The sequence below is a fragment of the Lissotriton vulgaris genome, chromosome 5 (assembly GCF_964263255.1).
Source record: "Lissotriton vulgaris chromosome 5, aLisVul1.2, whole genome shotgun sequence".
NCBI classification, from domain to species: Eukaryota; Metazoa; Chordata; class Amphibia; order Caudata; family Salamandridae; genus Lissotriton; species Lissotriton vulgaris.
Window position 1 is genome coordinate 864880102 of NC_141693.1, and position 72089 is coordinate 864952190.

Sequence of the window (72089 nt, forward strand, 5' to 3'; positions counted from 1 at the left end):
ATCAAAGCTTAGTAGCACAGTGTTCTCATCAACTTCCACGTCTTGTAGTAAATTTAATAAGCTCTTTGTGTCTTGCAGGTAAGTGGTTGACTTCTGTACAATGGTTTTGAGAAAAAAGTCGCAGAACCTAGAAAGAGGTTCTAGCAAAGAGCCAATGCCAGAAACTATTGGATGTCCTGGAGGGGGTAATCTACCCTTATGCATCTTAGGTAAGATGTAAAAGTAAGGGATCTTCCCTTCGGTGGTGCATAAGTAGTCCGCTTCCTGTTTTGATATTGCACCGTTGGATTCTGCCATATCAACCAGTTGACAGATTTCAGCCTTCAGATCACTTGTCGGATCAGTGTTCAAAACTCGATAGTGGTTCCTGTCACTCAGAAGTCGGACACATTCCTCGCGATAGGCAGTAGTGTCCATAATTACTGGTCCACCGCCTTTGTCAGCAGGTTTTATAATTGTCGTTTCACAAGCACGTAGTTCTTTTAAGGCTGTTTTTTCTACGTTGCTTAAGTTCTGGAAATGGGAGGTTGTTTGCATCTTCTCAACATCATTGTAGACAGCTTGTTCAAATGTCACTAGTTCCACTGGTGTTGTGTGTGGAGGTGGCATAAAAGTTGATTTTAACCTTAATCCACTTTCATTTTCCACTTCACAATCTCTTGGTTGACCCTGTTTCTCAAAGAAAGCTTTTAGCCTTAATTTCCTAAAAAAACTGGCCAACTCACAGTGTAACTGGAATTTATCCAGCCGTGCTGTGGGGACATACCCAAGTCCTTAGTTAAGAACATTTTCCTCAACAGTTGTTAATGGTCTTGAGGACAGATTAGTGACTAAGGTTTCGCACTGCTTGTGCCTGCCTTGCTCTTCGTTCTGTTGCTCACTGGGTCGTCTTCCTCCCAGTGTACTTGGTTGGGTTGTCTGTTTTTTCCCCTTCCCCTTCTGCCCCTGTGAAAAAAAGGAGGGCGAAACTGGTTTTGATGGAAAGGGGGAGGCTGAAAATGTGGTTGGAAAGGAGGTTGCCAACCATACATCTGGAAATTTGCCGTTTGGTTAAAAGGATCTTGGAACATGGGAGGGTGGAATCCAGGCCAGAAGTTTCCTTGCCCTCTTCTCCCTCCTCTTCCCCTTTGTTTATTAACACTGGTGTTAGACCCGTTGCTACTGCCTGATGAGACACTTGATGCGTCAGAGTCAGATGTGGGTTTATCAGGTGGTTTATAGTCAGGATCCGAGTAGGGGTATGTTTTGACAAATGAGAATCTTTTTAGGTCCTTTTGAAATTTCGTGACTTTTTGCTGGGTCAAATTGTCTTTGTATTCAGTTATCTCCTTATTAATTTCCTCTAATCTCCTTTTGTATCCAGTTATAGTGGTCTTTATATGCGCTTCCGTCTTTTGAATATCGATTTGGATGGTTTCTGACAGTCTTAGGGCTGTTTTCAGTATTAAAACAATCCAATCATGCGTGCAATGCCAGGCTATTAGCGCCCAGTCTTTTCGAAACTGGGCATCATTTAGAAAAATCCGTGGGGCATTTGTAACCAAAAGACCCTTAGGTGCCATGTTGTTGGTAACATATTCTTTTAAGATGGTGCCATGTAGTATTGTTCTTATACGTTCCCTTTCCATTTCTGTGAGTTTTTCCCAATCGCCTGTTTGTGATATTGTCTGAGAAATGCTTGCGTCTGCAAAACCAGAGGTTTCGCCAAAGATGGCATCTATCTCCTCTGTGGAGTACGTGAGACCTTGGTTTTCTCCCATGTTTGAGAAAAATATATGAGCAAAAAAATGTATGTGTAGGTGAGATGTCTAAAAGGTGGACTAAGGATCAAAGAAGGACAGAATAAACTCTCGCAGCTGTGCGCTGCCAAGATATATATTTAACAAGGTTAGAGAGCAAAGGGATTTTATCCACTAGGGTGGACGGAAGGGTACTCCCAATCCCCTGGTTAGGTAACTATATAACAAAATTAAGGAGTACCACCAAAGACAAGGCCAGACAGCCAATATTGGTGGAATGAGACACTAGTGTAAAAGAAGAAGTCCTCCTTTTGTTTTTAAGGAACCCCTCACTCACCGACCTGGTCGGTGACATGCTTCATCATCGGGGCCACCTTGACAGCCGAGTGCCGTCAAGGTGTGCTGCGACACCTGAGATACAGTGGAGCGGGTATGTGAGTGATGAATGTGAAAAAAGAAAAAAAGTCAGTGAGTTAAAAATTGTCCTGGTATGACTTATCCAAACATTATTTATTCTAAGGCTACTGGACAATATTAAAAACAGTGTATGTTGATACAATAAAGGCTTTAATAGGACCTAGTGTATCTGTGGTATGTGTTAGGTCTACATGTTTCAAACCAAAATGGGAGTTACCGGTTTTTCTTCAGGACTAAAAAGATGTAAAAGGAGTTGGGTGGTCAGGGTACACTAACACCCTGCCATACCTGCAACCCTTTCAGGACCCTAAATAGCAAAGTTGCTAAGTGGGTAAATGTAATTGCAACCCAAATGTGGTTACAATAAAAACTGCAAAAACCTGTGAAAAGAGAGAGGATCATAAGTCATAAAGGCTGTTTACATGCCTGTAACGTAGTGAAGTGACGTAGTCCGCTCTATCTGTGAGTCATTCCACATTCAGTTAATGCGAATTATCCATAGTGCGGTGTATCAGCATTATTTCTAAATGGGAACTGATTGTTCCTAGGAGGGCACACCTATCAATATGGGTGTGAAAGTGAACACGCACATATAATTCTATATATTAAACCAGTCTTACACAAGCTCGATTGTGCGTGCCTAAGTCATGACTCTGTATGATTAGTGTCAAGGATTACCGACGTGATAAAATACCAACTTGATCCAAAATCACATTTAACACAAGACAAACAACACACTACACACACATTGTCAGAATATTAAAAAACGCTCACTCCTCAATGGAGAAATGCTTGCTGCGCGGGGATTGAGGGGAGAGGCTACAGAGCTCAAAACGTATTCTGTGGAATTAAAGAGAAATGGGAACACCATAAGGTCAAGGAAAAGTATCAATTATCGTATGTTCTCCTTCTCTTTTGACGAAAAAAGCTCCGGAAACTGAAGCGTTTCAATAAGTACAGACTCTACTTACAGTTTCTCTGTTAGGAAATCGGCTGATAACCTACTTCGCCCCTCCGCACACCCGTGTGGGAGAGAAAAGCAGCGCCGTAGTTAAAGGCGGCCGCCATTGTGGGCGCGGAGGGCGTGGCTCGCCGGCGTCGCGTGATGATGTCACGTAATCACGTGATCGTCATACGCGCGCCAGGTTGCCACGGGGATGGCAAGTAAACAAAGCCTCCGTAATCGGAGTGGGAATGAGCCAGTTAGTAGAGTAAAACCGGGGCTCAATCAGAACAGGGAAAAAGGGTTTTGAATGTTCGTGCGTACTCCTGGGATGTTAGTTCTTTCACTCAAACTAGAAGGTTCATAGGGAGAGAAGGCTCCGTGAACGGAGTCCGAACGAGCCAGTAGTAGGGATCGGACAAAAGGGGGAACAAAATTGGGTATCAGATATTTAAACACACTCTTTTGAATTTGTGAGTATGTACCATTAGAAGGCGGTATAATGAGGGAAATATATTTCTTCTTTTTTAAAAAGGATTCATAGGGGTTGGGAGACCAAAGGCCATCAATCCCTTTACCTAGCAGATCCTGTGTACTGAAAGCCACATCACAATGGGGTGGACGCTGGTTGGGAATACTTAGGAAAGAACAGAGGCCCAAGGGATATTGTCATTCAGACCATTTTTGTTGGTGGACAGTCTATACACCCATCTTTGCTCTTTCTCATACAGGAGTTTTTGTATGTTTGGTCCTGGAGTGATCTGCTCAATGACAGTCCAGAACATGTCATTTGGAGTGTGGCCTTTTTCAAGGAAATGGTCTGTCAATCGGGTCGCATTTTTCTTGCAGCGTATGGTGCTGCGATGTTCACAAATTCTCTGTTTGACCTTTCGGGTCGTCATCTCAATGCATCGTTTTTTGCAAGTACATTCAATCAGATAGACTACATTTTCGCTGTTGCAGTTAGTGTGCGCAATTTGCCTCCAGGTCTTCCCAACTTCTAAATCTAGAGTCTTTGTATTCCTGGTTAAATGGCACACACTGCAATCTCCGCAGCGAAAGTGTCCAGTTACATCAGGTAGGCCCCAGGCCCTAGTAATGGAAGGTGTGGTAGGAGTCATCTTTGCTCTTGGTCTGGTATTTACAAGAGTGTCTTTCAGGCTTTGAGACTTTTTAAAGGAAAATAACGGTTTCTCCCAGTGTAAATTTCCAGTGTTTATGATATTCCAATGTCTGTTTATACTCTTAGTTACTTGGTTTGATATCGAGTTAAATGTGGTCACATTTAACCAGGAATACAAAGACTCTAGATTTAGAAGTTGGGAAGACCTGGAGGCAAATTGCGCACACTAACTGCAACAGCGAAAATGTAGTCTATCTGATTGAATGTACTTGCAAAAAACGATACATTGGGATGACGACCCGAAAGGTCAAACAGAGAATTTGTGAACATCGCAGCACCATACGCTGCAAGAAAAATGCGACCCGATTGACAGACCATTTCCTTGAAAAAGGCCACACTCCCAATGACATGTTCTGGACTGCCATTGAGCAGATCACTCCAGGACCAAACATACAAAAACGCCTGTATGAGAAAGAGCAAAGATGGGTGTATAGACTGTCCACCAACAAAAATGGTCTGAATGACAATATCCCTTGGGCCTCTGTTCTTTCCTAAGTATTCCCAACCAGCGTCCACCCCATTGTGATGTGGCTTTCAGTACACAGTATCTGCTAGGTAAAGGGATTGATGGCCTTTGGTCTCCCAACCCCTATGAATCCTTTTTAAAAAAGAAGAAATATATTTCCCTCATTATACCGCCTTCTAATGGTACATACTCACAAATTCAAAAGAGTGTGTTTAAATATCTGATACCCAATTTTGTTCCCCCTTTTGTCCGATCCCTACTACTGGCTCGTTCGGACTCCGTTCACGGAGCCTTCTCTCCCTATGAACCTTCTAGTTTGAGTGAAAGAACTAACATCCCAGGAGTACGCACAAACATTCAAAACCCTTTTTCCCTGTTCTGATTGAGCCCCGGTTTTACTCTACTAACTGGCTCATTCCCACTCCGATTACGGAGGCTTTGTTTACTTGCCATCCCCGTGGCAACCTGGCGCGCGTATGACGATCACGTGATTACGTGACGTCATCATGCGACGCCGGCGAGCCACGCCCTCCGCGCCCACAATGGCGGCCGCCTTTAACTACGGCGCTGCTTTTCCTTCCCACACGGGTGCGCGGAGGGGCGAAGTAGGTTATCAGCCGATTTCCTAACAGAGAAACTGTAAGTAGAGTCTGTACTTATGGAAACGCTTCAGTTTCCGGAGCTTTTTTCGTCAAAAGAGAAGGAGAACATACGATAATTGATACTTTTCCTTGACCTTATGGTGTTCCCATTTCTCTTTAATTCCACAGAATACGTTTTGAGCTCTGTAGCCTCTCCCCTCAATCCCCGTGCAGCAAGCATTTCTCCATTGAGGAGTGAGCGTTTTTTAATATTCTGACAATGTGTGTGTAGTGTGTTGTTTGTCTTGTGTTAAATGTGATTTTGGATCAAGTTGGTATTTTATCACGTCGGTAATCCTCGCCACTAATCATACAGAGTCATGACTTAGGCACGCACAATCGAGCTTGTGTAAGACTGGTTTAATATATAGAATTATATGTGCGTGTTCACTTTCACACCCATATTGATAGGTGTGCCCTCCTAGGAACAATCAGTTCCCATTTAGAAATAATGCTGATACACCGCACTATGGATAATTCGCATTAACTGAATGTGGAATGACTCACAGATAGAGCGGACTACGTCACTTCACTACGTTACAGGCATGTAAACAGCCTTTATGACTTATGATCCTCTCTCTTTTCACAGGTTTTTGCAGTTTTTATTGTAACCACATTTGGGTTGCAATTACATTTACCCACTTAGCAACTTTGCTATTTAGGGTCCTGAAAGGGTTGCAGGTATGGCAGGGTGTTAGTATACCCTGACCACCCAACTCCTTTTACATCTTTTTGGTCCTGAAGAAAAACCGGTAACTCCCATTTTGGTTTGAAACATGTAGACCTAACACATACCACAGATACACTAGGTCCTATTAAAGCCGTTATTGTATCAACATACACTGTTTTTAATATTGTCCAGTAGCCTTAGAATAAATAATGTTTGGATAAGTCATACCAGGACAATTTTTAACTCACTGACTTTTTTTCTTTTTTCACATTCATCACTCACATACCCGCTCCACTGTATCTCAGGTGTCGCAGCACACCTTGACGGCACTCGGCTGTCAAGGTGGCCCCGATGATGAAGCATGTCACCGACCAGGTCGGTGAGTGAGGGGTTCCTTAAAAACAAAGGAGGACTTCTTCTTTTACACTAGTGTCTCATTCCACCAATATTGGCTGTCTGGCCTTGTCTTTGGTGGTACTCCTTAATTTTGAATCTGAATCACCTCAAACTAAACCCGGGCAAGACAGAACTTGACTTGCCCGGGAAAAGTGAAATTAGTTGGGGCCCTCATTTTTGGCCCCCTGATATGGGGGTCCCACCCACTAAATCTCCCACAGTCAAGAGTTTAGGGGTGATTCTTAGTGAAGATCTGTCACTCAAAGGTCAGATAGGGGGGGGTAGTGTCATCTAGTTTCTTTCAACTGAGAAAATAGCCCATTTTTTTAACTCACTCTGCTTTGATTCAGGTAACTATTGCTTTAGTATTGTCCCGACTTGACTTTTCTAACAGTCTGTATTTAGGACTCCCAGCAGGTCAGCTAAAGAGACTGCAATTCGTCCAAAATCAGGCAGCCAGGTTAATCTGTAAGCAATTTAAATGGCAGTCCATCAGACCAGGTCTAGAAAAACTTCACTGGTTACCGGTGGCTCAAAGGGTTTCATTTAAGGCCGGTTGCATTACCTTTAAAGCATTGCAGAGCAAGGGTCCCAAATTCATAAGGATTTTGGTACTTAAATATGCCTCCTCACGTAACCTTCGCTCTGCTTACAAAGATCTGTTGGTTGTCCCCTCATTTAAGAAGAAATGCCAGGGTGGCAGCTGTTTTCACTTTCTTGCTGCCTCCCTATGGAATTATTTTCCACTTCCTTTAAGACAGTGTGATGATCTTCTCACTTTTAGACATGCCCTTAAGACGTGGCTTTTCAGACAGGCCTATCCTTAGATTAGATTTGTGCGGAGTGTGCTCTTAAAGTGCTATGTTGTGTTCCCAAAATTCCTATAGCGCCATGAAGCCCATGGGCGTACGTGCGCTGAATAAGTAAATATTAACATAACATATTAACATAACATAACAATGAATTGAAGGGTCAGTGATATAGAAGACGGAGACCTCCACACAAACCAGGCTGTCATAGCATTAACAAGGACTACAGAAAACCCCTAAAACACACAGCAGAGCTACACGCCCGTAATAGAAAAGAGAACATAAGGATTCTAGGTGTACTAGAGGGAGAAGAAGATAAAGTAGGCTTGTGCTTGACTTTCATCCAGGATCTAATCCCGAAGCTCACGAATCTTAAGTTTGATAACCCCTTTGAACTAGACAAGGCATATAGGGTACCAGCATTAAAAACCACAAACAGAACAGGTCCGAGGCCAATAATCTGTAAACCACTAAGGACACATAATACAGAAGCCATCTTCGGAGTAGCAAGGAAAAGCCAAAATCTGCAATGGAACGGCCACAAGATAATACTCACACAGGACTACTCAAAAACTACAGTGGACACAAGAAAAGGTTTCCCGGCTCAGAGAGAAAAGCTAAGGAAGGAGAACATTCTCTTCTCCTTCATGGGTCCTACAAGGTTCAAAATTACTGACAAAGGGAGAACACACTTCTTTGAAAATCCTGGCGATTTGTCCAGATACCTAAATCGCCCAACCCAGCAGGAAATGGAAACAACAAGCTTGTTGTCAAGCAAGAGAAGAGCTTCACCGGAGCTACGAGTGGAATAAAGGCTCCAACCACAACAAGAAAGTGGTCAAACACATCAGAAAAATCAGCCTGAATCAACAATTTATCTACGGTCAAACGGTTCTACCTCAGACATACCAAATCTACCTCATAACTCCTAGCGGCTAAACACCGGGGCTCTAACCAGAGAACTAATGAAACGAGCACACCAAGAAATTATGAACAAAACAGATACCCTATGACAACAAGATCTACCTCATTGAACATGCCCGAGCAGCCCCTATCGAAATCCAGACACACGAAAGAGACTAATATAGAGTCATGGAAGCCAGGGCAGCGAAGTCAAAAGGAGAAGTGCCTTAACCCAGCTGACAAGGGGAGAAACAGAACCACGAGAGACTAAAAGACTTCCTGATATCTTTTCTATATACACCAAAGATGGCAGAGGGAAGAGAACGCTAATTAGACAATTAAGTACTTAAAACTAGAAGCAGAGTCTAAAGTAAAATTTATACCACCATAGCGAACTAGTACATATATCCCAGGGAGGGGGCGGGGCGGGGGGATCTTGCCGTCGCACGTCTATAATACGATGGCTTAGTGCAGGAGGGGGTGAAGGGAGGGGGGAAAGGGGGGGAGTTTGTCCTGTTAGTACTGTATGTCTATACTGTTTTGTCCATGTCAGTGTCCGTGTGGTGTCTTTGTGTAGTCCGTCCGGTGCGATTTGGTTAGCTAGGTCAACTACTCTGACACTCTCCACTAGGACCAAAGAGTCCATGCATCATGCTACCAGCTTAATACCGAATCCAAAACAATGGAAGCACATGGAGGGAGGGGGACGAGAAGGAAGGCGAGGCCCACACACGGTAAGCCATGACACATAATAACAATACAGCTACTCAGCATAATAACAACACAGCCTTAATAGCAGACCTGAAGATAGTTTCCCTCAACTTAAAGGGCCTAAACCACCCTGTAAAGAGAAAAAAGATACTAGACTACCTAGCGAAGACCAAAGGGGATGTTATATTACTACAAGAAACCAAACTCTTCACAAGATTCGGCCAAACTTAGGGAAAGATGGATAGGAGGGGTAGCATGCTCACCAGAAATAGGGAAGAAGCGAGGAGTTATCACACTGGTAAACAGAAATTCAAAGATAACAATTGAAAACCAACAGCATGACGAAGAAAGTAGGCTGCTAATAACACACTTGAGGAGGGGTGACGAAACTATACTGGTAACTAAAATATACGACCCAAACACACATGACACAGTATACTGGGAGGGGATCTCAAGGAGCACAACTCTTCTTGAGCTGTAAAGCAAAACAATACCAATTCCCACTAAACAAACACCTTAAACTAAAACTGAATATATAAAAATAAAGTACTAATGTTACTCAAAACCTACTCACTTAGGTCACAATAACACAAATTAATAACTACACATCCCAAAATTCAGCCACCACTAAATCCACAAACTCACTCTAAGCTGTATCTAAAATTTATAACCGATACTTTCCACATTAACATATTACACTACAATATCCCAAAGAAAATCCAGCCAACCTACAATATTAGAATTTTGTTTTCTTACTTGATCTGGCCAAATAGGATTCTACAGGCACTGTCCTCAATGTGCGCCTGACAATAACATGAAAACAAAACCTTTCAATGGACTGGACAATTGAGGCAAATCAAATTAAAAAGAGAATGTAAATATATTGCAGCCCAATGTAAAAAGTACATATTTCTTCTCCCTGAAACATAATGTAAAATGTTTTAAAAATATTTAATGAGTATTTTTACTTAATGAACGTACTTAAAATATGTGCAAGATATGTTTTTGGGAAAACATGCTTAAAAGAATCTAACATGTCTCTAAATCTTTTAAAAATTAATTATGTTAAATATGTATCTGTTAATTTCATGTCATTTTCTCTAATAAAATGTTTATGAATTGACAATGCATCTGTTTTATTTCCTCTGTTTTATGTTAAGTATTATGAAAAAAGTGTTCTTTTCTTAAAACATACTACTTATAATAGTAGTTATGGAAAACTGTGTATAGATAAGTGTTATTTTTTCCTATTGTCATTACCTTAAAATACATTGATTGTTTATATTTTAACATGGACATGAAATCTTACATTTCTATGTGAATAAAATAATTAGTTATTAAAAATGTAATGTTTTATTTATTCTGTTAAATGTTGTATAATATTATATTCCATAAGTGTATCATTTTTTACTTCGAATAAAGTTAAAATGTTATCTATAATTGTCTCATTATGTTTAGATGTATCATTCAATACACATTTTAATTAATATCCATGTATTTGTAATTATTTTTGTGCTTTAATTGTGTTATTATCTACAAAGAAATATTTTAATGTAAAGAATGCTGATATAGGAGGTCAAAAGTGCTAATGTAACTTGATTAACCCTCTCTTTCTATCAATTAATTTTCTTTCTCTCTCCTCTCCCTCTCACACGGATCTCTCACCACCACCTTCTTCCCCTCCTCTATTTCTCTCCCTGCACACAAACTGCATTCACATTTGAAAGCATACAACGTGTTTGAAAAAAGCACATGGCCTGTTTTACAGTAATGCTATTGCTTCTGTTAACTCTTCCTGCAAGCAGATACGATTATTTTCAGAGCTACACTAATATGGGGCTCAGGTTTCACCTCTCAGCAGGGAAAGAAAATAATGAAGAACACTACAGGCACTAGTTAAAACAAAAAGTACTGACTCAGGAATTGGTCTGCTTTTTGATGATGAAGAGCTTGGATTTGGATTTGCCTTATTTGGTTGTTTTTTTCTCCATCAGGAAAATATATTTGCTCTTGGTACTACCCATTCCCATAAGGTACCCATATGCTGGGGGAGTTCCAGGTTAATTACCACTTTTTACTTGGTACTTTCTCCTTCTCTTTAAAATGAGTAAGTTTACCACCATTTCCATGGTAGGAATGAGTTTGAAACATTTGTATAACTATTCACAAAAGAAAGAATTAAAAACATTTCCTGGCACCCAAATGCTAAAACATCCATTCCCTGCCCTGTCATAGGATTTACTCATGAGCAATATTATGTCACCCTGAATGATATTACGTATAAGTAAATAGATTTACTGTTGCAGGGTGATGTTTGTGAATGCCTTGCATATGTAAATGAACCCATCTACATATGCATGAGTACCAGTCTGGCATAAGACCATGCTGAGGCATAGACACTACCTTACACATCATAGACAGTGCCCCCTTGACCACAGATGAGGATGACCCTTGTCTCCTGAGTTTGCTGGAACTTCAACACACCAATGATACACAAGTCTACTTGAAAGTCTCCTCTGCTTCAGACATCCAGTGCTTCAATCACTGCCTGCACATCATCCAAACCTGAATGCCCAGTGCCTACTGGAAGGGAAACCAAACCAAGAAGGAATTCCTGTTGGTTGGCCACAGCAACAAAGAAAAGCAGCACAAATCTGGCTCAAAGACACAAACCTTAAAGGCTTCAAACCCCAACCTTGACTGAATGCCATGTCACTTGGATTAATTTTGGACACCAACCTCACCATCTAGAACACATTGTCTAAAAAACAGAGATGGCTTGGCACCATCTCTTCTCCCAAAGAAAGTGAAACTGTTCTTCCAGAAAGTGACTTCAGAACTGCTATTCAAGCATTCTCTTGCATCTGGATGCTGGTAATGTCTCACACCATGACCTCCCACACTCTACACTGACACCACTGTAGAACATCCAACATGCCGCAGCATGTCTCATCTAAAGCCTGATAAGATATGATCATATCACTCTCAGCCTGATGGAGCTGCACTGGCTCCATTTGCCGGCCCGCACCATCATCAAAATCAGTGGAATCATTTAGAAATCCATCACAACTAGCACCCCTACTTCTCTTACAGAAAAGCTCATCATCTCTGGTGGTTCTTGGCATAGAAGTGTAAAAAAAACGACAACACAGCAGGACTTTTCTTTCAGTGCTCCATGATCTTGAACAACATCCCTGTGTCCATCAGGGCCACGCCTCGCAGTTCCAGTTTAGGAACGAGTTGAAGAGGTACCTCTTTAAAAAGTATTGCATCATAATGAATTAACAGTGGACAAACCAGCTACCTCTCCTACGCTTCTTTATGCTTCTTTTCGACCCTGTACAGTACTTCATGGCCTTTTTGCTAGGTTTGCATAATAGCAATATCTCCTACATAGATACATGCATACATGCATACATACATACATACATACATAGATATATACATATATATATATATATATATACGTACATATATGTACACACATACATAAATGTAAGTTGAATTTACATGCACAAACAGCTTTGAGAGTCAGGTCAATGAAGTTCTTAGAAACAGGGTGGTATGTAGCGCTCAGTGGATAACTGAACAATTAAATCGAAGCAGTGTCATAGAAGCTAAGGATTATATGATCACTGAAGGACACTCCTCACCCACAACAGCATTAGTTTTCTGAATATGTTAAGAGCAAACTGATGGTCAGAGGGCAAGTAGGGGCACTTTTCAGCAAGGCTGCAACTAAGTTTTAAGGGAAAATTACCAATGCTTCCAAGCAGGACTGGTATAATTTTGGGTGAATTGCCAATACTTATAAGCCTGACAGCTGCAGTTTTAATGGATCAGAATGAGTAATTCTCATTAAGTATGGTAACACTGGTCTCAGCAGGCCTCTTTCTTACAAGGCACTAATAACTTTAATAGCAATTCTCAAGGCTGCTGAACCTTTTAATGACACAATACTAACACAACTTCTCAGACACAGCTGAGAGGCAGAGAATCAATGGGCATTACCTGTACTCTCGTCTCCCCTTTCCCATGTTATGAACAACAAGCATTTGCTCTGTGAAAAGATTGCATAACTTTTCAGGACATTGAATCAAGTTTTTCTTAAGCCAGCAACTTTCAAGACATTGCCTATTCTGCATACATGGGTGGTTATCATTGCCTAAACCTACTAGCCCTTCAGTAGCAATGTCCTTTCAGGGAATTTTTAAATCCAATATGGCATAGTGCTTTGAATAGCCTTCTGGGCTAGTGAAGAGTTATCACAAGCCAGATATGACTTACATTTGACTGACATTGTTCCAGCCTTCAACCTTTCCAGGGGCAGTTCTCTATTGTGAAATATAATCTGGTGGCATCATATATATTCTCCAGAGATGTCTGCTTTGTTGGCAAGTGCCGGCACTTTTGTTAGGTTAATGTGCCTGCTGCAGAGGCTGCAAATACCCTAAATAGGAGGAGTGTAAATCTGAAATGACCCAAAAAATATAGCCTTTCGGTTTACAAAGGACTGCTGTAATGGACTATCTGTCTTTCAAAAATGGCTTAATATCCAGATAACCCTTCCAGAAACAATACATTGAGGATTCATTTATTTGAACTGAATATTGTAGAAATAAGTTGCAATTATATTATAATTGACCTCTCTAGATATCTCCGCACAAGGTCAATTAATATTGTTAGATTTTTTTTAACTGCAAGTAATCTAAAATCCATGAATTTTGAAGGCACATCAATCTAGTTTTTCAAATGCATTTTTTGACTCCTCTGAAATTCACTTTTATGTTTAATTTATGGTCTGTGATTAATTTGTAAATGAATGAGTGCTGGTATCCAAAGCTCTACCCAGAAGCCCACAATTGGTGCTAATAAATGTTAGTTTGCCGAACTCCAAGGCTGCTAGTCTGGAATCCACATCATGCCCCTTTAAATGACTACCAGAAGATACTCCATGCCCCTTTGTCTCACTACTGCAGGTTTTTTTGCTTTCTCCCTTTGTGACAGTTTTTCTATCTTTCTTTTTCACCTCCTTTCCTGTTTGTGTGTTTTTCTCTCTCTTGCTCTCGGGGAAGGTCTGATGAGGAAAAATAAGTGCAGATCCCTGAAAATAAGTGCCTGTGGGCCCCACCGGCACATATTAAGCACTGTTTATGGTCACTACAAAAACATTGCTGTTATGAGTACCTATGTCAAATCAAATCAATGTAATAAATATAGTATGTGCCTAATGCCAAATACATGGTGAACATTTGGAGTACCGTTTTTATAGTGAGGAGTGTGGGAACGCTGGCTGGTATGAATTTTATAGACCCTCGCAGGAAGGCAGAGAATGAAGAATACTGAGAAGATAGAGAGGATCGAGAAAGGAGGTTCTAGAAAAGAAAAAGAGAGAAAGAAAAGTGATAAAATAGAAAAAGTAAGAGAGCGAGAAGAAGAGACAGGAAGGGGAAGATACACAGATGCAGCGACAGAAAGGGGTTGTGGGGAAAAGTGGGAGAGAGGCATAGGGGACAGAGATTAGGAGATGGGGAGAGAAGAGAGAGAGAGAGAGAGAGTAAGAGAGAGAGTCTAATGGGGCAAAATGAAGGCTAGATACATATGGAGAGAAGGTGCTTTGAAAATGGAAATGGAAATTATAGCATATCGTGTTTTGGCCTATACACAGAGCCCAATATGATTTCAATGCATACTTTTTCCCCTTTTTCTCAAAAGGATATTAGTGTAAGATCAGAAAATGACCTTGTATTGTGTGCTTTAAAGTCCCACTAAGGTCTAGCCTTTGTTCCTCAATTCACATTGCAGTTTGCAAATTGCTTAACAATGGCAACCCTCTTGTGTTTTTGTCATAAATGCTCTTGGCAAATAGTGCTGAAACCTTCTCTTTTAAGGCATAGCAGCCATGTATAGATTTGCTGGTATAGTTGCTGGAGGGTACAGCATGCTTACTGTGAAGTCCTGGTTCTATTATGGAGGTGATTTAGCTTTCTAGTGTACATTAAATATGGCAGCCTGTTTAACTGTTTCATAATATGGAGCTTGACTTTTATCTGCACCTGTAGTAATACTGAATGATTCCCCTGCAAGTAAATATTTTCCATTTCTATTCTATTCACATGGCAAATGTCCATGCTTTCTACATTCACCACTACGAAAAGTATATGCTTGTCCGAGCAATTTTAGGCATATAGATGGTGCCCTCTTGAGGATTCTATATAAGCTGTCTACTGCATGCGTAAGAAAGGAGAATGTCCATAATGCAGGGAGTAGAGAACTCAGCAGCATCTAAATGGTAGGCACCATGCATGCAGCATCAGAGAGACAGGTTGTCACAGAGCAGGATTCCAGATGCAAAACTGTGAGACCACCACTCAGAGGCTTAGATACCATTGCGGGGAATGAGATTTTGATACCCTTTTTGATCACTTAGATACTTATCTCATTCATCAATTTGGATCGATTATTTTCTGTCATTGAGTAAAAGACAACCCCCGCATAGGTTAAATTAACCCCATAAACTGACGCAACTCTGAAGGACCACTTACGACTGATGAAGTTTTAAAAGTTTAATATAAAATCAGAATTAAGTGCATATACAATCCTCTCAGGATAAGATTCAACAAGTATACAGGAACTAGAAGGAACATAAATTCCCTAAAGCACCTCAGTCTACAAAAGAATACAATTAAAGTCAATTCCAGAATCAGCAGATTAAAAAGCATAGACACAAAGTGGTTCCGTTGTGTCATCTACAAAAAGAATAAAAAACAAGTTAATTCTGTCCCTACTCTATACTAGGTGACATCCCTACTTCGCAAATTCCTTACCTAAAAAAGGTGTCAGCAGTTTGACTTCCAAAGAAGTTCAAACTCTCTTAGCCTCTAATGGTAACTTATATCGAGAAACAGTACCCTCTCTGCCTACCCATCCGCTCTCTAAGGGTCCTCGGCCTACTGCTCTCTTGCGCTCTGATCTCTCTCAGCGCTTGCTCCTCGCTTTCGCCTCCTTCTCCTCCCCAGGGTGCTGTCCCTAAATACACAATCACAGTATGGGTGGAACGCCCCTTGACGCCCACCACGTACTCCTTCACATATGATGTAATTTCTAGCTCTTTCCATAGCTTCATTTCCTTGCGTCGTCTGTTAAGTTGACCTTGCTTCGTAGGCACCATCTTCGTCTTCTTGCTGGTGACTTCATTGACATTCCAATTGACACTTTCGGAGCAAAGTCTATCACCTCAACAGACCTTTAGTTCTTTACGACTATATTCTTAACCTCATTTGGTCCTGTGAACGGTCATTTCTAAACAAAACCCAAATTCCAAGCGTCTCTTATCTCACTTAGGCCATAAACTTCGTCCAGCATTGTCACCTTAAATCTAGCAAGACCTTTGACTCTTGTCTCGCACATTCAGATCAAGGCTATTCACGACTCCTGTGAGCCCACTAAATTACATACAGCGGACTACACTCCTGCGAACTCTTGGTCAGTTAGGTTAAAATCACATATGACCAAACCTTTCTAACATTCCTACAAACTCTTCTACACAGTATAACCTTTAACACACATTTATATATAATCGAATTTAGCAAAGCAATGATTATAAGTGAATACATTCTACATAGAACGCAACATTTATATTCTCGTGCTTACATAGCGCTATACATTCTCTGCACATTTCATCGCTTTATGTTTCGCCGTTTTCTCCGTTAATGATTACACACGTATATTCAGTTTTGCACGTTCTGCTGTTCTTGAGCATTTCTATACATTTCTATATTAGACCACTATGTATCCGGGCCTTTCTAATTCTAATACACTTTATAGAATAGATACATTTCCTATTACATTGGTTACATTGGCTAATTTTACGCTACAAGTGTTAACTTCATGTTACAGATTCTACGTTTATGCGTTATATGCTTGTGAATATGGTTCATACATACTTTTTATTCAAATTGCGCTCTCTCAGTTTCCCCCTTTGATGACCTCTAGGAGTCATCACTAAATGCAATTTGAATAACACCTTACACAGAACTAGTTACAATATTCCCTCTTTTTATCGTTTCGAGAGCTCTCAAACTTTTGTACTGTTGATCTTGCAAAGCAGCTATTCTCCTTTCTTGCTCTCTCATGGATCTTTGTAACCGGTTCGACCTATACCATTTGTACAATTTAACTAACCCTAACAATGTGATTATGCAAATCAATACTATTAATACAGGTTTTAATATATACCACACAACGCTTTTACCAAGGTTGGCAAACCAATTTTCAACCTTTCCTACTCCATGACCTACTTTCTCCCAAACATTTGTTTTTGATAAATCTTCGATTTCTTTATGTATCTGTGTAATGTTTTGTATGACTTTCTCAAGTGGTTTTGTATTATCTGGAATGTAAGTACAACATTCTTGGACCTTCAAAGCCTTGCAGACTCCGCCCTCTTTTGCTAGCAGTACATCTAAAGCAAGACGGTTCTGAAGAACCATTGCTCTAATCGACTGCATCTCTCCTTCTACTAGCATCAATGACCTTGCAGTACTTGCAGATAATCTATCTACAACTGTAGCTAGTCTCCTGATCTTAACATCGTTAAGTATCAAACCTAACATAGGAAACATTGCTCCAAATATGTCTCCAACTACTTCAGCATCTCCTATTTCCCTTTTTGTTCTTGTCGAAGCCTTTCCTTCTATGATCGCTAAATCCTTTGCATGATATATTTTGGGGAAGACAATTGCCAAGTAACACAAACCATACCAATTGTCAGGCAGTTTTACATAGGCATTTCTTCCACATACAAAATATACATTCGGAATCGCTTGCATCCCTTTCATGAAATCTTTCGTATAGTACTCTAACCTAAAAGCATGTTCGCAATTTACTTCACCTACAAATACACTCTCATAATACGTCTTGCTTCGAGTTAAACATAACTTTCCTTTCTGCGTTCTATCCAAAGCTATTGGACCATTGCAACCCTTCTTCTTGTGTGCTTTTTCTTCTTCGGTCCAATCTGTTTTCCATTGTCCTGACATTTTTAGAATCTTCTGCCTTCTATATCTGTCGTCTACTTGTCCTATGAACTTCTTCTCTACCTCTGACACTTTGCAAGTCAGATTATTTCTGCGTGCATATGAAGTATCTAATGTATCCCAAGGAAGAAAGAACTTCGTTAATCTATCTTCCTTTTTGTAATAGTCCCACTTATTCATTTGTTTATAATTCGGGACTTCAGGCAGTACCGAATCATAATTTGAAAAGTAGTACTCGAATCCTTCTCTACCATAAAATATACTGAGCAATAAACTACATGTTATCCCATAAGTCAGTGGGAGATGATGATATCTGATGCCTTCATCTACGGAAGCCGGCAATTGCATGCATACATAACATTCTTTGGCCTCCATGGCATCAATATACTCATACAATAGCTTGGCATATGCATTTGATCTAAAATTTCCCTGTGACTCGTCTACATGTAACCTACGGGCTTCATTTGCCAGTAACGTCTTTTCACGGATGACATTGCTCTCCTCCTTCTTCCCAACAAGAGCAGGTTTCAAAGTCGTTACAGGCTTTACATCTGTTGTCTCTTTTTCACTTGCATGTCCTATCATGTATGATGTGGTAACTACTGTAAATATAAGAAAAATTACTACCGCTATTAGTGTACCTATTATGCATTTGGCTTTTCGGTTTGGGTTGCCATTCTCCATGTTATCAAACAGCGTAGCTCTTTCCTTTTCGAAGAAAAGTTTCTTTTCAAGTCTTTGTCTTGCTTTGTTTGCTTTCTCAGTCTGTAAAGTGCTCTTAATCAACAAAAAGTCTCTTTTCACAACAATGTCTTTTTCTCTTCAGCAATAGACAACCCTAACCCTTCTCTGTCCTCTAAATGCAATCCCTAATTTTATTCTTCTTTCCACTCGGCGCTAGGTTATCTTCTTCTTTATAGCTTAAACACAAAAGTCTTTATGCATCTACAATTATTCTCGTACCTGCAGCTTTAATAACATGTTCCAACAGTTCTAAACGAATGACTTTTTCTTCTTGTTCTGGTATTTGATGACCAAAAGTTGGAAACTCTAATCGATTTAGCACTAGATCTTTGATCCGACTCAGGTAAGGGGGTATTGGAAGTGTGAAAGTCAGTAACCCCTCAGTCTCGATTCCAGGCGTCAACATCCATATCTCCACTGCCACAAATGGATCGAGAGTGATCACTTTCACTTCTTTCACTCTCCCAGATTTCTGTCCCCAAGACATCTGCTAGATAAGTCCACTCTGGGGTGGCGTACCTTCTGCAGGGCACACGTACCCTTCTTGATCTTCTTGGACTCTCAGATCCTGAATCTGTAGTTTCTTCTTCTTGATCCGATTCTTCAGAGATCGGGACAAGGGTTCTCTCTTGATTTGCTTTTGAGCTTGGCCTTCTCCTTCTCTCCGGCCAACTAGCTTCGTCACTCCTTGTCCTCCTGCTCCTTGTCCTTGGACTTGTTTCTTGATCACTCACAGCTTGTTCGGTATCTGATTCGAACTCCCAGGTACTCTCTTCTTCTGAGACGACTTCGGTCTCACTGGTGTCCTGACCGTCGTCGGCCTGCTCCGACACAGGCTCAGCCTCTTCGATCACCTCTACAGCTTGGCTTTCCCCCACTGTGGCTTCTCCGCTTTCCGCTGGATTCTCATCCGAGAGAGGAGCTGTTTCTTCCAGAGGTGTTGGCACTCTTCGGGTGTGTGAGGCGTGTATCCAGTTGGGCAAGCCTCCACACTTTACTGCAGTGTTCGTAACTAGTATGACTTGGAACGGTCCTCTCCAGCGCACGTCTAGACAGTTCTTCCTGACGTGCTTCTTCACCAGGACCCAGTCCCCCGGACACAGGTCATGGCACAAGTCTTGTGCTGATGGAACCTCTGCAGCCTGGACCTGGAGGGACACAGAATTAATGGCATCAGATAGTCCCTTGCAGTAGTCCAAGATCAAATCGTCTGTGATGTTCAACAACGCTGCAGTCGGAACCGATGGCAATCTCATAGCTCTTCCCATTAGCACCTTGTGTGGAGAAAGACCTGTTCTTCTATCTGGTGTGCTACGTATGCTCATAAGAACCAATGGAAGTGCATCAGGCCAACTCAGGGATGTCGATGAACAAACTTTGGCAAGTCTGGATTTTATCGTACTGTTAATTTGCTCTACGATCCCTGAAGCTTCTGGTCGATAACTGCAATGGAGCTTCTGGTCGATACTCAAGGCTGAACATAGCATCTTCACTATTTCACTGTTGAAATGAGTTCCTCTGTCCGATTCCAAAGAGGATGGCACCCCGAACCTCGGTATCAACTCTCTAAGCAACAATTTTGCTACTGTAAGTGTATCGCACCTACGTGTCGGGTAAGCTTCAACCCATCTAGAAAATATACAGACAATCACTAACACATATCTGAGTCGATTGCACTTGGGCATTTCAATAAAATCCAGCTGCATTCTATTGAAAGGCCCCCCAGACCTCCCTATGTGACTCAACGTGACTGGTGTTCTCTTTCCTACGTTTAGTTGCTGACAGATCGCACAACGCTGACATACTGCTTCTGCCGCTACTCTAAACTTCGGATTAAACCACGTTTGTCTGAATACTCTCACCATAGCATCTCTACCTATGTGTGCTGATCCATGCAATTTCCTTGCCATTGGACTAACAAGTTCATTTGGTAAAACTGCTCTCCCATCTGCAGAAATCCAAAAATTCATTTCACTTTTGATACATCCAGCTGTCTCCCATGCTTTTTTCTCATCATCTGGAGCATTTTCCTGAACACATTTTAACTCGTCCCATGTATCTACAGTGTCTAACAACATAGTCAATTCAGTTCTTTCCTGTATTCCCCCCACTTCTACATTGGTGTGAGAATAACCTTGTTCTGCACAGTAACGTGCTACCTCATCGGCATAACGGTTGCCTTGCGACACAAAGTCTACATTCTTCGTGTGCGCTGCACATTTGACAACCGCTATGGCTGTCGGACCTTGTAATGCCTCTAACAATAATCTCACGAATTCTCCATTCCTAATAGGAGAACCCGAGGACGTCATGTAACCTCTTTGAGACCATAACTGCCCGTAATCGTGAACTACCCCGAAACCATACTGGCTATCGGTGTATATGGTGACTCGAATTTTGTTACCTGCTAAACAGGCACGGGTCAAAGCAATAATTTCAGCTACCTGAGCGGAATGTACTCCTTCCAGGCAAGCGGCTTCCACAACTCTGGTAATTGTACAAACTGCATATGCTGCTCTCAGCTGACCGATATCGTCTCTTACGCATGAACCATCAACAAAGAATATTTCATCGGGGTCAGTCAATGGCTCATCTACGATATCTGGTCTCGGTTTGGTGCATAGTTCAGTCACATCAAGGCAGTCATGATCTGTACAAATTTCATCATCAATCTCATTTGGAAGTGGCATCAACGTAGCAGGATTCAAGACGGAGCATCTTTTTAGGGTCACATTCTCAGCAGCCTATATGACTTGCTCGTAGCGTGTGAGCCTGCTATTCGTCAGATGCTGAGTCTTAGTCCTGGTCATTAACAATTCTACGGAGTGCGGTACGTACACCACTAACTGATGTCCCATTACCACACTTTCACACCTTTCAATGCTGACACCCGTTGCAGCTACGGATTTGAGACATCCGGGCAACGCTGCGGCTACTGGATCTAATGTAGCCGAAAAATAAGCAACTGGCCTACGCGCATTGCCGTGTATCTGGGCCAAAACTGCTAAAGCGCAACCTTCTCTTTCGCAGCAGTAAAGCAAGAATGGCTTTTCGTAATCAGGCATTCCCAAAGCCGGGGCACGACACAAGTCCTCCCTCAGCTGCAAAAATGCCATCAAACAATCTTTGTCCCATGGTACCGGATCACTTACTCCTTTGTGCGTCAGTTGTAGTAACGGTTTTGCCTTCAGTGAAAAGTTGGCTATCCACTGTCGACAGTAACCGACCATGCCTAGAAACATCCTGACTTCTCTTTGTGTTTTAGGCGCGTTCATTTTCATGATCGCCTCTATTCTGTCTGGAGACACCTTCCGTTTTCCCTTTTCAATCCTATGGCCCAAGTATTGCACTTCGGTGAGACAATACTGCAATTTACTTGGAGACACCTTGTGTCCGTTCTCGGCCAAATGATTTAACAAGGTGATGGTGTCTACCTTGCAAGCTTCCTCAGTTTCTGACGCAACTAGGAGGTCGTCTATGTACTGGACTAGAACCGAGTTCTTGGGCAGTACTAGACTTTCAAGATTTTTCTTCAGCAGCTGGTTAAAAATAGATGGGCTTTCTGTATACCCCTGGGGAATACGACACCATGTTAAAACGCGATTTTCCAGCTTAAAAGCGAACAAATACTGGCTCTCCTCATCTAAAGGAATCGAAAAGAAAGCCTGGCACAAGTCTATCACTGTGAACCATTCAGCTTGGAACGGTATCTGAAACAATATCACTGATGGATTCGGTACCACTGGACAACATGAAACAACGATATTATTAATCTTTCGAAGATCCTGCACTATCCTGTATTTGCCACTAGGCTTCTGCAAACCCATAATCGGGGAGTTACATGGACTTCCCACGATCTCCTTCAGTATTCCCGGTTTAATCATGGATTCGATCACAGGCTTTATTCCTGCAATCGTCTCCGGTGTCAACTTGTATTGTGGTGTTCTTGGATACTCAGCATTGGGTTTTACCATGATCTTTACCGGTTCTACCCCTTTAATCAGTCCTATTTCTTCTCCAGTAAAATCCCACACCTCAGCTGACACTGTCTCCTTCAAGTCCTGTGGAAGCTCCTCCACCGTTAGGGTAGGATATAGTTCCACGCATTCCTGCGAGTTTACAACCTTAAAATCGGCATCATCATCGTTAGTCTGCACTTCTACTCCTTCAGGTGTGCAATATATTGTGCAATTTAGTTTACACAACAGATCTCTTCCTAACAGACACACAGGGCTAGAATCACAAATCACAAACTGATGTTCATCACTGTAATTCCCTATCTTCACTGACACTGGTTCAGTTAGAGGAATCGTCATTCTCCTGTTTGCGACTCCTACCACCTGAATCGTCTCTCCCGACATTGGCAAACCTGGGACTACCGCCGATCTCAAAGTGGATCGAGTGGCCCCCGTGTCTACCAAAAAGGTCGTAGGACATCCAGCCACCTCAGCCTCTACGTATGGTCCTCTCTGGTCTACTTCCAGGGCTGCTCCTAGAGTACAGTCTTCTTCCCTATTCACTCGTTGCCCTGTAAGAGGATCAACGTAGTAGCATTCTTCTCCTCCTACGAACAATGGCATTTGTCTATAGGTTTTTCCTCCATTTGTAATGCGAGGCGGTTGAGGGAACGGTGCTCGAGGAGTCTGAGTCCCCCCTTTGATAAACTTTCCCTTCGGGACTGCTGTTCCCTTTACCATGCTGGTTTGAACCTCATCCTCCTCCTGTTCTATTTCCCCCGTCTCGACATTATAGGGACACTCGCGTCTCCAATGTCCCACCTCGTTACACTGATGGCACCTCGTTGTCTTTTTTAACGTTGCGATATCTACCCTCGGTCTCGGTCTTTCTTCCTCATCTCTGCTCTGATTATTCTGTTTCTTTACTGGTGTTCCTGTTCCCTGTTGTCGCTGTCCACCCTTTCCAGCTGATTGCATCTGTACCAACATCAGCTTTTCCTTCAGTTTCTTTGCTTTTGAATCTATTTTGTCGCTACAGTACCTCGCATACCTCAGAATCTCATCTAAAGGTTTGTTCTGCCAACAAATCAAATGCTGTTGCATCATTAAGCTTATGTCTGGCCTCAATCCTAGGACAAACTTTGACACAAACTGTCCTATGTCTTTGGGGTCCATTACATCCAACCCACTGTACTGTTTGAATGCTTTCAGCAATCTCTCATAGAACTCGTGAACTGTCTCTTTAGGTTCCTGAGTTGTTCGATCTATCTTAACCCAGTCTATGTCTTGCACTGGCACCTTCTCTTTTAGCCATGCAATTACTCTTTCGTACTTTTCCATGACTCTCTCTGATGGACCATTTGTCTGGGCATCCCTCGCTGGTTCACAAGTGGGCCATTCGACACTAAGTTTGCATGCTGTCCACAAATCTCCGGGTACTACGATATCGAACAGAGTGTTCAAATCGATCCACAGTACCTTAGAGATCTTCACGAACCTCTCTACCTGCTTATACCACTCGACGGGGTTCTCTCTGAGTTTTGGAAAGGAATTGGTAAATGCCGCTAAATCCCCCCTACTCCAGGGCACATGCACGTAGCTTCCGTTCGCGATTTCTCGCAAAGGGAAAGCTTCCATTCGCATTAGCTCTCCATCCGGGGACCTTGTAAGTGAACTCCTTCTGACGGATCCCCTCTTAGACCATCTTTCCTCCCATTTATCCAAATTCCTCCACAATATAATACTCTGAATCAGTTCCCTTATGTGTACCTTCAGCGCGATCGTTCTACGCTCATCCAGATCCTGATCCGTGTAAGTTAGCCTATGGTTACCCTGTAAAGCTTTAGTTCGTGATAGGTCTATCATATACCTATTTGCCAAATTAGATAAATTTTCATGAGCTGACCTCGCTCTCCGAGTAACATCCTTAGACAAAAACAGTATTTCATCCGGTTCATACAGCTCTATCCTTTCCATTGCCACTGTGCCATCTATTATTTCATCCAAATCTGACTTCAAACTCATTACGTCGAGCCGTTTTGCTTTTATCTCGGCTATCAGTACCTCAGTCCTAGGTGGTTCGCTTACATCCCTCTCACCCCCACTACGAGCCCTACGTCTCGGTGCAGGTGAGTTATGAGGCGTCCTTCTTGTTTCTCTTTGTTCCCACCTCTCTAGATCCCAAGCTTTTCCATCCTCCCTTGGGGTATGGTGGAACATGGATCTATTCCCCATCACTACATTCTGTCTTTTCGGCTCGGTCTCTCTAGATGCGAGATAGGATCTTCCGTTCTGTTCTACATCACTGCAACTTCCTTGCTGTCTGGTGTCACTTAATAAATGGAAAGGTCCTTCACGGTCCTCCATGTTCCCGCGATCTCGTTCGTGATCACCGGATGTATGGCGAGACGTTTCGCGACTCCCTATATTCCCCTGACTTCGTCCATGATCACCGGATGCATGGCGAGACCCTTCACAACTCTCCATGTTCCCGTGATTCCAATGTCGCACATTTTCGTCCGGGGCATGGTGAGTGCACCTGAAACTATCTCGGTACTTCTGCGTCCTTCGTTCTCCCTCACTAAGGATGACGCGAGGCACTCCCCCACACCCTGCACTCCTGTCGTCGCACATTTGCCTATTGCCACTGGTAATATGGCAAGTATCTCCTTTGCTTCCTTGACTCCCTCTCTCCCACTCCGGGCTGCTTTCGCCAGCTCCGCAATGAGAGAGGATCCTGTTATCCTGATCTCTCCATTCTGCTTCTGTTTCTAACTTCTTATTCTGAGTCTCTTCGGCAGCATCCCATTCCTTCAAATACTCACTTAATTCCCTAAAGGTTTTCGGTTTCGGTCCCCTCAGATCCATCTGTCCTCTCTGACCCCCTTGTTCTATCCAGGGACCCGTTGCCGAATCCAATGGGGTACTCCGACTCATTGGTCCTAGCAACTGTCTTTGGGAATTGATTGTATTATTCCTACTCTCCATCTCTGCCCTTTCCCTGTCCCATCGTGCCTGTTCCTCCTGCTGGACTCCCTCTGGGTTGTAGATTGACACTATAGGACCTATGGTAACAGGTACTTGTAGAGCATCTGGCATTTGATACGACCTTGCATGCTGCGTTTCTGGCACCTTCTGGACCACAAATCTTCCTACTACTCTCTGTACGGGACTAGATTGAGGTACTTCCTCACCTTTCTTGGAATCCCACTCTGATACTGGGAGCGGTTTATATTCCCCCCATCTAGCTCCGTCCCCTTGCTGTAGTTCGGGACTTTCGGCTTCTCTGTTGTACGGAGGTGGTCTATCTGTTAATAGTCTCTCTATCAGATCCTCATCTGGCTCGCTATCCTCATCTTCTTCTAGAGGTTTCTTTTCTCCCGTAGCTTCTAACATTGTGAACAGTTTATCTGCTTCTATCTTCTGCACCCTCCACTTTTTAGCTTCATCGTCCCATTTAGCATCCTGCACTGCTTTTACCGATCGTCTCACTCTTTCTTGGCGTCTATTCAAGCTCTTTTCGTGTGCCGTTCTAAACCATGCACTAAGTGCTTCGAACTGTGTTGGCCTCGGTAGAGGTCTCGTTGCAAGCATTACTGCTTTCAGTTGGTTCAATACTTCTAGCTTAAACGTCCCGTATCTCGGAAACGTCAGTTCCTTATTCCCTTCTGTTAGCTTATTCCACTCAGAGATCCATAGTATTGAGTGTAAGCCTACATTCACTGCCATATGGTAAGCTGGTGTGCCTTCTGGTGGAGCTTCTTCTCCTGCATACAAGTTTCCTCTATCTCTCCTAAAGATTGCCCTTAAACGTTTAAAACACTTCATTTTCAAGAATCTACGATTTTCCTTAATTCTCTTCCTTATTTACTTCCTGATAACAAACCAACCAATCCCTACGCGGCTCTCGCTAATCGGCCTATCCCAGCGCGGCTCTACGCTGACCGACCAATCTCAGCGCGGCTCTACGCTGACGTCACTCGTCCCCTCTGCAGCAGTTCCCCTCCTTTCTCAGCTCGTCTCACGGTCTTGCATGCGTTTTCATTCATACGCCGAAAAATGACTACTTCCGTCCAAGCGATCACTTTTCTCTGACTGTACGGCCACAGTCTAACTGTAATTGTCACCTCAACTGACGAGACGTCTTCCCTCTCACGTTCAGACGCTCGCCTTAACTGATAGGTTACTTACACACAGTAAACGTCCGACCAGCGTCCGTTACTCATACACTCACTCTGTCACTCCCTCTATCATCGGTCCTTCGGGCGATCAATGGTACCTCATGACCCCCTTTACAATGGTAGACAATTACTCTGGGTGTTCGATACACCCGAACCACTTAAGCCCTTCTCTGGATCTTAAGATTTTATCCGGTTGCGCGCGCTCACAACCTTCCCTCAATCACACTACAGGCATTCAACTCCGCTTGACATTACAACACAAGTACAACACAAAACACCGCAATCTGGCAACGCATGACCCTTATACTCACTCTCGACCGACTCTGCTGCTTTTCTCTTGACGCACCGTCAGCACCGTCTTCGGCAGGGATTCTTCTTCTGGTCGTCGATGACTAGGGACCTTGGGGTAATCTAGACCTGACCTAGGTTGTCTTCCTCAAGAAGAAAACCATCTTTCTCTGCTACCAACTGCGGGGAATGAGATTTTGATACCCTTTTTGATCACTTAGATACTTATCTCATTCATCAATTTGGATCGATTATTTTCTGTCATTGAGTAAAAGACAACCCCCGCATAGGTTAAATTAACCCCATAAACTGACGCAACTCTGAAGGACCACTTACGACTGATGAAGTTTTAAAAGTTTAATATAAAATCAGAATTAAGTGCATATACAATCCTCTCAGGATAAGATTCAACAAGTATACAGGAACTAGAAGGAACATAAATTCCCTAAAGCACCTCAGTCTACAAAAGAATACAATTAAAGTCAATTCCAGAATCAGCAGATTAAAAAGCATAGACACAAAGTGGTTCTGTGGAAAATTGTTACGTTTTGGTGAACATCATCTGCGCCATCTTGCCTTTTTCTGATGCCACACTTTTTTCATGTGTCCCCACCATTTTAGCTGCTCTGATCAGAACCACTCTCTGCGCGCCCCTGACCCCCAACACGGACCTTCACCCTCACCAACACCCCCACGCACTGATCACTCCCGCTTCCAGATGCCTTGAGCGTAAGCGGCAGCCATTTTAAGCACCATGGCCTCCCTGCCCCTTCCCTGATAGCCAGCGCGTCTCTCGCTCTCCTATCCTCGCAGGTATCCCCCGCACGCTGACAACCCCCTCGCTCTCACATGCCTTGGGCCATAAACCCCTCTTCAGCGCAGCTCTGCCACAGAATCCCATCCTGTTCCCAGCGCGACACCTCCCTTCATTCCTTTCATGGTCCCAAGTCCTTTGATACAAACCCCTTTTCCTGTGTCCCCGTTTGTCTTCCTTGTTCCCAGGCCGCCACCTGGCCCTGCGGATACTGTTTATTACCCCGTACAGTAGGAAGCTTCCCCTGCCCATCAAAGGGCCCTCGAGTTGATCAAAGCCCCCACCCTATGAGATCCGATCAAACTCCACACATTCCGTGAATCGGCGGAATGTCCAGCTGCGCGATAATCATCACCTGTTGTGACCGGGGTGGGGAATTCCACTGCAAATATATGTGGGAACGGGCCCGAAGGGGAGATTCCGAGGATGTTCTTTCACATGCCAAAATGTTACAAGAATGTGTTACATGTAATAAAGATCCTAATCCTATGTATAAAAGGCCAGGCCTCCGAGATGCGAGCAGAGCACCTCGTGACGATACTTGCTGTCCGAATTGATGTGTTCTCCTCCGGAGAGAATAAAACCCCGTTTCCTGCCTTTCAGTCTCCAGCGCCTGCTTCTTCATTGATTAATATTGGTGGGTCATAGAGGCGATACCGCCGGGCAACACAGAGAAGGGTCTTTGGTTACTGGTTGTCTTTGCACCCTTCTTACAATTGGCGTCCCAAGCGTGGGGCCCATCAGCGACTCGTGGATCCAGTGGGAGAGGTCCTGACGACAGAGTGAACGACTGCAACGATCGGAAGGTACCCTGTCCGATAGACCCTCGTCTGACAGCCGATCATCCGAACTTCACTGGTTCCGAACAGACCTCTCTCGAGTGATCTACGGTCCTGACTGGGAACCATCAGGAGTGCCACGAGGAGTACGAAGAGAAGAGGACGATCGGGCGCTGGATTCGGAAGACAAGAAACTGTCCATGCGGTCCGGGTAAGGTCGTGTAAACACGACGAATTGCGACAGTGATTGATAATTGATGAGAAAATACTAGTATTACTTTTTGTTAATTTATTGGAGATTCACTGTCGGCAAACGGAGAAACAACCGGCTCTCCCTTTGCAAACAGTGAAGGATAGGTACGCATCCGTCGGACCTATCTTTCTCCCCCACTGAACAATTGCCCCTCCCCATTGATTAACTGTTACAGATTGTTTTCTGGAGATTCTCTGTCTGCAAACAGGGAAGAATAGGTCCCCTCTTTGCAGATAGTGAAAGGGTAGGTGACGCAGACCTTTGCGAACCTACTCATTCTCCCCATTGACCATTTTTATTTATTGACCTAACATTGATTGCCCGAAATTGGTTCATGAGGTATTCACTGCCTGCAAACAACGTAGAATAGAAATATTCTGTCTAGTCTTTGCACACAGTGATAAGATAGGTAGTGCTGACTATTATCCCCATTTGTGATCCGTCATGCCTGTCTTCTCCCCACTGATGGATAGCTGGTTCAGCCCGGACCGTTTATTAGAGGTGGACCATCTAGCCCCGCTGGAAGGCACCCCTAATAAAGACATGTTCACAAAGTATGGATTAATTACCATAGCCTATAGTAAGCTATGGCATAAGTATACCAAAGCAGACCAAGAGAAGCAGTGGCCACTAATAGGATCCTTCGATTTAGACAAAATAGAAACGGTAGAAATAGCCCTTCGTAATAATAAGACAACGCCTATTATGCTCGATAGTCTCGGTATGTGGCGCAAAGAAGCTACGCAACGAAAGGAAAGAGACGAAGTCAAAGTAGTTAAAGAAACGCGACAGGCAACCCTCCAAACGTCTAGTAGGCAAAAGGAAGGGCCAGCGACGACACAGTTCAGAGGATTAGACATAAAAAAGGGACAGTGTAAAGGGATGTGCCGACGGGACAACCCCGAGACACAACGACCCAAAAGTAATCCCCCAACACTATGCACAGGACGAACATATTTAAGGCAAAACCAATGTGCTTTCTGTAAATGTCTCGGGCACTGGAAAGCCCAATGCCCGACTCTACAGAACATAAGTAAGAGCGGAGGGTCGACAGAAATAACAGGCCGGCAGGAAGGGAAAAGGCGCGAGGCAAAAACAAATCAGACTAACACGGACAGGACGGATAGAACCACCACGTTCGATTATGCTCGATGGCACAAATTTCGTCAGACTAATTTTAACGACATGTTAGAGTTCTGGGACTGATTGCCCCCCTGTTGCCCCCCACTCTGAAAAACAAAAGCAAATACAGGCCTGCGTAGACAACCTCCCGTTAGAAAAAGGACTCAGGGAAACCAAGCATCTGTTATATAATTTAGGATTTAATTACGATAAAGATAACACACAACCAACGATAAATAGAAAAACTAGTAAAACATTCTTTAGAGTAAACTGTACTAATAGGAACAATACAAAACATATTACGCTCACTCCGGAAGTTCTCAAAATGTAACAGGTCGACAATCCCGCCCATCCGGAAGATGAAACACGGCACGTGTGGGGCGGGGCCTGCCAACGACCATAGCCCAAACGAAATCGCCGGCGAGAAGGTACCGGAGGCTACACCAGCCGACTTGAAATGGTCTTCCCATGCTGTCCTTCCTGGGGTGACATCCCCTGGGCCACGAGTAGGGAGGGGGGCGGCAGATGACCCCCTCCCTCGTATCTCCTGGTCCGGCCATCACGAATTCCTCCTTCGAACTGATGCAGGGTGGGCTGGGAGGGAGAGGCGACGCGGACGAACCTCTCCCACCTCCACAGGTAGGAGGTTTCCCAGCCCCGGCCCGGCGCCGAAATCCTCCAGCCAGGCCACAGATCTATTTGCGTAGCACAGGACGTACAATGTTCAACGGGCCTATTTCCGCAGCACAGAACATACAATGTCCGACGGGCATACTTGTGCAGCACCGGACATACAATGGTCCCCCAAGAGTCGGAGTCAGGGGTGTAGGGTGGTCATCATGTGCACCCCTGATTCAAAGGGACGGCGTGGGCTGCGCCAGGAGAGGGAGGCGGCACGGACGAGCCTCCCCCACCTCCCCAGATGAAGGCTCCACAGCTGCACCCTGGCGCCCCGAATCAAATGTCCTGCTCCAACAGCATGATGCTCTGTCTTTGTCGCCACAAGAAGTTTTCTTCCACTCCTGAAAGACACGACGAAGGGCGGCGGCTGCAGGGTCTCAAAATGGCGTCTGGGCTCTCTGGAAGGCGGGTCTAGGCCGCTGGAGTAACTTTGTCCGGAATTGCAACTCGGGCACTTGCCCACCTGGGCACGAGCCCCCACCTCCGACAGCATCCCCACAGCTTTGAAGATTCTACCAGAGTCCCAGAAGCCCTCGGCCCCTACAGGCTTCCGGTAGGGAACAACTGGAACGACCACGACATAGCAGCAAGATGGTGGTGCTCTCGTGTCTGCACCAGCTTCAGTCTGAACCACCCAGGAACATTGTGGGCTAACGAATTCGAGTGAGTTCCGGCTGAACCTCAACGTGACCTGGTAGGAAAGATTCTACCTCCCTCCCCTCTTGATTGACGGTCCACATTACCAGCCCCTCTGTTAGCACAGGTTTTTGAACTGCCGAAAGGGATTCTGGTGCAACCAACCCGCCATCGCCCAAAATGGCGCCGGTATCAATAGGAACTTACGAACACCGCATGGTGTTCTTTAGCTAACAAGACTTGATGTTCTGAGATATGTATGTGAACCTTTGTACACTTGACGAAAAAGGGAGGAGGGTTCACTTGGCAAACATTTGAAAGGATCCCGTTAAAATGTTGATTTCAATGTATGATTTATAATGATATTTATTATGACCAATACCTAACGTCGCTTATGACGCACACCCACGGTAAACGTATAGGAAATACGATTGCGATTAGTATGACTGTGTTTCCAATCATGAAATAAATGCCTCCTTTTTCCTCAACTATTAATAGACATTTTTAGTTTCTCGCAAATAACTAAGTAGACCTTTTTTAATGTTTTTAAATGTTGCAAAAATAGCCCCCCTACTGTATGTGCTTCAGTCACCGCCATGTTCGGTCAAAATACGATTGCACTCGCACCTTTTACTTACTGAACGATTATGCAAATAAAGGTTTGCAAAACTATGAACAGTTATCGCATACTTTTGTAAAATGTGGGAGTTGGTGGGAGGGCTTTTCTGTGCGCAACCGCTCTGCTCTTTTTTTTAGGTTATGTGAAAAAAAAAAAGGGTTGGTCGGCCCCGGATGGATGATTGAATCTAAGGTATGATACGCTGCCACCAAATGTGCGACTGAGCTCGGGAACTAACACATGAAGAAGGACCTCGACTTCTGAGAATGGGTAAAGCGAAGCAGTGTAGATGGTAGAATGTTACAAAGGTACGATACTCGAAGGTACTCAGGAACGGGGTTGACCGAAGAACTAACGTGCCTTCAGCACCTTACAGACGTTGAGAAGTGATTTGAGAAGCCCGATAGCCGGACTCATCCACAACCCAGACACCTCGCACTAGGTGCAGTATCTAGCGTTGTGCCTATTACGCATTTCCTCTTTTACTGACTCGTATGCATTTCATTACCTGTGTTCTATGTTCCATGATGCAATCGCTGTGAGGACAGTTACTCACTGTGTATGCTGACAGAAGATCTGTATGGATGCGCTCTTACTTGTGGAGTAAACCTAACCTTATGTTACTTCGATTCATCTTTTAATTCATTCCTATGATGCTATACTAGACACCTCTGATTTCATTTTAGCGTTCTCCCACACCCTATCTATAATGCCACGCCCAGACCGTCTTCCCCCTGTACAACCTATCGCTCGCCACCCTCACCACACTGCCCCCTCCCCCTCCTTCTTGGCTCTAGAAACCAAGACCCCAGAGATTATATCCCGAGGAGATAAGACGAGTAAGTGGTAAGTAAAGGTCTTTTCGTACCCATACGTTTGATATGCTTGAATGTTGCCCCCCCCCCCCTTCCTTTTTCCTCCTACCTTTCTCACCCTCTGCAGGTTACCTTGGAATCACGACCAGGAGATAGTAGAGATCTGGTACCACGCCATGTCCGATACCTGAAGCAGACCTACACTGCGAGATGGCTCCCAAAGATACCCAACTCAATGCATGTCCTTATGTCTAACGTTGGGTAATGCACTGAATAGCCTAAATAATACACGGTCATTCTCCATGTCACACGTGTACTATTTAGCCTATTGTTGCTCTCTCTCTCTGTCTCTCTCTCTCTCTCTCTCTCTCTCTCTCTCTGTCTCTCACTCCTCCACACTTTTACTCTTCCTAGCGACTGGCACCTAATTGGCGAACCTGGTGCACCACCTAATTGGCCCCAAATACCACAAGTATTTGCACAAATTTGTCCTAAATGAAATTATATCGATACCACGTTACTACCTCTCCTTTTCTGCTAAAAATGGATGAAAATTAGATTGGCCAAAAAGGAAAGGGACAGGTAAGACGACTAAAAGTTCCCTAATCTGACCCGCAATAAGGGAACTACTTGTCAGTGGCTTCTATGATAAAAAATGTCTATGGTAATGCAACCTTCCCCGTCCCAAGTTGTCTCAGTACCCCAAGCAGTAAAAATGATCAAGACATCCCCGTCTTCCCAGAATGCCCCCAGTTTCGTATCAGCTGCCCGGAAGGAGAGTCCGAAGAATGTCCCTTGCCCCGATACGCTACGTTACTAATAGTCTCCCATAAGGCTCCTCTCCCCCCACAGATAAGTTAAATAGTCATCGCAAACCCCGAAGTTTTTTTTGATGAAATAACCATGTTGTAAGAGACTATGTAGAAATTAGAATGATGTGTGCAAAGTTAAAATCAGATCGGAAAATACAAGAACTTGTTGCGATAAAACCTGTTGAAAATAAAATGTTTAGCAGAAAGATAAGGTGCAATGGTATAATGAAAAATCGTTTAGCCTGTGTTCATCCCTCAGAAAGATACCTATCAGATTATGGTGAATAGCACGTTGCACTTTTTCATAAAATGCAAAGCCCTGAAGACCGATCTAGTCTTGCAAAGGCTCGTACTAGGGAAATAGGTCTCTGCCAGAAGAACTGACATGACTGTAATAAACGAATGCAATAAATGGGTATCAGACCTCGTACCACGACAAATGAATGTAATGACCAACAAAACACCAAAGAAATAGCCACAAAGGAAAATTTTTGGGAATCCAGCGAACCTATCATCAATTGTTTGCAAACCTCGATGCAGCGGATGTATACCCCAGTTGCTTGGGGTTGGGAGAGAAATAGATTTATGTGATTACTTTCCTCTGCAAAATCTCTAAAGACTGTCTTTTCAAACTCATTCAGGGGTACCACTGTCGGAGGAGAAAGAGACCGGATGTGGGAGCACGCGGCCTATCCGAAGATCGTGGACCATCAGCGACGGTGACCAAGGCGAGACTGTAACAGTAAGGAGTCGCAGGACGAGGCATTATTTCCGACAAAACGAAAGGAAGGGGCTGACCTGAGGCCCCTGCTCTATGATCGACGTATGCCGAGAAGTCCCCGCTCTCCGAAACTGGTTATGGACCCGTCTGTCTAAAACTTTCCGTCCCCCTGGTCTGTTCCCGACTTGGCCCTGCTCCATCCCCTCCTCCTCCGACCTACCATAAGGACTACTCACACACACCCCCCCCCCCTTTTCCACCTGAACTTTCAAAATCCTCCAAATCCTATTGAGCTATCCAGAATGAGGTATTTCCTGCGTCTAAAGGGAGGAAGCTCCGACTAAGTAGACCACGAACTATGTTAATCTCAGAACGGTGACCTAAACTCCACCAAGGGTCACCCCAAAGAGAAGATGAACGAAGTATGTGGTTCTACCCGCTGCTGAACGCCTCGAAGATGACGGAAACAACAGGAAGTACCCACCACAGAGACTCAAGAAACAAACAGACTCCACAACTCGAAGACCATTGCACTTTTTCATCACAATACTTTTCTGTCTTCTAATAACTGTGCTCCGGGTTACAGAAGAAAATGCACCTGCCCCAAAACCGTAACGCATTTCTCCATGAGGTCTGGTGAAACGAAGCAAAGACGTACTCTCGCCCGCAGACCTCCAACGACTCAACCCACATGAACATTCCTGTTGAAAGAACGAATTGTAATACAGGTGCTTAACGGTGTCAACGGAAGACGGCAGAGACTGTTGAGAATTAGCTAATAATGGTTCACGACCATAAGACACTGGAGACCTTGATTATTTTTTGCTATGTCTCATTTCTCTCCCAACCACCATTGAATCTGACTATACTCCTACCGAGTACAAAAAGGACTTACTTACCAGTTCCTATTCCAAATGACTATAAGCATCTATGATCTGTACCCAACACCCCCGCTATGTAATTCCAGTCTGATATTGCATTACTATGACTTTTTCTGCAACAAGTTTAGCGAAGAACCCGCCTACTAGATGACAAGATTTTCAACTGTGATATTTATAATGTGATATTTATGTACAGTTCCTTTGCCTAGGTATCCATCCCCTTACTTATGACCACCACAGTAGATATAGATAGGAAATAGGCCAGCAAGATGTCTTGGAAATGTTAAAGGGAGGACTGTGGAAAATTGTTACGTTTTGGTGAACATCATCTGCGCCATCTTGCCTTTTTCTGATGCCACACTTTTTTCATGTGTCCCCACCATTTTAGCTGCTCTGATCAGAACCACTCTCTGCGCGCCCCTGACCCCCAACACGGACCTTCACCCTCACCAACACCCCCACGCACTGATCACTCCCGCTTCCAGATGCCTTGAGCGTAAGCGGCAGCCATTTTAAGCACCATGGCCTCCCTGCCCCTTCCCTGATAGCCAGCGCGTCTCTCGCTCTCCTATCCTCGCAGGTATCCCCCGCACGCTGACAACCCCCTCGCTCTCACATGCCTTGGGCCATAAACCCCTCTTCAGCGCAGCTCTGCCACAGAATCCCATCCTGTTCCCAGCGCGACACCTCCCTTCATTCCTTTCATGGTCCCAAGTCCTTTGATACAAACCCCTTTTCCTGTGTCCCCGTTTGTCTTCCTTGTTCCCAGGCCGCCACCTGGCCCTGCGGATACTGTTTATTACCCCGTACAGTAGGAAGCTTCCCCTGCCCATCAAAGGGCCCTCGAGTTGATCAAAGCCCCCACCCTATGAGATCCGATCAAACTCCACACATTCCGTGAATCGGCGGAATGTCCAGCTGCGCGATAATCATCACCTGTTGTGACCGGGGTGGGGAATTCAACTGCAAATATATGTGGGAACGGGCCCGAAGGGGAGATTCCGAGGATGTTCTTTCACATGCCAAAATGTTACAAGAATGTGTTACATGTAATAAAGATCCTAATCCTATGTATAAAAGGCCAGGCCTCCGAGATGCGAGCAGAGCACCTCGTGACGATACTTGCTGTCCGAATTGATGTGTTCTCCTCTGGAGAGAATAAAACCCCGTTTCCTGCCTTTCAGTCTCCAGCGCCTGCTTCTTCATTGATTAATATTGGTGGGTCATAGAGGCGATACCGCCGGGCAACACAGAGAAGGGTCTTTGGTTACTGGTTGTCTTTGCACCCTTCTTACAGTTCCGTTGTGTCATCTACAAAAAGAATAAAAAACAAGTTAATTCTGTCCCTACTCTATACTAGGTGACATCCCTACTTCGCAAATTCCTTACCTAAAAAAGGTGTCAGCAGTTTGACTTCCAAAGAAGTTCAAACTCTCTTAGCCTCTAATGGTAACTTATATCGAGAAACAGTACCCTCTCTGCCTACCCATCCGCTCTCTAAGGGTCCTCGGCCTACTGCTCTCTTGCGCTCTGATCTCTCTCAGCGCTTGCTCCTCGCTTTCGCCTCCTTCTCCTCCCCAGGGTGCTGTCCCTAAATACACAATCACAGTATGGGTGGAACGCCCCTTGACGCCCACCACGTACTCCTTCACATATGATGTCATTTCTAGCTCTTTCCATAGCTTCATTTCCTCGCGTCGTCTGTTAAGTTGACCTTGCTTCGTAGGCACCATCTTCGTCTTCTTGCTGGTGACTTCATTGACATTCCAATTGACACTTTCGGAGCAAAGTCTATCACCTCAACAGACCTTTAGTTCTTTACGACTATATTCTTAACCTCATTTGGTCCTGTGAACGGTCATTTCTAAACAAAACCCAAATTCCAAGCGTCTCTTATCTCACTTAGGCCATAAACTTCGTCCAGCATTGTCACCTTAAATCTAGCAAGACCTTTGACTCTTGTCTCGCACATTCAGATCAAGGCTATTCACGACTCCTGTGAGCCCACTAAATTACATACAGCGGACTACACTCCTGCGAACTCTTGGTCAGTTAGGTTAAAATCACGTATGACCAAACCTTTCTAACATTCCTACAAACTCTTCTACACAGTATAACCTTTAACACACATTTATATATAATCGAATTTAGCAAAGCAATGATTATAAGTGAATACATTCTACATAGAACGCAACATTGATATTCTCGTGCTTACATAGTGCTATACATTCTCTGCACATTTCATCGCTTTATGTTTCGCCGTTTTCTCCATTAATGATTACACACGTATATTCAGTTTTGCACGTTCTGCTGTTCTTGAGCATTTCTATACATTTCTATATTAGACCACTATGTATCCGGGCCTTTCTAATTCTAATACACTTTATAGAATAGATACATTTCCTATTACATTGGTTACATCGGCTAATTTTACGCTACAAGTGTTAACTTCATGTTACAGATTCTACGTTTATGCGTTATATGCTTGTGAATATGGTTCATACATACTTTTTATTCAAATTGCGCTCTCTCACCATGCAGCTGCCTGCCCATCTAAGGCTCCTCTAACTGGAGATGCAATTAATCTCCTTTGCAAGGCCACAGGTCTCAAACTGACCCATCCCAGTCTCACACAACCACCCTTCTCCTACCATGGCTACCTGTCTTGCTGGTGGATGTCTAAGGAACAGCACCATTAGTACAACGTGTCTGTAACTATGAAGGTTGTCTGTCAATGTCAGAGCCTGCTTCAAGTTGATGTGGTTTTGGCTGCTGTTTTTGCTCAAATGCATTTGAACTATCCACCTTTTGTCACAACGTAATAGTGAGATTTATTGTGAGACCTTCCCAAGTTCCCCTGGAAATTTACATCTAAATTCAATTTCGTTTTGACCATTATTGCAGCCCTAAAATGTTTAAAACTTACTGTTCACAACTAATTTCCCACAACACAGCTCTCTGTAAAGTTATTTTAAGTTATTGGTGAGTTAAATTAAAACTTCATTTACGAAGTGGGGTGGAATAAGGAAATACCACCCTTTACAAGGTAGATGAATTTTCCTAACTTTACTTGAGCAAGGTTTACCTTAGGCCTTTCCACGAGTGTTGATTGCTTGATATAGAATGTCCCAGGGAGGACATCCTCCAGCAAAATTGTTGAGTGTGGAGGCTGAACATTCACCACCACAGGTGAGAGGTGTGGTAGGTAGGGCTCCGAGCTGAGGCCAAGGATTTTTTTTTAAAAGAGCATTTCACAAAGCTTTAATAGTTTAGAATATATGTAAAGTTGTGAATCAGCTGTCTTTTGAACTACATACCCCTCTAGTACAAATCCCATCTAATTGATGGAAATTAAAACTGAATCGTGGGAAGTTGATTGAGTGTACTTTCATATGTCTCTTTAAAAAATCCAAGAAATCTTCGTAGAGAATCACACAATAATGAAGAAAAAAAATCAAAATGCATTGTGTTCATGCCAGACTACGATAAGTTGAATGGCCTGTTTGGCCCTGTACATGCCGTCAATAAAGAAACTGTGGTATTATGGCTAAATTGTCTACTGTGGAACTAGCAGACTAACGTTTTACTCCCAGATTCTCCATCTGAAGGATTCGTGTGATCCTGAGTAAGTCACTTTACCTCTCTGTCCATCAGTTCTGCTAAAATTGGGAGACCTAGTAACCATATAAAGGGCTAAGTCAGGGGTCTCCAAACCGGTCCTGGAGGGCCGGATCCATGCCAGATTTTTAAAATAACTACATGTATCTCAATGGGGATATCCCAAAAATCTGGCATGGATCCGGCCCTCCAGGACCAGTTTGGAGACCCCTGGGCTAAGTAAAAAACTCAACACATTCACAATGACTACTTAAGACTATAATTTACTTCACTTATAAAGAGATAGCTATAAATGGCTGTCTGCCTAATGTTGTTCTTATTAATTGTTGGGGATTTTAGAATTACTGCACGCGACATACGAGGGACTTACATGATATTTCACATAAATACATAATTTTACTGCTCAGGGGTTTGGCACTGGCCTCTGTGTCCTTTTGCCACTATGTCCCCTTCAGATGTAGTGCCTTTAGTGGCGTATGTGAATTTCTTTTAATATACCTCGCCCAGGTCCCAGTGGGCAGGAGTGTCCTACACCGAAAATGGCTTTCCAAGTGACCCTATTAGGGCTATCTCCATCGAGAGGCCATTGAGTGGAGGTGACCTTTTAGCAGGGTATGACATCATTTATCAGTTTTGAGGATGTTGCTTTTCTTAGCAACCCAATGTTGCTGAGGGCTCTCTGCATTCAACAGCACTGTCTCCTGGGTCTCCCCACACGCAGAAACAGCACAACCCAGCCGCCCAACAAACATAAACCAGCCAGGATCTGAGCCAAGGGGCTCTCTGCCACAGTAACAGATGGCAGCGGGGTCATCTGTGGGTCAGCAAGGTTTTAACTTTTTCATCAATGCTAACCTTCTGATGGATGCTGGATGTCTTTTAAGATGCTGCTCTGAGAATTTGACATTAATTATTAGTTTTACGCTTATTATTGGCTTTTGTCTCCTTCAGATGATTTCTTTTTGGTCAAAGAACGATTTCTGTAACTTCTTCTGGTGTTATTGGTCACGTTATGATTTAATTACTTACCAGTAAACTTCTTTACCCTGCGTTATGGTGCTCTTCGTCCCGGTCAATTCGTATTGAGGTGGTCCCACACCCTGACAGCCCGCCTACAAGCGTTTTGCTATAGTGTGTTTCTTTAGTCATTCTATTATGTTGACTAGCCATATAAATGGCCCGTCCTTCCTGCCTGTTTACAAATGTGTTTATATTTTGTGTTGCCATAGTGATAGGGAGAAAGGGTTGGACCCCACGAGGGGGGTAATGAAGTTTACTGGTAAGAAATGAAATAATTACACCCCTGTAGGTGCTCCTCATCCCAGTCTATACGTATTGTGGATATATACAAGATCCAAAATTGGCAACATAATATTCCTGCATGCTTGTAATTTAGTTTTCTACTTTAATGTTCACAACTATTCCTTGCAGCATTTAGATTTCCAGACGCAAAATTGACACATTTATCTCGCTCTTTAATTCAAACCATATTGGGAAACAAATGTATTTGGTGTGGACAAGTCAGCTGCCCAGCAGATCTCTTGCACTTGTTGAGCTCACCTGAATTGTTTGAAGTAGTTCAGCATCTGCTAACAAATTTACCTGGGATATTGCTTGCCTAACCAGCCTGCACAGTGTCGTGCACATTCCTTTGACCATTTGTTAATTACCACAGGCGAAAAAAAAAGGAATTTGATTCTCTTACATTTTTGTCCTTTAAAATTATTATAATAAAGGGTTATTTTAAATATCTCATTACTAAGTTGCTTTGTCTTAGACACTGGTAACATTATTTATTGTGATAGAGGGAATTTCTTTTGAACCTTAGGCCTAAGCTTTGAGGCTGGCCTGTGAACTACTCGGTGGAGTCAATTTTAAAGAAAGAATAATTTACTATCAGTGAACTAATCCTCCACGTAGTCTTCTGGCCGATGTAACTCCAATGAGGAACGCCACTCTAGATGACACCCATGAAACGCTGACTGATTCCAGTGCCTTAAAGGGAAAGCGCTGTAAACCTTTTAATACTATTGACAAATCCCACTATGCCATCTGCCATTAGGGTTGGGATACAGGATTCCCTAGCCTGAAATTATTCAATAGCTTTGCTACCAGCAGAATGACTTTTTCAATATCTGAGGAGTTTCTCTAGAAGCTCTTATAGCAACCCATTGACCTGACAATGCCACGAGAGCTAGGCCTGTTAGAAACCCATCCATCAGGAACTCTAAAATTTGAGATTGGTGACAGGTTTTGGGATCTAGGGCCTTGGAGGTACACCATTTTTTAAGATATGACCAGTGCTTTGAGTATGATCTGAGTATAGACATTTTTCTTACAGCTTGGATGTCTAATGCTACCTGCCTTAAATACTCTAGGTCTAGTAAGGCTGCCCGCTCAATTTACATCCTGTTGGAAGTAACTTCCGCAGCTGTTTCTGCATTACCATTGGAAACAGAAGAGGTGGAGGGCCCCATACCAGCTGGTGATACTGATCTATCGCCAGTCTGCTCAGCTGGGGAAACTAGGGCCTGCGTAGCTAAAATGGCACTATCAGGACGTCTACATTCTCCTATTTGATTTTTCTTAGTAATTTTGGTGGTAATGGAACCAGGGGAAAAGCATAAAGTAACCCTTAAGGCCCCTGAATCGATAGAGGAGCCACTGTTGTGTCATTTGGAGACCAGTGGTCCAAGCTGTACTGAGGAAGTAGGGCTTTGCTCTGAGAGGCAAAATGTTCCAACCACTGTATCCCAAACCGATACCACCACTAACCTGAATGATTCCAGACTCCGGTGAATGGGAACATATGTTTTAACTCAGTATCTGAGCCTGTCTGCCTGCACATTGCTTTACCCAGGTATGTGCACTGCCTTGAGGGGTAATAGATTGGTCTCTGACCAAGCAAAAATTGTGTGTACCAAAATTACTAGACATTTGTTCTTTGTTCCTCCTTTTCGATTGAAATAGCTCTTCACCTCCTGGTTGTCTTTATAGGTCGAACATTCGAGACCTCTTGTATATACTTTAGTATATACTTATATATTAGTATATACATATATGTGTGTGTACTTTGTTGGCTCTGGAGATCAGCCCTAGGACTTGTCTGCTTCTGCTTAGGGACTTTTTTGTCTGTTTAACTCCCTCTATTTAACTGTCTTAATAAAAAAGGACCAGTAGAGGTCAGTAAAATACCGGAATTTCTTTCTGCTGAGGGGCTTTCTTTTTTTAATTTTTTCTGGCAACTGCCTCTATTTAATTTTCTTGAGAGGAAACGACCAGCAGAGGCCAGTAGAAAACCAGAATCAGTTTAGCATTCTCTAGAATCCAGGCCATAGAAATTGTCTTCCACCAGCACCCGTAGACAATAATATTGTTTTCAAATCTTGTATTTTCAGTGATATGACCACCGAAGGCCCTGATTGTATATTAAAAACAGAGCTTTGGACAATACCATTTCCCGCTGAAAGGCAATATTTCTCTCCATGTGTTCCCATACCTGGCGTGTCACACAGTTTGTTGCTTACTTTCCACTATGTTAAAGAACAGTAGATGTTTCAGCACCCAGGTTAATGTGCTGCATCGCTAAATACATATAAGGTCCCAAAGGCGAGACCGATTGCATTGCAAATGCATGTTTGAATAAAACATCGCTGTGACAGAGATACAGAGAGAATCCTTGGTGCCTACCTAAACAGACCTACATGCTTATAATGCACACTGAGTCCAAATGAGAAAAGCCGCCTTCCAGACTCAGCACAATCCTCAGCTCCCCACCCTAGGCTCGACATGAGCCTGTTCGGCACCTCTGCACCTTATTGCGTATAAAAGGTCTAAGTAATTTTACATTTTAAAACGTATGTTTAATACACATCTTATGCATATATACAAAATAAAAAACTTAATCTGAAGATGCACTTACCAACAGGCTATTCCAGGAAGCCAGGAATCAGCAGGACATCATAGAGGGAGGACAGGCCATTCATGTGGTTTAGCAACATAATAGAAGGACTAAAGAAACACACTGTAGCACAACTCTTGTAGATAGGCTGCCCAGAGGAGTGACTATCTCAATATGTATTGACTGTGATGAGGAGTACCAATAAGGGGGTAAAGTGATGCCTCTTCCTGCAAAGCCATTGTGGGTGAAAGGGCCCCTTATATCATGTTTTCTTGGACGACCACGACATGATGCTTGCGGTGATATCATGGTGAAGCAGAGAGCGGTCTAAGAGCCTGGGACATTACTTTTGCTACCTCTATGATTTGTCTTAAATGGCACCAGTGAAGCTTGGTTGAACACTGCTGTGATTAACCACACTCACCAAGGGGCCTGCTCCTAAGAATCGTGGTAGTATGTGGAAGCATCTTCCAGGCAAATTGAACTACCTGTTAATAGATCAAAGCTCCTGCCTCCACTGACTATATTCAGGGCTTTAAGTGGGCCGGGTTCTGCCGGTACTCAGCACTGATAGTTCTAAAGATCAGGTGCGAGAATGTATGTTTAATACAAAGCCACACATAAACGGGTTGCATATGTGTTGCAGGTCTAGTCTTCCTTGCATTATACCCTGCACCTCCTCCTTCCTGCTCCTGTGATTGGTCACTGTTATGACGTACAATGGAATGTGTTGCTGGTATTTATATGATGCACACCCCAGTCCCTGTGTACTCTGTCACCTTCCGACAGCTGTTCCCTTCCTTACGTAAGCTTTTTGTATCTTAATAAATACTTGAGGAATTACTTCCATTTTTCCTGGTGTTATTGAACATCACACTACAACATATTTGGCGACGAGGATCGGGACGAGAAATAAATAGACGAGCTTACGCAGGGATTTCTTCAGGAGCATCTCAACCTTATCTTCAAGGCAAGTGCTCTTATGGCATTTATTAAAAAAATATTTGGATACAAATTTAATTGGTATTCTCCATTATATTTCGGTATCATGGCAATTTGGGACCTGGAAGTCATGTGGGCAGAACGCTGATGAAATCGTCGAAAGTAGCGGTGTTTCTGACAGGAATTTCGTGTGAAGCTATAAGGCAAGTTACGGAGTAATTTTTGTGTCCTCGAGTATTCCTACAAGTAAATTTTGGGTAACTTGTGTTTCCACAGCGTACCAGACCAAGTAAGAAAGTCTACGGCGGTTGACTAGTGACAGTTCAACTGTCATTCGGGTTTCTTGCGCGCAGCGGTAACCGACATTCCTGCCGCTCAGCTGTGTGTCAAACAGCAGGGCCGAACACGTCACGACGTAGTTGACTTGAGCAACATGACGCCATTTTGTAATGAACATTCCGTTCATAGCGGCGCATCGAAGCTGAGGTAAATAAACGCGCAAAAGCATTTCCATCGCACATATTATTGGCAAAGTGTTACAAATATGCGATAAAAGGAGCGTTTCTTCTCATATTTAATCGGCACTCTAGTGAACAATTACATGACTCATTATTGGCCAAATTTTCGATATTTATAAAAGAAAAGTTTTTCTTCTCACATATACTCAGCGATTTTAACAGTTCAAAATGGATTTGTTTATTAAAAAAGAGGCTTCAGAAACCCCTCTGGAAAATATGGCAAGTGAAGCGAACTTCAATGCTCCAGCATTTTTTCTAAACGACCCTGGTAAACCGGTCATGAAATGGCGCAGTTGGTACAGGTCATTTGAAAACTATCTGATTGCCATCAATGGTAAGAAGTTCGATCCTGAAGGAAAAAAGCTATTCTTGTTGGGCTGTTGGGGGTGGCAGGACAAGAATTTTTTTTATAGTCTGCCAGAGTACGAACCACCACCAGGCCAATTTATTCCATTAGATGAATTCCAGAAAGCTGTTAAGAGATTGGAAAGACAATTTGATGAGGAAGAAAACATAATGGTGGGAAGACACCGATTCACTATGAGAAGATAAACTGAAAGTGAAAATGTAGAGGAGTACATAGCAGCTTTGAGAGTGTTAGCTACTAAGTGTGACTATCAAGATAGGGTTGATGAGTATATACGCGACCAGTTAGTATTCCACTGTTATGAAAGAAAAATTCATGAGCAGCTATTGGCATGCAAAAGACCAACCCTATAGGAAGCCATTGATATTGCAAAGGGTATTGAAAGATCATTAGAAGGGTCAAGGGAAATAACTGGATCTACAAATAAAAATTCTAATGTGTATTTCGTAAATGATAGAAAGAAGAGAGATAATGTTTCTTTCAACAAAATTAAAGCACATGCAAATTTTAATACACCTCCATTTATATGTTATATATGTGGTTCTCACAATCACAAGGCTGATTCCTTGAATTGCCTGGCATTGGGGAAGAAGTGCACGAGATGTCTAAAGGTAGGGCACTTTGCGGGGGTATGTGGTACATGTGGCCAAAAACGATTTACGCTAACAAAAGTAAATTGCGTAGAAGAATTTGACGAGAATATGTGTTCAAATATTGTGCTTACAATTGAGGAGGATTACATAAATATTAAAGGCCCATTAGGGGTGGCCACTGTGGGAGAAGTTCAACTCAACATTATGGCAGATTCCGGTTCGCCAATTACAATAGTTTCTGACAAGAAATTTCTTCAGTATTGGCCACAGGTGGACTTGAGCGAATCTGATGTCAATCCCAAAGCCTTCGGGGAATCAGAGATCAATATATTTGGGTACTTCGAAGACATCCTAAATATCAAAGGTAGATGTGCAAATACAAAAATTTATGTTGCAGAACGCGGCAGAGACATTGTGGGATGGAGAGACTTGGCATAATTAAAAATAATTTTGAAGCCTGGGGCCGTAGACCCCATTGTACTTGACGAAGGGTTTATACCGAGTATAAATGTGTCTGCACTAACAAGCAATATTGAAAGCATAGCCACTATCCTCAGCAAATATGACTCAGTGTTTGAAGATAGTATAGGCTGTGTAAAAGGCTTTGTGCATAAGAATATTCTAAAAAAAGATGCGATACCTGTAAGACATAGAGTCAGGTCTCTACCCCTAACAGTCAAAAATGATTTAAAATGTGTTCTAGAGAAACTGATTAGTGAAGGAATTATTGAACCAGCAGATTCTGCCGAATGGATTTCGGGGATCGTTTTGATTAAAAAGAGGAATGGTGAGTTCCGCCTGTGTGCAGACCTCAGGTCACTAAATAAGAATATTCTTGTTGATTGTTTTCCCCTTCCCAGAATTCAAGAGATCTTAGCTGCAACTGCAGGTTCTAAATGTTTTTCCCTTATCAACCTCAGGTCAGCGTACCATCAAGTTAAGCTTGATGAGGAATCCAAAGAGTTGACCACATTTATCACACCCCTGGGAGCTCACAGATATGTACGATTACCTTTCGGGTTGGCATCCTCAGCAAGCGTCTTCCAAAAGCTAATGGACACCATGTTTGGGCAGATGAAAGGCGTACAGAAGTTTCAGGATGACATTCTCATCCATGCTGAATCTGTAAGTGAACATAATGTCATTCTAGAGAAAGTACTCAGTAAGTTGAAGGAGAGGGGTATGACGGTTTCAAGGAACAAATGTGAATTTCTTAAGACTGAATTGGAGTATCTAGGCCATGTACTTAGCCAGGATGGTATCAACCCCAAAATGAATTTAGTCAGGGCAATTTCAGAAGCCCCCAAACCAGAAGACAGAGATTCGCTGAGATCTTTTTTGGGACTCAGCGAATACTATTCAAGATTTATAGAAAACTACGCAGAATTAATTGAGCCCCTGAGAGCCCTTTTGCGCAAAGGTGAGCATTTTAAATGGGAAGCACAACATGAGAAATCTTTTGCAGAGATCAAAGAGTCCATTGTAAATGCTCCCACTCTTAAACCATTTGATACAAAAGGTACCAACATTATTACTGTAGATGCTAGCTCAGTGGGTATAGACGCAGTGTTCACTCAGAAAGTCAATAAGCAAGTTCATTCAGTGGCGTTCATTTCACGCAGATTGTCAGAGGCGGAAAAAAATTACAGTACCATTGAGGGAGAAGCTCTCGCATGTGTTTGGGCAGTGGACAAACTGAAAATGTATTTATGGGGGAAGGATTTTGAATTAGTTACCGACCACAAGCCTCTCACATTTATGTTTGACGGGTATGGAAGAGGTAACGGTAAGGCCTCAGCCAGGTTGGTGAGATTGCTGGCAAAACTGAAAGAATATAATTTCACTATCAAACACATATCAGGCAAGGACAATATTAGAGCAGATTTTCTATCAAGAATGCCAACTGAAAATGTCGAGATACAGAACGAAGATGACACTGAGTGTGTAGTCTCATTCATATCCAACATTAGCGTAACTGGTAATGTAATGTCAGAAAAAGAGTGGTTAGAAGCCATGAATACTGATTCTGTTTTAATGAAGGTTAGAGATTACATGTCCCACAAGTGGCCCCCAGTTCGAAATTTGTCTCCCGAATTCACAACCTGATTTCAGGTGTCAGGGGAGCTAAGTTGTGTTGACGGGTTTTTAATGAGGGGTGATTTGTTAGTTGCTCCATTTACTCAGAGAAACAAATTGATATCTACTGCCCACAGTACTCATTTAGGTACCACTATGACCAAAAAGAGGCTAAAGGAACAATATTGGTGGCCTCAGATGGACATTGATGTTAACTTGTTTGTGGAGAAGTGTGTTGTATGTATTAGATCTGACAAGCACTGGACACCGAGAGTTCAGGATATGCAGCTGGTGTCCATCCCAAATTCAGCATGGTACAAAATTGCCATCGACATGGCAGGATCGTTCCAGGTGTTGGGCCGAGAATCCAGATTTATCATCGCTATGAGCGACTACTACAGCAAATGGATTTACCATAAGTTTGTTCCAACTATTGACTCAGACACTGTCATTGACTTTTTGGACACATGTTTCTCCATTGAAGGAAGTCCACGCATACTGGTGTCAGATAACGGGAAGCAGCTTACTTCCAACAAAATGACAGAATTTCTTAATTAACATGGCATCAGGCAGGAGAAAACTCCTTTATACTCTCCAAAGTCAAATGGGCAAATTGAAAGAGTGAACCGTTTTATCAAGGACGGCATTCAATTAGCTATAGCTTCGAATATTCCTGTAAAAAGATTCATTCAGGAAAGAGTATTTGCATACAACTCTACCATAAACAGTGTAACAGGCTTTTCCCCATTTTTCTTAATGAGGGGGAGAAGATGTGATGATGACATGGTGCCTAAAATTGAAGGGTTAAAGTCAGGTTTACCCGACCCTGTGGTCATAAGTGATGAACAGATGCAAGTTAAGCGGAAGATTGTTGAGAACCAAATCAAAGCTAAACGCTATCACGACATGGTACACAAAGCGGTTAACAAAGAGTTTAACAAGGGTGATTGGGCACGTATCAAAAGACATGATGGACAACATAAAGGAAAATCCAAGTACTATAATCCTGAGGAGGTGGTCGAGGTCACAGAGAGGGCCATTTGTTTGAAATCTCTGGGTTGGCGCAACAAGAGTGACGCCGTGTGCTTGAGTAAAAGCCAGGCAGAATTATGGTTTGAGGGACTCAAAAACAAAGATATGGGTGACAAGGAATTCTCATGGTTGAGTACTTATGCAGGTGAATTGGATGAACAAGTTGACTTATCACTGAAAGAAGCATGTTGTCAACCAGTTAACTATGACAGGGAGGAAATGTATAGATATGATGAAAGTAATGCCAGTACTGAAATTGTAGAGAGGCATGGCGAGGGCAGTGTAACTGAGAGACAAGCCACCGCTGATTGTGTATTGATCCCAAACCCTGCACTGCTAGTATATCCAATGAAGAAAGTGCTAAATGTCATGGAGGTTGGGAGGGTACCCGTACCCGGTTTGGGAGAATATCTAAGTTGCCTGCAGGGCTAAGAGACTATGAGTTGTTGTAAATATTCACCTTTGTGTTTGTTGAAAGGGAGATGTTGCAGGTCTAGTCTTCCTTGCATTATACCCTGTACCTCCTCCTTCCTGCTTCTGTGATTGGTCACTGTTATGACGTACAATGGAATGTGTTGCTGGTATTTATATGACGCATACCCCAGTCCCCGTGTACTCTGTCACCTTTCGACACCTGTTCCCTTCCTTACGTAAGCTTGTTGTATCTTAATAAATACTTGAGGAATTACTTCTATTTTTCCTGGTGTTATTGAACATCACACTACAACAATATGCCTCAGTATAATAATATATATTTGTGACATTTTGTTTCACATCAGCTCACAAGTGAAAAATGGCATGAATGTGTAGTTTTCATGCAAGGCTATATTATCTTATATGTAAAGCTGTTTTCAGGTCATGCCTTTTCCACATGCCCAGAATATAAAGCACACTTGTCCATGGCAACTAGCTAAATTGTCACAGAATTAATTGTGTGCAGCACTAACTCGAAACAGGCATCTGTGTGCTTTACATAATGAGTGCCGTATACAGAGGTGTTATATGGACTCTATCCTGACAATGTATGTTTTACATACAGAGCAATGTAGAAATTGTCAGTGGAATTGTCCATTACTGCAATATGGAAACTGTCATTGTGGGACCGGTCATTTATTTATTTGTGTATTTTAACGAGTTTTATATAGCGCTGGCTAGACCCGTAGGTATCAGAGTGCTTTACATTAGGTTACACAATGTTACAGAAAAAGATAACAATTACACATTACATCAAAAATAAGCAACACAGAGAGGAAAGAAAGGTGAGGTAAATAGAGTGGAAGGGGGATGGGGGAAGTGTGAAGGGGGTGGATGAGGGAAAAGACGGCAGGAGAGACGAAAGGAGTCTGCCCAAAGACCGACTGGGTAGGTGAAGTCCGAGGAGGAAATCCACAGCCCGTCTCCGCTATAGCTTAACATGGTAGCCCCATCAGGTCTCAGTCAAATAGGTAGGTCTCAACTGAGGAGGGAAAGTTCACAGAAGGAAGTCCAGTGGATAAATAGGGTGGGACCTATGAGCAAGGATGGGTGAGGGCAAAGGTCAATTTATGGAATGAGGAGAAGAGTGGAGAGGAGAGGGGTAGGGGGTAGGGTGAAGGGGGAGGAGGGAGAAAAGGTCAGGAGAGACACAGGAGAGTTTTCCCAAAGACCGGCTAGGTAGGTGATAGTCAAGGAGGGAATCCGTAGCCCATCACCCCTTTAGCTCGCGAGGTAGCTCCACCGGGCAGCAGTCAAAATGGCTAGGTCTCAGCTATCGAGGGAAAGTTCTCAGAGTTAAATCTCATGGTGGGTGAGCAGGAACAGGGTTGGATGAGGGCTGATCAAGATCAGATCAAGATCAGGACGATGACCAATGATTTTGGACCAGGAGAGATAGACCATCGAGGAGGGTCTCACTGAGATGGTCATCTTGAGGTCAAGCATGAGGGGACTCACACAAATGACAAGGTAAGTGTTGCACAGACAGGGCTTCTGTAAACTGGGGCAATAAGGACGCTCCCATTGAAACGTATGCTATAGATATGGTGGTGGCAGAGAAAATGGCCTTACATAATAAGGGAATGAGTCTATCATTTCAGTAATCTGAGGATAAACATGTATCTGCTATATTTCTGTAAGCAAAAGCCCTGGCATCTTGCAGACATATCCCCTCCAACACACTCTACTGCGAGCAAGCCCGAGCTCAATGAACAGACTTGGTCCAGGTCAGCATCAACAACCACCATGGCACTTGGTCCAGGTCAGCATCAAAAACCACCATGGCACTTGGTCCAAGTCAGCATCAACAACCACCATGGCAATGCTTATCATCTATTTAGCAGTGTCCTTGAATCTGTTCACAAAACCTAAAAATATAATAACACACTGAATTACATGCCCAACACTCTTATATTTTGGACAGGCCCAAATCTCCAGAAACTGATCTATGGTTTCCTGTGTTCCTATTTAGAGTGGATGAAGTCTTGCACTCCACACTGCTCTGTTCCGATTGGAGCAAGACCCAGGCTGATTTGTATATGTCTAGTTTATTTTTCTTGTGGCATGGTGGGCAGAAAAACTAGACTGGGATGCGACCCTGAATAATTACCTATGGCTACGATTATTTCAAGTATATTGCACCTATCACATTTTTGCTTTCTTTATATGCTGGCAGCACACAGGCATAAAATGGATTTATCCTTGAGGGTATATTATTTTCTGACACTTCAACTTTGATGGAATGAGTAACAAAATGTGATGGATGAAATATTTGAATTAATCTGGGCCACTAGTAATTACTTTGGGATGCACTCTAGTTCGGTGTTGTTGTTCATTGTGCCCCGAGAGACAGGGAGCAACCATATACAAGTCAGTCTTGGCCCTGCCCCAGAAAGGGACAGCTCAGTACAAACTTCCAACCAAATCCCCCATTGTATGGTCTCACAAGCAAAACTGGACACATTTCAGCCGTTTTGGGCCTCATCTTGAGGTGCAGCTTGGCTCCACTGGCACAGAAAGCTACCAGACTATGGACTAGGAATACTCTTCCCTAAAATAAACTGGCACACGATTAGGATGAGCAGCATGCTCTGAAACAATATTTAAAACTGGCGTGTGTTTGAATGCATAGTTTCTCCTTTGCAAAAAATATATTTGCCTGTTGTTCAGCAGTGGTTTCCCTCAGGCTCATAATTTTCACACTGACACATGCATGTTTTACTGCTACAGAACAGTAGGCCAGCTTGAAGGGCTGGAATCTTCTAGTATTTCCCTTTAGAACTTTTGGGCAATATATTTGTTTGTTTTTAATATAAAGTGCACCCTTTAAGTTTTCTCCACAAAAAAGATACTATCCACCCTGTACTCTCCTGAATGGGGCAACGTTCCCTTGCTTGGCAGGATGTGTGCTTGGTATGATTACGTTGACCAGGGTTGCTTTTAGTTTTGGTCCTGCAATGGCTGGTGGTGGTGCAGGCCACATACATTTCAAGATTGTCCTCAATCAACAACAACACAGTGTTCAACAGCTAGCCACGTCACCGAAAACTGTGGCAATAAAAGGAGACGGTAATATAACATTAATCCCTGGTAAATGAGTAATCCTAACTCTCTGGGCGTGCCAGAGGGGTACCAAGTCGAGGGTTCCATCCCCAAGACGGACCAGGAGGATGATTAAGGACAGAGGGGCAGATTTACTAAACTGACACATCTCTGCATATTAGCAGAGATGGGTCAGTTAAATTGTGTCATGTAAAAAAAACCTTGCGTCACCATGGATGTGCCGCATTCACAATGCGGCGCACTGTGGCGCAAGGATGGACAGATGCAAGATGCATCTATTGGCGTAAAGGCAACCCATTGCTGGAGTCATGTCGCAAACACGACGCAACTCCTGCAATGCTTCAGACTGCGTGTTGCTGTTATGCTGCGTCACTCCTTACGCCTGTTTCAAGCACTTTTACGAGGCTTACTTACGTCGTAACATCCCACCCTATATACATTATACCTGATGCAGGTATATTGTGACGCAGGGCTTTAAAACGTGACGCATCTCAATAGATGGGCCACGTTGTAAATGTGTCGCAACGTGGCACATTGTTTACGATGCTGCTGCGTCACAAAGAAATCTGCCCCTCAGAGTATGAAAGGGGCCAGCTTGAGATACTTGTCCTCTTTTGCGGTCACTGTTTACCTACCTGCCCACCGAACTAATGCAAAAAGTTTGAGCCCACTTTTTAACATTGACATTTGATGAATTTTAAAACATTTGAAATGTAAACTGAGTACCAGTGAAACAGCTTGTGCTTTTTCAGAGTGGGTAAAAGCAGTTTTACTTAAACTCACAAATCAATCCACCCTGCCTATCCAATAACATTTGAGACAAATATCTCCTAGAAGAAAAAGGCGTGTGCATCAGCTTCTAAAAACGTCACTGCCCAAAGTAATTATTTATTGGCTGCGTTCTCACAAAAGCTGAGGGTAAAAACATCCTAGCAGAAACTTACTACATACCCACCTGTGCCTCACGTGTTAGGTAGAGAAGCCTCCATCTAAGCAGCCGGAATCACTTTCGGGCCGTATTTATCGTGCATGGCTACCACGGCACCTCTCTCGGACGCTCACGGACCTGTTTGTTTATTTTGAGATCGTTTCTTTCTTTGCAGTGACATCTAATTTTTCACAGCAGTATTTGAACACAGCGAACAGTACCTGTGTGATGGGTAGGCTGTAGCACCGGGTCTTATTAACTGTGAGCTGCTGTTCACTGTATAGACCTGTGTGGTTAAAACATGGTTAAAACGCCTCGAAAGTGTTTTGTGACACAAGGTTTGCTGGAGGAAGACAATAGCTCGTGATTGCATTCTCCTCCTACACTTCACCGACAACATTCCATTGTTTCTTAAAAATTAATATATACATTTTAGTAAATGTGGTACTTAGGCAGAGCAGGAATTCAGGAGAACTTTGGAATTCAGTACTGGACCTTGTTGAAGAGACGATCTAATGATGTGTGCAGATGCTAAAGCTTCCGGGTCAAAGGACATGTAGATCTCAAATCACTGCCTTTACAATATGAAGTCAGTTGACATCTAAAATGCTCTGACAAGGCAGAAATGAAATACATTTCTTTTCAGTGGCTCTGTGTCGAAAGGAATCTTTCTCTCTTTTTTCAAAGCACATGTTTCCACGTAGCCCTAAGCCAAGACTTTAAACACCCTGGGCTAGTTTTCCAACTTGTCAGAGAGAAGAGAAAACTGATACACCGAGGCTATGTTGGGGATGATGGCAGTGGCAGCTCCTCCGCTAAGGCGGTGAAGCGTCGCCCCAGCAGTGCAAAAAAGAAAAAGAAATTGACAATAACAGGACAATATTATCATTTTCTTTTTCTATGCAGGAGTCGGGGAGGGCCTAGCTCCGTGACGCCAGAGCAGGGGAGGAGTGGCTTGCACTTCGTTAAATTTGGCCCTCTAGGACCAGCCAAACCGTCATGCACACTTAGCATGTTCTCCATTGGGATGTGTTGCACAGTTCCATGGAGAACATGCCCAGCCTCCCCATGCACTGCCTGAGCATCCAAACAGGACCCTCAGACCAATCACGGCGCTGCTAATGCAGGTTCTTCATTGGCTGTGAGAGTCCAGAAGCCTGGGTGCTTCCGGTGCTTCCAGCAGACAGAGTAGTGGAATGCGGCAGTGGAAGAGGCGTGCAGCAGTGCGTCAGACAAGGTAATTTCATTTTTGTAATGTTGTTTTTAACCGCCCGCGCCTCCCACCCCCGTACCGAGCGATCCGCCACTGGTGGGTGCAGAAAAGGTGTTGTCAATCCATGGTGTTCTATTGGGCCATTTGAAGTTTGGGGCAAGGAAAACATGCCAGCTCTTTGTGGAGAACAGTACTGGAAATGGAAAAACAATTACTTCTGGAACCCATACATTTTGGATATAGGTGTGGTGGTTGAAACATGGTGGAGTAGAGTCATGAAAAACATAGTCTAACAGTCAACGTATCTATCTATACTAATATTATAAAGAGAGAGCTCAAACCTTTGAGGCGGGTAATCTCAGTAACCACAGCACCAATCACAACACCCAATACAGCGTTGGAAAGGGCAGTTGCAGCAGAAGGACATAGGCTATGCAGACGGCCACCATATACATCTAAAAGGTAAAAGAACCGTGCCAGCAAAGTAGTCCCTTGTGGGCGTGTCTGCGTTCTGCTGTGAGCGTGTGCTGGGGGCGTGACAAACGCTGGGGGCGTGTGGTACGTTCCGCCCTTCATGCCATGTGAGTCGTACATACAAGTGCCAATTACGCAATTGCGCCGCATCAAGGGGCACACTGGGGGCGTGACACGCTGGGGCCGTGACAAACGCTGTGGGCATGATTATGGGGTGCAGGGGTATTTAAAGGGACCAGGGTGGGATTCGTTTTTAGGGTGTAAAAGGTAATAAAATAAATACATAAAAATGCAATTTAAAAGAATAAATGTTTAAATTAAATTTAAAAAATGTATATATATATATGTATATATATATATATATATATATATATATATATATATATATATATATATACAAACATATATTTAATGTTTTAACTATATTTATGATCTACTGTTTGTTTTACCTGTGGTTGTACCTACAGTACAAACTGTCTTTTATGATGAATTGAATCGAAATAAAGACATTTGAAATTGAAATTGAAATGAATGTCTTAATGATGCACTTTTACAATATATATGACTTTACCACACATGCATTTGCGTTATAATGGCATGCGTGATAAAGTCATATGCGTTGTAAAGGTTTTAGAAATGATGGATTTGCGGAGTAATAGTCTAGCGTTATAAAAATTGCGGAGTGATGGTATGCGGGATGTTGGTTTGCGGGATATCATCACATATTCGTTTTCCGCTGTTCTTATTTTTTTATGACCCACACCGATGCTCTTCGGCAAACCTAGCCCTGAACCCTAAAAATACCCCTGTACCCCAAAACCCAAACCTAGCCCTGAACACTAAAATACCCCTGTAACCCAAAACCCAAACCTAGCCCTGAACCCTAAAAATACCCCTGTACCCCAAAACCCAAACCTATCCCTGAACCCTAAAATACCCCTGTTCCCCAAAACCCAAACCTACCCCTGAACCCTAAAATACCCCTGTACCCCAAAACACAAACCTAGCCCTGAACCCTTAAAATAGCCCTGTACCCCAAAACCCAAACCTACCCCTGAACCCTAAAAATACCCCTGTACCCCAAAACCCAAACCTAGCCCTGAACCCTAAAAATACCCCTGTACCCCAAAACCCAAACCTACCCCTGAACCCTAAAATACCCCTGTACCCCAAAACCCAAACATAGCCCTGAACCCTAAAAATACCCCCGTACCCTATACCCAAACCTAGCCCTGAACCCTAAAAACACCCCTGTACCCTAAAAACCAAACCAACCCCTGAACCCTAAAAAACCCGTACCCCAAAACCCAAACCTATCCCTGAACCCTAAAATACCCATGTACACCAAAACCCAAACCAACCCCTGAACCCTAAAAATACCCCTGTACCCCAAAACCTAAACATAGCCCTGAACCCTAAAAATACCCCTGTACCCCAAAACCCAAACCTAGCCCTGAACCCTACAAATACCCCTGTACCCCAAAACCCATACCTATCCCTAAACCCTAAAAATACCCCGGTACCCCATAACCCAAAACTATATCTGAACCCTTAAAATACCCAAACACCCCAAAACATATTCCTCAGTACCCCAAAACATATACCCCTATACCCATACGTACCTTATCCAAACATTTAAAAAAAACATGCTTTTACCATTCATACATTTACAACGAATTTCGTTGAAATGTATGCGTGGTAAAAGCATATGAAATGTAATGCCATGCGTTATAATGGCATTGCGGAGTCATGGTACTTTCGTAATGAAAATATGCGGAGTGATGGTATGCGGAAAGAAAGTTTCGGAATAATGGGTGTGTACCTCGGGAAAGAATCATTCAAGACTCACACAATTCTAATTGTTAGACGGTCGCCGATGGCCCTCAAGCGGGGGCACGCGTGAATTAGCGTGTCACATTACACACATTCTATTTCATACCCGGACAACGTCGGGACGGGCTGCTAGTATATTTATAAGGACAAACATGACAGTAAATCTATTGTGGTTACTTAACTGGAAACAGAGAGTGGTAGGGCAGGAAGTATTCTCCATGGCTCTGGAAAGCGTGCTTCCCTGCCGTTTGTTTTACTCCTGGCAAGTCACTGGAAAGTACTGTATTTTTTTTTTATTTCTACCTCAGTGAACATGACAATCACGCATGTCCACTGATGGTCTTCATGTTTATATGGATTGAAACCCTGGAGCTTTCTCTGAGTTCAAGGGGGCATGTATAGTGCACCTCACTTTTAAAGAGTGGCTACTGCCCTCTGTAACCAGGCTGTGGTAGACTGACAGTGGTCGCTGCATTAATCTATACTCAGTGGTACCTGTACCCTGGAGGTGCTGCCTACCGGCTCCCTCCTGGTAAGGTCTCTACAGGCTCACCCCTTAACCTGGGTTCTTTATGGCTCAGTGATCGTGTGAAATGTGTATTGAGATGCAATGAGTTCAGTGGGTGAAGATGGTGAGTCATTGTGTCTAGTGTGAGCCAAGCTAGTATTTGTTCTGCTGGACAATCCTGCTTCCCGATACCCCTCCCTATTCTTCTATTCTTAGGAGAATCTTTGTGGGTTGCGGTAGGAAGTGCTGTTAGCAACATTTAGCTAAGACACTATCTGCAAGGACTACCCTCTACTTTTCGGTTTGGTGAATGCCAGGGCCTGCTGGCCTAGCGCTAATTTAAATTCCTTTCTAGTGAAGACAGGTACCAAGAGACTGGGCGAGTCCCCCTCACATGGACTAATCACTCAGTGAACATGCAGGAATATGTCCAAGGATTGAAAAGGCACCCAGGATGGAAAAGTAGCAGGCCCCCTGATTGGATTTGTCTGTCAATCAGGAATAATAAAAGTCTGTCCTCATCGGTCAATAGGAAGTGCAAGACTGTTCTCCTTTTCAGACAAGGCACCCACAAAGGACGTTAGGGAAGCAGAGAGCCAGGAGTAGAGTCCAGGAGCTGGATTTTCATCCTATTTTCAGACGTGGGGATGAGTTTGAACTTGAGAAGTTCTTTGCGATGGATTACTGGTGAAAGGAATTTACCTGTCTGATGGAAGAAGCTGGACTACAGCTCGTCAAAAGGCATCCCAGCCTAGAATGAGCTGTCTGAAGTCTGTGGAGGCTATTTGTGCTTTGGAACACAAGGAGATTTCAGAAAGCTGCTCAAGATGAGGAAACTTGCTGTACATCAACATCGAGGGAGACCGGGGAAGCTCCATGCTGTCATTGAAGGTGAGACTGCCTCGCCCCTGACCCCTTTCTTGTGCTCTCGGAACCTGTGGGTGCTTCCAGTTATCATCTGTCAGTGGGGGAAGAGTGCCTGTTGAAGAACTTACCATGTGAATCCTAGGTTCCTGCACCAGGGCTTGTATAGTCCCCAGCTTGGATTTTGCTTGCCCTGCATCCGGTAGCAAAGAGTAACTGATTATATGTAGGTGTTCCCCTGATACTAGGTAAGGTCAGGGACTGAAAAACAATTGTACCAAAAATTATAAGGCAGCTTTGTACTTGAACATTATCTTTGTAGTGGGGACAACTATGAAAGATGACTGGAATCCCAGATGTAAAATTAAATCTCAATATTTATTGGATCAAAAATAGAAAATTCATAAAAATACATACACATCAATTATGATCTATAGTTCAGTAAATTCAAGCATAGTTTAGTCATAGCATTATATCGTAACATCCCTATTGCTCATTCATCCGTCTTCATTCATCCTATTTTTTGAAATAGATGTTTTTATTTGTGTAGACTTGCTATATTGTTTTAATATGTAAACATTTACTATTTTAAATCTTGCAAAAGGGTATATTCTTCTGAGATACATGTAATGACAATAATTTTCAACAAGATCAATATTCAAATATTCTTAGTCCTTATTCGTTACAATATTGTCTCAAATTATAAAAAATGTGTGAATTCCTACTTATCCATCATTGCTATACATTCATATCTACACGCGTTTCGGCTATCCCGCCTTCATTAGGAAGCCATGAATGATGGACAAATATCCTGGATTATATGTGTTATTGCACCAGTCCAGCTCTCTCTAATGGATCATCAATAGGGATAAGGTAGCATGAGATGAGCACCTCAAAGTGAAGGGTGGCAGGAACAATGGAACTGGAGCGTCTGTTCACAATTCCTATTCTCTCACGGGGATTAGACGCTTGTTATCAAAGTTCCGACACTATCGGACCATACTCAATACAAACATTCCCTCGTACTCCTTTGCCTAATGTACTATTGGGGACGCGATGTTTAAATGAATCGTGTTTATCCTCCTGGATTAGCAAATAGCACCATCCCCCCGGGAGCCCACTCCTTTTGTGACATTTAAGGCTACGCTGGCTACCCACTACCCGTTTACGGGTAGCCTAATGGGTAATAGCTTAGTGGGACTCCACTAACTGTGCCAAGACACCAGGCACACCTATCCAGATCACTGACACCACCAGAGGGGTGTACTCAACAAGGAAGCGTGGGCACTTCTCTTGTTTTTGGTGGTGGGACGGTGGGTGGACTAGGAACATTTGACATCATATCAAGTGCTGAAACCATACTACTGAAAGACAAATATTGATACCCTTGATCTAGCTTTGAAGAGTAACCCTGTGCAACATAGTCGGTATAATGTAATGTTAACTGTTTTAATAGTGCTTGGTATCCATGGCCTGTAATGCTGTTTGGGATCTGAACTATGGCTAACAAGGTGCATAGAGACTTCTGGTTTTCACTGTGGGGAAAATTGAGTGCTGGGATGTGAGGCAGTGTACTCCCACCCTACTTCTGGTTTTCACTGTGTCTTATTTTTATGTGCAGCATATTTTCCTTGTGTGATTAAAGTACTTTTCTTTTGTAATGTAAAGTACGGCTATTATGGTGTAGTCTGTAGTCTGAATGTCTTATCTACCTCACCTCCTTGAGTAAGTCTTGGACTGCTCTATCTCGCTACCCTTAGAGAGTCAAGGGAAGTAGAGGCAGTGGTGGCTCCTCCGCTAAGGCTGAGGAGCGTCACCCCACTGCCTTGAAGCAGCAAAAGAAAGGAAAAATCAAATTATATTAAAGTGATGTTATTATCATTTAATTTTGTGCTCCTGCTGCGGCAGCTTGGGTGAGGGGGCAGGGCTGGGAGGAATGGTAAAACACCCCCCATCCACCCAACGGCAGCCGCGACTGTGTAGAGGACTGTGGTTTCAGAACAACTTTTAGTGATGCATATGGGGCCCAGTAACCCCTGACTGCACTGTTGCCACAGGCATCTGGTCATCACAGAGAGGTTTGCTTTTTTAAATATGGAGCTGAGGCACCTGCTGCATACATCATAATGTGCCTAGCAAGTTTCAGGGAATAGTAATAAGGAGAAGATAATTCTGGTGGTTAATGCTCTTGCTGGAAAGATCTCTGTTTTTTAACCACAGCTTTAACTCATAACATAGTTAATGTGCCTGCTACAAAGCATTTAATTTAACATGCAGTTAACATTTTATATAGCTACGTAAGTTGTTAACTACTTTTGACGATGATATCTACCTTTGTTACTTGCAGTTCATAGGTGTATAATCCTTCTAATATAGATAATTGAGCTATTAACCAGCATCAGTGTGCTGTATGCAAACTGCAAGGCATGGCTTTAGAACCGTATTTTTTTTCTCTAACTGTTATTGCTAAAACTGTTTCATTGGGTAGTAATAAAGATGTATTAGTACAGACAACCCCAAGTACTGCGTTATGTTTTAAATTCTAATTTTGTGCTTCTCCCAGCCCATGCACTCTTAACATAAAATGGCTACCAATATGGGCGCTTTAAAACTCATTTACCTAGTAACCCTTCATGTCTTATGTAACATTTATCTACATTAATGTACACACTTGCATTAGTTATTGTCTCGGTATCCTGTGTGTACATGATGCTAAACACTCTGACACCCTACATATGGATGAGTAACGCTATAAAGAAATTAAAAAAAGGAGTAGGTGCTATTTAAATTGTTATTTGTGTAATTACTCATTCAAACAGAAACATCTGACATTCTTACAGTCTATGCATTTTTTGAGAACTGTGGATAATTATATGTTGTAGTTGTGCAACTTCAGTGTGTTATGAATACACAATTCCGTAGCAGGCTCAGTTAGGTTCATTTGTAAGACTTTAGTTCAGTACTGGGTAGCTTTGACATCGAGCAGTTAGGCTTTTTCAAAGAAACAAGTATAAAGCATTAGGTAGCACCAAAAACAGTAAATAAGAGGAACATACAACACAATAAAATCCAACACCAATTTATGAAAATAGGTGGTATTTTTATCTTTAAATAGACACCTGAACAGCAAAAGTCCACCGGAGGAATCTGGAGATATTAATTTTAGTTGAAACAATAAATCACTACTTTTTCATTCAGTGTAATAAATTATGTAATCGACTACGAAAGCAGTTTAGGTTTAGCTATGAAAAGCAGACAGATGTAGCAGCGGCTAAGTGGAGAAGTGTGGCTCAATGGTTAGAGCGGCAGACCCTGATGCAGAGGTCTAGCCCGGGACCAGGGTTTAATTCCCCGCCTCGGCGGGTCTTGGGCTCAAAAATTCCACTGACCTGATAATTCTTGCCTCGGTGCCTATTCCAATCATGGAGTCCCACTCTGCAACTCTGGGTAATAGCTTGCTTAATCTCCACAACGGATCCCACAATGCTAAGGATGCCTGGCCTCCTCCATGGGGGTGCCCAGGAGTGGACGCCTCACAGGGAAAGCCAAGATGGGTTACACAGCGGTATTCGTACAAGCGCCTTGAGACCCTTGCGGGTGAGTAGTCCGCTATAGAAGTATCAATTTACATTTTTTTTTCTTTTATTAAGCAGTTTCCCCGAGGAGAGGTTGCCAGATACTGGATACTGGTCATTGGACACCAGATGCTGGGTGGCAGGTACTGATGTGAGGTGGAGCATTTGGGGGCCCTGGAGGCCAGTAACAGAGGTGGAGGACAGAAGCGGAGGTCAGGCGGTGAGGAAGCAAGCATGGTGTATTAGGCGCCTGTGTGAAGAGTACTATCACAACTATGACCTAGACCAAAAAGGCATTTAAGAATTATTTATTTTAATGCTGTACCATAAGTTGCAGAACTTTTGCAACTAACTCCTCTATTTTAATTAATGAGGTAGGAGGTACATCCATATTGTGCCATATTTAAAAATCGCCTGAGGGGAGGAGCCAAGCAGGCACTCGAAATGGCCGCATAGTCGCTCGGCTCCGCGAGCCCTTTCGCCCCACACGTCTATCCTGCCGAATATCCTGACTCACGAAGGCATACTTTGATAAAGGAAAGAAAATGAGCACCTACCGTTTGCTTCCGGAGCTCCTGCGTGCCGCCGATCCTGGGAATTATCCCCGACTGCTCTGCGGCCCACGCGATGGTGAGACCGGGGCGTTGATTAGGCGGGGCCTCCGGCCACAGCTGCAGCACCAACGGCCGTTGATGGCGACGGGGAGCCTGCCGGTGGGGGCCGATGATATGAAGGATCGCTGCTAGCGGTGAAGACCCAATCCGCTTGTCGGAGACCCTTGAGGGGCAGTGTGGTGGCACAGGATCGGAGGGGGCGCATGACTCCTGTCCCCTCCCCAGATTTTGTTGCCTGGGCATAGCCAAGGACTGCCCCCGACATAGGCGGGCGACTCCCGGGGCCCGGCGGGACTTTAGCCTTTTGGTGGCTCTCCTTTCTGGACCCTGCCCCACAGCTTGTTTGCCCTGGGGACGTATCCCGCGGTGCCCTCACAGTAAGGCCTGGTCCCTGAATATGGTGAAGAGGGACGGGGCCGACTGGAATAAGATGGCGGCTGGTGCCCTTCTCTATGGCCCACGTCCAGGTTGGGCGGCTGTTGCATGGATGGGGCCAGGAAGCTCGCAACGCACGATGGAGTACACATCCTGGGACGTGTTGGCTCCCCTAACAGTTTTGCACGAGACCATTGATTGCCATGTCCGAGACCTGGGCGCAAGGATGGACGCCATTGCTGTTTTGCCCACTATGGCGGCCACGGTCCTATTCCAGCGGTCGGCCGATGGACTTGCTGCTGTGTCGATGGAGGAGGTTTCGGATCCTCGGGGGCACTGTGGGCCGCTTGAGGACCGGGCTCCCGTGCCCGCGCGGGCCGTCTTGATTGCTGGTATGGATGTATCCTTGAGACACATGTCCGGCTGGCGGCTGGGGGTGGAGCGCTGTTTTCCTCCTTGGACTGGCCCGGTTGTGTTGCGGCGGGGGCCGGACTGTTTGACTCTCCTCTCCTGGATGGTGTTATTATCTGCCAGCTTTGGGAGGTTCATGGGACCGGCGTCGTTGTTGCCTGATCTTTGCTGTCTATATTTGGATGGATTTGGATTACTATGTTTTTTTATGGCTTCGCCCCGTCCGGGCCCATCCGTGCTGTTTGGACCCTCAGGACTGTGCTTTACATTGATTATCGAGAGGACTTCTGGCGGTACTACTGCCAGACAGGGTCAGGGATGAGGTGGCCTACACTCTATTTGCTCTAATTACTGACAGACGGTGCAGTGGGTATATTCGATCAATATTTTATCGTTATTGTGTAAACTTCTGGGTAGCCAAAAATGAGGGTTGACATTGTCTTAATTTCATATCTTTTAACAATGGTACTATCCATCTTTTCCTAGGTATTGTATAAAATGTGCAAAAGAACAAAATATGAATACATAAGTGGCTAGGTAGATCGTCACAAGGACATTTACAAAGTGTCCTAGTCCAGTCGTTTACCTTAGGAAAACTTAAGAGTCTGTGCATAATATTTAATCTAAAACGGGTTAATAAAAACCTTTCAAAGTCCGTCATGGAAAGCATAAGATAAGGCTGTATTTTATCAGTAGTCAATATAAGATGATGAGCCACCACAGTAGGTTTTGTCATTTCATGAGTTCATTCAGGTGTGCCAAACAGCAATTTTTGAGGACCTTTCTAGGAACCTGGCACATCAATGAAGGATCACTGAAGTAATCCTGGTGACCAATTTGTATTAGAAATGTTTTTACATATTGCAACCATCTTATTTTATGAGCCTTATCTGAACTCATAGCATCTTTTAAAACAGAGCGATAAAATGCACATTCATCGGTTGTCCAACCCCTGTGCCATAGAAGAACTGGTAGAATTTTAATTATATCTTCTATATATGGTAAACCAAGTTCGACGTGGCATATGAATGTGGAAACACTGGATGGGACTGCTAAAAGGTACCTCAAGAAGATATTTTCTGCCAGCTGCAGTGTGGTCACATTTGAGTACCTCCAAATACCTGCACCATAACTTGCAATTGCTACACAGGTTGCCCTGTATACGGACAGCAGTTCCCCGGTCGGCCTCCTACCCAGCTTCCTACTGAAGTTGGTTAGGGCCATTAGGGACTTAGAAAACAGAAGCCTCCTAGTTCTTATAGCATTACACCATGAACCGGATTGATCGAACAATATCCCTAAATAAGGAAATGTAGGGGTAATGTCCAAGGCCTTCAAATTAATACAAATGGGCTTCTTACTTTTATTGACCCCAGGGCCACAGTTCAAAGTGAAAGTTTTGGTGCAATTTATAGTCAGGTCCAGGCTCGTCATAAACAGTGAAAAGGACGTTCCTGCCATTTGCATAGCAATGGGCGTCCAGGCCATCAACACCGCATCATCGGCGTAAAGGAGTGCAGGGACTGATCTTGTAGCTACCAGAGGCATGTCCCTGCACTCCCTCAGTAAAGTTCTTTCTAGGTCATTTATATATAATGTGAACAAGAAGGGGGCAAGGACACAGCCTTGCCGCACCCCTCTTGCGATAGGAAACGCCTTAGTACAGTCTTCATTCTTACCAAATCTGACCTTTGACCTAGCCCCTGAATAAATTTGTCTGAGGAAAGAAACTATGTGGACATCCACACCCAGCTTTTCCATAGTCGTCCACAGCTTGGATGGGTAACACAATTGAAGGCTGATGTTAAATCAACAAAAGTTAAAAACAGCATCCCTCCCTTAGCTTTAGTATATTTATCAAACAAAGTGTGCAGATTTAGGCCCTGGTCTACAGTACCAAGGCCTTTCTGAAATCCATATTCGAGGTCGCTGATTACTGATTGCTCATCAGCCCATATCTGTAATCTGTCTAAAATCACACGCCCGATTATCTTAATTGAAGAATCCAATAACGATATTGGGCGGTAGCACTTAGGACTAGCCCTATCACCCTTTGTAAATATGGGGACGAGAGTAGAATCATACCAAGATGTTAACAATCCCCTCGAGCAACATGCATTAAATGGTTGCGTAAGCAACGGTCCCCATAATACCACATTATTTTTAAAGAGGTCGACAATGACGCCATCCGGGCCCGGTGCCTTCCCCCCCCCCCCCTACTGGATTTAACCGCTGTATTAACTTCATTTAAGGTAAAGCCTATATCCATTTTTTGTAAGGGAGTTAAGGGTTCCTGTACTAGTGCCTCCTCTTCCGGTTCCGCGGCCTGATTGGCTAAAGATAGATTACTATACAACTGTACAAAGTGTGATATTCATTCACCCTCCGAGCTGGCAATCTCTAATCTTGCTTTGGTATTATCATTAAAAAAAAGGAGCATTAACTGCCTTCCAAAAGGCGGCAGTATCTTGGTTCATGGAAGCCCTGTGCAGGGAATTCCATGCGTCCTGTTTCATTTCATCCTTCCTTTTTTTGAGTGCCTTTTTATAGTTCCCTCTGAGGTCCCTAATTAGATTCTGATCCTTGTCTATAGCATTTAAGGCATGCTTAAGATTGGAGTAAGCCTTAGTGCAAGCTGAATAAAACCAGCCCTTGGTGTTAGTACCCTGGCCTTTAGTTTCCTTCCATAAAGATTTTTTAATATGCTCAGCTATAGATGTAAAATTATCCATAATGGCGAGGTCAGTGGAATTCTCATTTAAACAAATACTAAAATTATTCTCACAATTCCTCACCAAGTTATATAAAAAATCCTCAGGGATCACTTTCGTCCATTTCAGAGCATATCCATGTTGTCTGTTTAAGGCAATGTTATGCGTAGACTGCCTAGAGATGGAATCCCTTTTGGAATCTTGATTTGGTAATAAAATATCAATGCTTATTGGGAAGTGGTCACTGAGGGCAGTACAGTGTGTCTTAAAGTTCCTAACAAATACAGAATATCGGCAAGACATTAATATATAATCAATTGTAGAGAAAACACCTCTGCCATTAAAAGTAGGATGAAAGGGGACCTCCGGTTGACATAAGTTATTTGCGTACCCCATATCACATGAGAACATAATGTAATTCAGTAGGTCCCCGCACATAGTGTGTGCGAAATGTGGAATATTAGTGTCTTTACTTGCTTCAAACAAGGGTTCCCTGTCTACACAAATGAAACAAACCCCTAGGTCAGGGAAATTGCACAATGGAAAAAACAACCTAGGCGGAAGTCTTAGAATGCCTACACAATGGTTACAGGACACAACCAAGAAGGTGGGGGAGGGGGGGGGGGGTTGAAAAGGTTAGGGCCGCAGTTTCCAATAAAAATTATACTAATTGTATATATACTCTAAATAGATTTTATTTTTAGACAAACAGTATAAAACCACATATATTTCAATACAAAGTAAAAATGCAATTCATGAACAAAACAACTTAATAAAAAACACATATAGATTTCTTTTGTAAATTCCAAAAGGTGGTGTGTCAAGTTGAGTGTCAACGCGTTTCGGCGTCCTGCGCCTTTATCAAGACAGAGAAACACTCCCTGAAAATAAAAACACATTTTAGTACATAAATTTAAACCAGGCTCTAGCTAATTCCTGTTACATGTGTCAAGTCATTACATCAAATATAGTACAAATAAAACCTGTGGAAACTGCGCAGGAATTGGGAGGGTTTTTGTCCTGTTATTTCAGGCAATAATGGCGCCCTAAGGATGAGAGCAAGGGTTGATAGTAGCCTCTACTGTGGCATCACGAACCCAATGGTTCGCAAGACAATGATGAACAGAGGTATGCAGTGTACATACTTTACATCAAACATTTTGAGAGTTCATATTAAGATGTATCTAGGTTGATAGAATAGCAAACAGAAGCATGAGAGGCACATAATTTACTTCAAACATACTACTGTAACATGTTGGAGCGGATCAAAGTGATGGAAACATGATACTATATGAACGAGGATACCCATATCTATGAACATCCACTTCTTTTTATCCTTCGCTCATGGTTTCTAAGCATCTACTGATAATGGAGACAAGGTTCACATTTCAAAAGATATCTAATGCTTTCTATCTTTTGGTTGTAACCTATCGGCAGACATGCATGATTACAATTTAACTAACTAGCAAAGTTTGTTCCCGGACAGCCAAAAGAATCAACAGATTATTAAATAGATATGAAAGTTGATAGAAGGATAGATATAGATCTAGTAAAGCTGCCTGAAACATTCTATCCCTGAATTTAATTTTTTTATTCATTTTTTATAAAAGAAGAAAATAATTTTTTGATAATATCGGGTTTTATATCATCATTTATTTGGCTTACCTATAGCTGAAAGCAGCTCAAAAGTGACTTGTGAGGCTGGTAGTTTCTATTAGATTCTTTTAAAGTGATGAGTGGAATCTGTATTTATAAATGAAAGAAATATGTATACAAGATATTTTGAACTCTCAGTTTAAATTTGACAAAAAAGGGGGAACAGTTATTCTAAACCAAAGGTTCTACATACCTACTCTCTAGACAGTATTCATCTGTTATGCGTCATTGATCTATTTATTCTTTGTTTAGATCCAGCACCTTAACTCAGTGCTTAGTTATTCGATAAACCTTAGAGGGATATATGAAAAAACAGAGGGAATATTTTGTGGTTAATAAGCTATTACATTATTCCACTACACTGCTTGTGTTTATTAGTTTTTTAACTATTTTACCTGATATGTAAAAATAGTATGAAGCCGCCTCCACGGGATGTAGCAGTTCAAAAATGGGTTTAAAAGTGGAGTCTCTTTGTTGCACCTAGGTTAGAATTGTATATGAAATGCGCGTTTTAGTAATTTGGTTCATAATAAATTGCAGCGTTTTTAAAAAAAAAAAAAAAAACATGTGTTCAGCTATTCTTACCTAAATGATTTAATTTCCCATCTTCGAGTGGCAACAATAAGTGCTCCTCGAGTTGTTAAAATATATCACACTAGCAGCGTTTTTCTGCTCACGATCTAGTGGAGTCCAGCACTAATTAGAAAACAGAAGTAAACACGGGTTGGTTACAGTATCTATTCACTGGGAGGTTTGCCGTCTTGACAACTATGTTGCAAGTTTAAGAATGTTGACGTACCTCGCAAGCAGAAGGGGCTTCTGAGGCGTCGTCTTGATGTTGACAGACGCTGTGTGAGTTTAAAGATGAGTTTATTTTTTAGCAAAAGCGTCGTCTCGTAGTTAATGGACAGTACGGCGCGGGTCTTCAGATTCTTTCTGTGACCCAGGAGAAAGTTTGGATAAAATTAATTAAATGCTCGGTTTGTTGCAAAAGGGCAGACCTTCTAATTAACGGTCGCGTTTACCTACCGAAGTTTTCACGAGTTGGAGCGCGTGGAGGCGGTAGTCTCTCTAAAGCTGGTATCTGGAATGCAATAGATTAGGGCAGGGTGTCCGCGCTTTTTTATGGCCGGTGCAGCCAATTAACATACATTTGCGCAATAGATGAGCGCGAAGGAAGACTTCTGGGGTCAGAGCTAGTAACCATGACGGTGAAGCACAAATGGCAAATTTTAGAGATGTAAATTAAGGTCGTGAAGCAAAATAAGTTGAAGAAAAGCTAAATTGTTTTTTCACCTAAGTGAAAGATTTATTAGAATTAGAGTGGGATTGACAATTAAAAAATAAGAATTATATAAAAAAATGAAAATGAAAAATGAATCAATTAATTTTTTAAAACACAGACATGACTTATATATGCAGCATTGAAAATGCAATTGTTGAAACAACGACTGTTATTTCAAACAATTGCATTCTCCCACGGTATTTCGCTGTTTAATCCTTCGCGGAAGGTATTCAACGAAAAAATCCAAAAGACCTCACGTTTCTTTCGGATGGCTTCACCTCCTTTTTCATCAGGGACATTTATTTTCTCCAGTATGCGCCATGTGAAGTCATTCGGACCATGTCCATTGTCTAGGAAATGTTTTACAAGTGGCGCTGCTACTTTTTTTGTTCTCACTGCGGAGCGATGTTCAGACAATCTTGTCTGGATGGCTCGTGATGTCTCACCAACATATCCGAGTTGGCATGGGCATTTTAAGAAATATATAGCATTTGTAGTTTTGCAGTTGGACATATTTCTAGCAGTTGCTGTATAACCATTGTGGGTAAATGATGGTCCTTTATGAATACTATCACAGGACTTACAACTGGAGCAAGGAAAAGTGCCTATAAGTGGATGGTCTCCAGTCAAGGTTTTCTGTAGAAAAGTATTGGGATCTGGTTGATTCTTCATTCTCGAGCGCACAATGTAATCCTTGATATTTTTATTACGCTTGTGCGCAAAGAGTGGTTTGTCTAATTTCTCTGTGCCGTTGCTGTTCAAAATATGCCAGGACGAGTTGATTACTTGTTTTATTTTGGCATCGACCGTCGAATGACGCGTGATGCACACCAGTTTGTTGATATTTTCCTTTGGCTTGCATCTTAGGAGAGCGTCTCTGTCATAATAACGTGCTCTCTTATAAGATTCCCTCACAAGCCTGTGCGGGTAACCTCTTTCCAGAAATTTCTTTTTCATTTCGGCCGCTTGTGTATCAAAATCCTGAAGATTTGTACAGTTCCTTCTCACTCGTAGGAATTGGGAGAATGGTATACTTTGTTTTTGGTTCCTGGGGTGGAAACTACGAAAATGGAGCAGCGTGTTTCTCGCTGTAGGTTTCACATATAGATCCACCTTTAGTTTGCCTTCTTCATGGAAAATCCATATATCCAAAAATTCTAGTTTGTTGGAACTTATATGTGAGGAAAATTTTAAATTGTGATCACATGCATTAAGCCACACTAGAAATTCCTCCAAAGTCTGTCTCCCATCGGTCCAAACGAAAAAGATATCGTCTATGTATCTGGACCAATGGGAAACAGACTCATAGAAGGGCGCTATTTCATTATGAATATGGCGAGCCTCAAAGGCAGCCATGTAGATGTTAGCCACAGAGGGTGCCACTGAAGCCCCCATGCTGACGCCCTTAATTTGGCGGAAAAGTTTCTGTCCAAATTCAAAAACATTTTCTGTTAGTACCATTTGAAGGCATTGCAGCAGGAAGATTTTAGGGCATGGTACATCATAAAGATCAATGAACCATTCAACTGCTTTTTTTGCTTCATTTAAAGGGATGTTACTGCAAAGAGACTCAACGTCTAATGTTACTAATATGTCTCTTGATGGATCAAAAGTGATATTTTCCACTTTATTTATCATGGCACTGGTGTCTTTTATGTAAGATGGTATATTTGGTATGAAGGGACAGAGGAAGGAATCAACATATTTCGAGAGGGCCTCAGTGGGTGTACCTATGGTAGACACGATGGGCCTATAAGGAGGATTTTTCTCATCTTTGTGGATTTTTGGGAGGCCATAGATACAGGCAGTTTTGCCTGCATTACTGTTTAGAAAGTCGAACTCTTTTTTATTTATGTCGCCATTTTCTAAAGCTGCTAAAGTGATTGCATGTATATCTTTAGCCACTTTATTTGTTGGGTTATGTTTCTCTGGTATATAAAAGGTTCGGTCTTCCAGCATTTTTAACATGTTCTTTTGATAGTCTGAGGAGTCTATAACGGCTATTCCTCCTCCCTTATCACAACTTTTAATCGTGATTGAGGTGTTAGAGGCGAGGTCATGTAGTGCTTCATATTCGAGTTTGTCAATATTATATATTGGCTTTGGAATGAAGCGGATAGTTCTTTCTAGCTTTTTTAAAACCACTAACTCGAAGGCTGCTACCTCCGGACCAACTTGATCAAGCGAAGGACTGAAGGTCGATGGTAATCTCAGTGTAGCAGGTACCAGTGATTGTGAATCCGTTGGTGCTAGTTGAAAATATTTCTTAAGTCTAACTTTACGGAAGAAAGATATTATGTCACTGTAAAGTTCAAACACATTAGTGCCACAATGGGGCACGAAGGATAATCCTTTGGAGAGAAGACTAATACTTGATTCATTCATGCTGGAGGTGGACAAATTAAATATTGGAATTACATTCCTGCTTTCCAATATTGTCTGCTCCTCGTCTCTCGGATAAATTGAGGTTCCTCCTGTTGGTATTGATTCTGGGGATCCTGTTGGTAATTGTGTTGCGGTTTGTAGCCCCCTCTGCCTTGTGGCTGGAACCTCACTCGGGGACGACCGCGGTTCCCCCCGCGGTTCCCTAAAAAAGGAGTCTGTGCTTGATTACGCTTAGCTTGGGCAGAGTTATAATTCCCATCAGATTCATAAAATGCGTCATCTAGTTCTCCACCTGAGTCTGAAGAGGCTGAAAAGTTATTCACTCTCTTTTGTTGATTTCTGTTGGTATCTGTGTATTGGTTTTGCTTATAAAAATCTGGTTTAAGATATGGATAAGCTAGTTCTAATGAGTAAAATCTCTTTTCTTTCATGAGTTTATCATTTTTTCGCTTCTCTAAATAGTTGGCAAAAGATTCTATTTCTTTATTAGCCTCCTCCAGTTTTTTAAGGGCTTCTTCAGCGGTACCTTGTTGTTTAATAGCTTCTTCTAAAGTTTCTATTTCTTTTTTAAGATCTGCTGTTAGTTCTTTAGCTGTTTCTACTATGAGCATCATCAGATCTCGCGAGCATCGACTCGCGATCATGCTCCATTTTTCTATAAAAGCGCGATGGTGCACAAATAGGCCTGGGATATTTCTTACTCGTAAGCCCATGGGGATTATGCCTGATTTTAAATACGCTAACATAAATTCTCCATGGGCTTCCATTCTTCTCAATTTCTTTTTTAGATCTATTAGCTTATTATAGTCATCACGCCCTCTTTGAGTATCGGCAGAAGAGTTTGTCGCATTAGAGAAGGTATTTGATGTACCCACCATTAATGCGAATTCTTCGTCAGAGAAGCCAAATGTTTTAATTTGTGCCATCTCTCGATTTTACGGTGATAAAGGCTGCCAGATATAGTAATAGATAAGTGAGAGTAATGAATAAATATGAAAAGAAGGATTTAGTGCTGTATATTTTGAAGCAATAATGCAACAGGAGGCTCTAATAGTAGTCAATACTAAGGAAAAAAAACACCCTACACAGACAGGCTGTGGGTAAACACTTGCTTCAAACAAGGGTTCCCTGTCTACACAAATGAAACAAACCCCTAGGTCAGGGAAATTGCACAATGGAAAAAACAACCTAGGCGGAAGTCTTAGAATGCCTACACAATGGTTACAGGACACAACCAAGAAGGTGGGGGAGGGGGGGGGGGGTTGAAAAGGTTAGGGCCGCAGTTTCCAATAAAAATTATACTAATTGTATATATACTCTAAATAGATTTTATTTTTAGACAAACAGTATAAAACCACATATATTTCAATACAAAGTAAAAATGCAATTCATGAACAAAACAACTTAATAAAAAACACATATAGATTTCTTTTGTAAATTCCAAAAGGTGGTGTG